Source organism: Durio zibethinus, chromosome 21 (assembly GCF_047325235.1).
Source record: "Durio zibethinus cultivar Kanyao isolate XHJ-2024 chromosome 21, ASM4732523v1, whole genome shotgun sequence".
Classification (NCBI taxonomy): domain Eukaryota; kingdom Viridiplantae; phylum Streptophyta; class Magnoliopsida; order Malvales; family Malvaceae; genus Durio; species Durio zibethinus.
Window position 1 is genome coordinate 8,032,648 of NC_143182.1, and position 68,531 is coordinate 8,101,178.

General features: G+C 33.5%; 9 protein-coding genes and 2 pseudogenes across 22 annotated transcripts in view; 7 read left to right on the top strand and 4 right to left on the bottom strand.

Moving 5' to 3' along the window:
• Positions 1-2,436: 2,436 nt before the first annotated feature.
• LOC111306143 (uncharacterized) lies at positions 2,437-3,255 on the top strand. The gene is made up of 2 exons (XM_022904048.2): positions 2,437-2,826; positions 2,931-3,255. The coding sequence occupies exons 1-2, from the start codon at positions 2,507-2,509 to the stop codon at positions 2,992-2,994; spliced, it is 384 nt and encodes a 127-aa protein (XP_022759783.2). The 5' UTR covers positions 2,437-2,506; the 3' UTR covers positions 2,995-3,255.
• Positions 3,256-10,292: 7,037 nt separating this feature from the next.
• Positions 10,293-13,438, top strand: LOC111305356 (RPM1 interacting protein 13-like; annotated as a pseudogene). Its single transcript, XR_016331486.1, has 3 exons — positions 10,293-10,758; positions 11,805-11,891; positions 12,036-13,438. The product of XR_016331486.1 is annotated as an RPM1 interacting protein 13-like (transcript).
• Positions 13,439-14,136: 698 nt separating this feature from the next.
• TPR2 (Tetratricopeptide repeat (TPR)-like superfamily protein) lies at positions 14,137-17,535 on the top strand. Of its 3 annotated transcripts, XR_016331487.1 has the most exons (9): positions 14,138-14,378; positions 14,473-14,685; positions 14,786-14,977; positions 15,070-15,269; positions 15,380-15,461; positions 15,861-15,996; positions 16,777-16,863; positions 17,023-17,153; positions 17,191-17,379. XR_016331487.1 is itself a non-coding variant. In XM_089750672.1 (8 exons), the coding sequence occupies exons 1-8, from the start codon at positions 14,274-14,276 to the stop codon at positions 17,094-17,096; spliced, it is 1,077 nt and encodes a 358-aa protein (XP_089606798.1). In that variant the 5' UTR covers positions 14,137-14,273; the 3' UTR covers positions 17,097-17,535. The 3 variants fall into 3 exon arrangements, 2 of the variants coding, with proteins under 2 accessions (XP_089606798.1, XP_089606796.1); XM_089750672.1 differs by having other exon boundaries at positions 14,137-14,378; positions 15,861-15,984; positions 17,023-17,535; XM_089750670.1 differs by having other exon boundaries at positions 17,023-17,535.
• Positions 17,536-17,693: 158 nt separating this feature from the next.
• LOC111305355 (ammonium transporter 1 member 4-like) lies at positions 17,694-20,074 on the bottom strand (annotated as a pseudogene).
• Positions 20,075-20,617: 543 nt separating this feature from the next.
• LOC111305357 (alcohol dehydrogenase class-3-like) lies at positions 20,618-23,577 on the bottom strand. 2 transcript variants are annotated; one of them, XM_022902819.2, is made up of 9 exons: positions 23,432-23,577; positions 23,197-23,333; positions 22,565-22,611; positions 22,156-22,481; positions 21,898-21,980; positions 21,646-21,721; positions 21,272-21,429; positions 21,030-21,191; positions 20,618-20,955 (listed from the first exon to the last, which is right to left on the bottom strand). In XM_022902819.2, exons 1-9 carry the CDS (start codon positions 23,463-23,465, stop codon positions 20,839-20,841), a joined length of 1,140 nt encoding a protein of 379 aa, XP_022758554.2. In that variant the 5' UTR covers positions 23,466-23,577; the 3' UTR covers positions 20,618-20,838. The 2 variants fall into 2 exon arrangements, with proteins under 2 accessions (XP_022758554.2, XP_089606795.1); XM_089750669.1 differs by having other exon boundaries at positions 21,898-22,025.
• Positions 23,578-27,393: 3,816 nt separating this feature from the next.
• Positions 27,394-28,186, top strand: LOC111306144 (uncharacterized). The gene is made up of 2 exons (XM_022904049.2): positions 27,394-27,625; positions 27,758-28,186. Exons 1-2 carry the CDS (start codon positions 27,540-27,542, stop codon positions 28,068-28,070), a joined length of 399 nt encoding a protein of 132 aa, XP_022759784.2. The 5' UTR covers positions 27,394-27,539; the 3' UTR covers positions 28,071-28,186.
• A 1,840-nt stretch (positions 28,187-30,026) lies between these two features.
• Positions 30,027-36,625, bottom strand: LOC111305359 (transducin family protein / WD-40 repeat family protein). Of its 5 annotated transcripts, none has more exons than XM_022902826.2 (6): positions 36,173-36,620; positions 35,416-35,622; positions 34,819-35,133; positions 32,508-32,609; positions 31,040-31,675; positions 30,027-30,498 (listed from the first exon to the last, which is right to left on the bottom strand). In XM_022902826.2, the coding sequence occupies exons 2-6, from the start codon at positions 35,470-35,472 to the stop codon at positions 30,310-30,312; spliced, it is 1,299 nt and encodes a 432-aa protein (XP_022758561.1). In that variant the 5' UTR covers positions 35,473-35,622; positions 36,173-36,620; the 3' UTR covers positions 30,027-30,309. The 5 variants fall into 5 exon arrangements, 4 of the variants coding, with proteins under 4 accessions (XP_022758561.1, XP_022758562.1, XP_022758560.2 ...); XM_022902827.2 differs by having other exon boundaries at positions 35,439-35,622; positions 36,173-36,619; XR_016331271.1 differs by adding an exon at positions 30,658-30,832 and having other exon boundaries at positions 30,357-30,498; positions 34,819-35,622; positions 36,173-36,625.
• A 1,339-nt stretch (positions 36,626-37,964) lies between these two features.
• On the top strand, positions 37,965-44,505 carry LOC111305360 (receptor-like serine/threonine-protein kinase ALE2). Of its 3 annotated transcripts, none has more exons than XM_022902829.2 (9): positions 37,965-38,592; positions 39,389-39,460; positions 40,362-40,472; positions 40,550-40,660; positions 40,975-41,343; positions 41,432-41,692; positions 42,176-42,565; positions 42,861-43,101; positions 43,529-44,505. In XM_022902829.2, the coding sequence occupies exons 1-9, from the start codon at positions 38,532-38,534 to the stop codon at positions 44,238-44,240; spliced, it is 2,328 nt and encodes a 775-aa protein (XP_022758564.2). In that variant the 5' UTR covers positions 37,965-38,531; the 3' UTR covers positions 44,241-44,505. The 3 variants fall into 3 exon arrangements, with proteins under 3 accessions (XP_022758564.2, XP_022758563.2, XP_022758567.2); XM_022902828.2 differs by having other exon boundaries at positions 38,056-38,592; positions 40,359-40,472; XM_022902832.2 differs by lacking the exon at positions 41,432-41,692 and having other exon boundaries at positions 38,056-38,592; positions 40,359-40,472.
• Positions 44,506-44,642: 137 nt separating this feature from the next.
• Positions 44,643-51,355, top strand: LOC111305361 (uncharacterized). Its single transcript, XM_022902833.2, has 13 exons — positions 44,643-45,267; positions 45,370-45,421; positions 45,538-45,627; positions 45,794-45,871; positions 45,979-46,053; positions 46,626-46,678; positions 47,171-47,321; positions 47,777-47,887; positions 48,455-48,581; positions 48,729-48,826; positions 49,918-50,056; positions 50,779-50,831; positions 50,960-51,355. The coding sequence occupies exons 1-13, from the start codon at positions 45,173-45,175 to the stop codon at positions 51,038-51,040; spliced, it is 1,203 nt and encodes a 400-aa protein (XP_022758568.1). The 5' UTR covers positions 44,643-45,172; the 3' UTR covers positions 51,041-51,355.
• A 212-nt stretch (positions 51,356-51,567) lies between these two features.
• On the bottom strand, positions 51,568-55,423 carry LOC111305363 (C2 calcium/lipid-binding plant phosphoribosyltransferase family protein). The gene has a single exon (XM_022902835.2). It carries the CDS (start codon positions 55,296-55,298, stop codon positions 51,882-51,884), a length of 3,417 nt encoding a protein of 1,138 aa, XP_022758570.2. The 5' UTR covers positions 55,299-55,423; the 3' UTR covers positions 51,568-51,881.
• A 5,374-nt stretch (positions 55,424-60,797) lies between these two features.
• The window catches only part of LOC111305362 (myosin-6-like), a 17,396-nt gene continuing 9,662 nt past the window's right edge, over positions 60,798-68,531 (top strand). For 2 of the 4 annotated variants that reach the window (XM_022902834.2, XM_089750910.1), the window contains exons 1-13: positions 60,798-61,192; positions 62,031-62,159; positions 62,419-62,562; positions 62,925-63,070; positions 63,156-63,312; positions 63,431-63,489; positions 63,589-63,748; positions 64,929-65,078; positions 65,181-65,317; positions 65,442-65,588; positions 65,711-65,812; positions 67,469-67,526; positions 67,616-67,717. In XM_022902834.2, coding sequence (XP_022758569.2) covers positions 61,190-61,192; positions 62,031-62,159; positions 62,419-62,562; positions 62,925-63,070; positions 63,156-63,312; positions 63,431-63,489; positions 63,589-63,748; positions 64,929-65,078; positions 65,181-65,317; positions 65,442-65,588; positions 65,711-65,812; positions 67,469-67,526; positions 67,616-67,717 — 1,494 coding nt within the window. In that variant the 5' untranslated portion in view covers positions 60,798-61,189. The remainder of the gene's footprint in view (positions 61,193-62,030; positions 62,160-62,418; positions 62,563-62,924; positions 63,071-63,155; positions 63,313-63,430; positions 63,490-63,588; positions 63,749-64,928; positions 65,079-65,180; positions 65,318-65,441; positions 65,589-65,710; positions 65,813-67,468; positions 67,527-67,615; positions 67,718-68,531) is intronic. The other 2 variants (XM_089750911.1, XM_089750912.1) reach the window with 1 other exon arrangement.

Genomic DNA, 68,531 nt, shown 5'->3' on the forward strand with positions numbered 1-68,531 from the left:
ATTTAATATAAATATATATTAATTTTTTTTCAAAATTATATTTAAAATTTTAAAATTCATAACATATATAAAATTTATATATATTGATTTGTCATTAAAAAATAAACTTTCTTAAAATAGCAAAAAAAATTATATCTTTCATTTAGATATTTTTGTTTATAATCATATTTATATATCTGTAAAATTATATCAAATAGAAATAAATTATGCCTTTCTTAAAAAAATAAAAATATATATTACTAAATGATAAATTAAATAATAAAAAAAGTATTCACATACTTTTACTTTAGTAATATTGACTAAATTATTATGCAAAATATGAAAAATATTAAAAAATATGTGAAAGAAGAAAAAATAAATTAAAAAAATATTATTTTTCATAAAAATAAAATTGTAATAACAATAAAATATATCTTGAAAAAAGTTATAAAAAAATTTGTAACAGTAATATAATATACCTTGAAAAAAAATTATTGAAAAATTCTTTTAAAAAATGATATATATAACACATTACATTTGTAGTCTAAAAATTTTTTAATGGTAATTAAGATTAAATAGATAATTTTTAAATTAATTTTTTAAAATTTAAAATTGATATAATAAGTGATAAAGGTAATATTAAATTTTTTACATTTATTTGAAATATAAATTTGATAATTAGAGTTCAAATGAATATAATTATTTTGATAATCTTATTATTTAAAAATTTAGAATGAAAATTTTTAAAATTTTTAAAATAAGGTTATTCGATAAACAATTAAAATTATTTATTAAAAAAATAAAATCCAGATTTTATATTTTTAATTTAAAAAATATATTTCTAAAATGATTTATTTTTAATTATAATTTGTATAATTTTGATATTTAAATAAATTTAAAATTATTTAATTTATAATTAAAAAAATTATTTTATTTTTTAAAAAAATTATCGTATATGTTATTTAATAAAGTTATCCATATAAATGTCTATGTAACAAATTTATTTATGTATGTTATTATATTTTATATATATATATATATATATATATATATATATATTAGATGACTGGTTGTGAATAAGATCATTCTTTGACCAATATTTCTTTTTTACTTTCTTTGAAAACATCAAGCTATCTTAGTAGCATTTTTTAAATCATTTAAAAATAACTCAAAAAATAATATAAAGAGGATTCTCTTTTTTGTTTTTTGAAATATGGTGTTTCCAGACATCTTCAGATATTAAAAATTTTAAAATTTTAAAAAAATTCTTATAAAAATCTTTAAAATATTCTTTTAAACATTATGAAAAAATTAATAAATTTATAAACAATTTTTATATTTATATTTATATATATATATATATTATAATGGACATATTGAAAAATATCCTGAATCCTTCGCTACATAATTTCATGTGGCAATGCTTGATGGGGCTTCAACCCCAGTTGACATCACTCTGCTGTCTTCATCATTAATTGATACCCAAAATGAAAAATTGAAAACCTAAAAAAATTGATCTCCCATTCCTTCAGTTATGCCCCAGATAAGGACTCCTATTAATTGGAGCATTGAGAACATTTGCTCTTCATAACTACTTCCACAGATTACGTGTTTAAATGTTTGGATCCTCATGCCGGAAAAATTGGATTTACTCATCTTGATTCGCAATCATCGATCATTGCTTTCTTTGTCTATGCAAATGCAACATATGATTTTGATTTGGGTTGCCGACCCTACTCTTTTTTTTTTTGTTACATCATATGGGTAAATTACAAATAAAGAGAAAGAAAAAATTTAACTCAAAGTCAAACTCTTGACGTTCTCTCAATCGGCTTAACCATTAGACCAAAAGTTTGGGATCCGATCCTGCATTTCTTCTTCCTATCTTCTGCTTAAACTACTAAAAAAGTAAATTGCAATGATGTTTTCAAGCTGGGATCTCAAACCCAACTCTCCAGTAGCCCAGATGGTCAACAGTGGCGCTTCACCTATTGAGCCCAGAGCTTTGATGGCCCATCCCCCGATCCAGTCGAGAACGGCAAGACTCCAAAAGTCCACTTCAATCGCGCGATAACGGTTGTAACGACCGTGCGACTCCTACTTCGGCACCCCGATTCCCGGACGATTTTTTTTTTTTACATTAATTCCCGTACGATTTTGATCAATGTGTCTACGTATATATATATATAAATAGAGAGAGAGAGAGAGAGAGATCCTTCTCATTGCTTACTGATTTCTCTGATCCTTCGCAATAGCTTCTTTATTTGATTTCTTTGATCCTTCTCATTACCTCCCGACTTCTCCGAGCCTTCACCTTTCTCTCTCTCTTGTTTTTTTATTTTATTTTCCTCCCCTTATTTCATTTGCTTGGCCGATTCTTCGCAACAGCTTCCTTCTTGAATTTTTCAATCATGACGCGGTTTGATAAAAGTTATTTAAACCGTGCATGTGCAATTTCACTAATCAATAACATATTTCAATCTTTTGTACTTGAGAACTTGAGCTACAAATTTGTAATCCGACATACATGGCGCCAAGAAGGATGAAGCAGGAGGCCCAGAACCCAGAAATGGAGAAGAATTTGAAAGTGAGGGTCGAAGCCAAACGAGTGAAAGCAGAGATGGGAAAGATAAGAGAAGATCAAGAATACATAAGAGAGGAGCAAAGGAGAATAATAGGAAGGTTTGGAGAGATTGAAAGGCAATGCGATCAACTCAAAGAGGAAACTGAAATGATTATGAAGCAAACAGTCAGGACCCGAATTAAGGTCGTTTTGATGTTCAAAATCTTGAAAGCCCGGGAGGGTGGAGATTTCATTCAAGCTGCTACGCTCACTCACTTCCTTCGGTTCGTTTCTCCAAGTCCCTACTCATGTTATAATGCATTAGTTTTCATGTAATTAATTGACATTGAGTATCTAATTATACTTAGTTTCTACCTTTCATTTGCAGTGAGTTTGTTGCCAGGGAAAGAGCAAATGCAGGCTTACCTGAAGTAAAAGATGAACTTCCATAGAAAACTCCCCAGCCACAATGGAGCAATACACACACATATATATATATGTATGTATGTATAAAAAAGCTTCAGTTGTCTGATCTGTGTTTGCCTCTAGCTGAAGCCTCCAGCATGAATGTAGTGCCATTTCAATTTACATTGATGTATGTGCGTATGTGTGTGAGAGAGTGAGAGTGAGGATGGATTCATTTACATTGATGTATTTGTTATACTTTTTTACCTTTAAATTTGGATCAAAATAAATATTTTAAATTTTAACTATTTTGATCTAGAGGTAAAAAAAGTGTTACATTTATATTAATGTAATTGGATCGATATCCTCTATCAACATGTGTTGTGTGATAGAGTGAGAGAGAGAATTGAGAAAAAAAAAAAGAAAAGGGAATTATGCTTTGATTGTAAGGTTGAAGGTGCGATGGATTTTCATAAATAAATGAACAGAACGTGTTTTGAGGAAACATACCTTAATTAGTTCCTCCAAATAGTCCTTATAATTACTTGACTAAGTCTTGTGCTAGAAAGCTTTGACCAGCTGATATTTGAATAACTTCATGTGTTGCCGAGTCATTTGGGCAAGTCAGTTAATTTTGTTGGTTTTTATTATTGGACGATGGAAAGCTACTTCAAATCTCTTTTTCTGCGGCATCTTAGAACCTTCTCTTAAGTTTGAATTTAATTGTATTTCAAATAAAGAAATCATGTAATATTAATTCCAATAAAGTCTTAATTTAACGGTAACGAAAAAATTTTAAATTTAAGTCATATTATATTAATATGTGGGTTTGGTTCAAATTTTATATTGAATTTGTTTTATTATGTTTTAATTTGTTGGATAGTTTGTTTATTTAATTATTCAGTGATTATAAAAATAAGTAATATTTGATTATGATTATAATTTATATTTATAATTTTAAAAAATCATGTAATATTAATTATTGAGTTGAATGTTTAGATGTTTCACTTAAATTAACCTAAATATTTGAATAAGGATTAATTTGAAACTTAGAAGTTTCTTTCTAAATAATTTTCGACAATCTTTCATTGATTTTACATCCATTTTTTTAACTTCAAAATTGTTTACCACTCAACATATCAAAATACTAGGAAAAAATTACTTAAAATCACACGACAGAACCAAAACCACCACGCGAGCCTCCATAATATTTGCCTTTCACCTATGCATTTATGATTAAAATGAGTTGTACCTCAAAAATATGTTTTGTATGTAAAATTATGATAAGATAAGATAATATTATAAATTAAATTAAATTAATAATATCATTTGATATTGTATTTGATTATCATTATATTTTATCAATCATTTTATACATCAAACATAACTAAAGTGTTCATGAATGAATTGAATTTAGAAATAATATCAATATCAATATACTACTCGCTTGTCTAAACCCTATCTAATTTAATTATTCAAATTTTAAATTTTATTCAAATAAAATTTTTTTAATAAATAAAAGTATACTATTTTTTTATTAAAATTTACGACACGTGTAACTTAAACATATTTTTTATTGATTAAATAAACTATATGTACAAATATAAAAATAATATATTATATAATTTTTTTATAAGATTAAATTGAGTTTAAACCTTTGAATGATTGGTGCCAAGATTAATCTATTTTTTAAATAGACCTCTAAAATTTGGAGCAACGGTTAGATTAATCTAACGATAATCATAATATGATCAAATATAAAATAGTATAACATTATTTAATTTATTGATAATTATAATATCATCTTATCTTATTTTATTATAATTTTATACATCAAATACAACATAATGTGATTATGCATCAAAGACACTATAATGTAATTGGCTTCATAATTCAAACATTATATAAGAAATTTTTAAAATTCAAATATCACACTCAATATTTTATTACAGTTTAAGGGTCATTCATAATATTAATCTTTAATAAAATAATAAAATTTACATTAATATTTTAATATTTAAAATATGTTTAATAAATAAATTAAATAAAAATATATTATTTACTAAAAATTTTAATAGTCTCGTCCAACCATGTCCAAGCTTTGAAATGGTAGCCCAATTGGACATCCCTATGCATTGCCCTTTGTATACTCGGTTACTGCTACACAAATTAAATACAAATCCTTTTGTTTTCATTTCTTGTAATTTTTAATTGCTTAAAGAATCCAAAAAATTGCTACAAACAATAGCATAGAAAATTCCAAAATAAAAAACGATATTGTATTGTATCAATCGTTGTCCTGAGACCAAAATGATGACCTCATTTACCTATTTTTGTTGTTAACAAGTTTAGAACTAGAGTTTATGTGGAAATTTTTTAATTTTATGTTTTTTATTTCCAAATTTGTTGAAAATTAGAATAAATACATGTTTGATGAATGTTTTCATTTCCAAAAAATAAACAACAAAACATAATGTTTTTAAAACTGTTGAAAGAACAAAAAGTATATTTTCAAATCTCATAGTTTAGGTTTTGAAAATTTATTCATTATACATAAAATTATAGAATCATTGTTAATATTTTTTATTTAGAAGTAATTAATTACTTACGTGAATTTATTTATTTTAAAGTTATCAAGCCTAAATCAATGATCCCTAAAAAAAAAATAAGTTTCGATCTACATTAATAAAATTAAAGTTTGAAAATCGTTTATGTATAAAAAAAGTTTTAATACCTCATTAGGCTCAAAATTAATATAAAATTAATTATATGTTATCTTATTTAAAATTTAATCAAAGATTATTTTTTATCATACAAATAAATCAATTCTAATTATTTTTATTTATTTACCAAATATTGTCATACAAATTTTTTTTTTCATAATCAAATCATGCAATCATGGAATAAATCATGTCAATAATATTATGCAATAAATATAAAATCATATAATGTAATACATCATGTAATAATGTAAAATATTATGCAAAAATTATCATACAATAATATCATATCATGTAAATAAATATATAATTATGTAAATTCATATAAATATGCAAAATAATTAATCATGCATTTAAGTTAAATTCATATACAAATACTATGCAGAAATATATATTATAATTATTCATACAAAAATATAAAATATCAAGCAATTATATGTTCTTACCAAAAATATCCAAATAAAAGCATGTACATAAAATCATAAATAAACATGTAAATAATAAATATCTTACCAAAATGTTTTATTTTTTTACTTCAATCAGCACTTGAAATAACAAAAAAGAAAATAAATAATAAATAAATAAATTGGGGATAAACATCATGACCAAAAAAAATTTTAACAAACAATCAGGTCGGTCATTGTATGTCCACGCGGGTCTGAAGATGCAAACAGTTTTGATTCTTCTATAGCCCCAAACGGCACCGTTTTCTGTAATTCCTTCCAAGCCAAAAATATTCTTCTTCTCTTCCCCTCTCTCGACACAGATAAAGATGACAGTCTAATCCGTAACTAACGAATTCGTCTACATCTGATCTGATGTTTTAAGATTGAGTTTTTAGTTGGATCGAATCCGTTAATTATAAAATAAAATTAGAATCAGATTTTAAATAAATTCATCCAATATATATAAAAATTTATTTTTTAATTATATATATTTTGATTAATATTTACATTAAAAAATAATATTTTATTATTTTTATATCGAATCGAATACGATTTTACGTAATTTTAAATCTAAGTTAAATTCAAATATTATGGAGATAGAATCCCATCGGATTTGAGACGAGCAGAATCCGCCTCCGGACCCGTTGCGATCGCGAGACACAGACCGCCTCCTTTATAGAATTGAAGAACACCAAAAAAATTTCCAGCAACCCAGATTCTGGCGCTGATCCGCCGCCGATCTCGCGGCTCCTTGTCTTCCTCTTACCCTTTTCTTCTCCCTCTTATATTCTGCTCTTTACCCGAAGAACAGCCACCCAGATTCAAGAACAAGACCGCTGGTTCTCTCAAATCCAGATACCAATGGAATCTCGCCATGACCGCCGCCTGTCACCACCGTAGGGAAATCAAGACCACTGCCTGAACCAGCAGTCGCAGTCGAAATGGCCAAGGATCTTCCCTTCTCTCTAGCTTCTCTCTAAGTTTCAAACCCAACCCAGAAAACAGTCTCCTGCCGCCGCTTCCTCCACTATCGGCCACCACGCCTGTGCCAGAAGCCTCTCCTTTTTCGAACACTTTTGATGATAATTGTGTCTCGTTTATTGCTTCTGGGTTTACTGGGTTTGGGTTCCCTACTGCGGGATTGGTTACTTGAATGTTGATCTCTATCCGAGTCTGTGGGTTCTGTCTTTTCTGGATTGGTGATGAACTGCTGGGTTCTGGGTTTTCTTCTTATTGAATTTGATTGATGAAATTGTTAGCGAATTCTTTGCTGCTTGTGTTGTGAAATTTGGCTTTGAATTGCTTGCTGGTTTGCTGGTGAATGTGTGCCTCTGCTGTGTAATTGCTGCTGTTATCCTCTACTCTGTCCGGTCTGCTTCTGTATGGCCTTTTTGCTCCCAGCTATTGTGCCAATTCTTCCCCTGCTGATTGTTTCTTGCCTTGTGCTGGGAATCGCTGCAGGTTCATGACTCTGTTTTCAATCTCAATTTCTGTGTGTAATTGTAGTGGCTGCAAATTAAGTTTGGGTATTGCTCACTGCCTTTGAAATTGTTTCTCTGGCATTTCAGTGTTTAATTGAGGCTAATTGTTGTGCCAAATTTTGCTCACCGCCTTCCAAATTTTATGTTTTTCCGTGGCCGATTGTGAATTGTCCTCCCTTGTGATCACAAATTGAGAGCCTTTTATGGGGATAAAATCAATCATATTCCACCGAATCTAGCAAGATTTCTCGAGATTGTTATTTTTTGTGATCTTTTCTTTTTTAATAGATTGGAGCTCATCAATTTCCAAACAAATGTAAGATCTTTAAGTTCCATATAGATTGGAGCTTATCAATTTCCAAACAAATATAAGATCTTTAAGTTCCATAATCCAAACTGAATAAGGACAACATGTCAATAACTTTTTTTTTTTGTTTTCTACTTTTTTTTTAACAAATTTCTTGACTTTTTGACTTTCTGTCTATGACTTTTTTACTTTTCTTTTTTTTGACTTTTTGATTATGACTAGAAATAAAATCAAAATTAAAATTAAATTAAAAATTTTGAACTTTCAACTATTAGGCTAAAAAAGTTTTATTAAGTTCTAATTCCTGGTTAAAACGTATTTGAATCTCAATTTTTTTTTTCAAAACAAAATGGATATTTACATCGAGATTTTAGAAATTACAACAGTGCCAATTTTAATGTTCTGCTATTTTTAAATTTAAAGCCCTGTTTTAAATCTATGTTGACAAAAGTATTTTATCAAAATATATTTTAAAATTCAATGAATTAGAATTTTAAAAAACTAATAAATTAAAATAAATCAAAACAAAATTTTAAGAAAAACATAAAATATGAACTTGTTAACATTGGCAATAATATTAAACTATTCTTAAAATAAATTATGATATATGTAATGCATGAATTAACTTTATCATTTTAATATCGGTATATGCATACAAATTAGTTTTTTTCTAAAATTATATTCAAATTTTCAAAAATTATAATATATATATAATCCATATATACTAACTTGAAAAAAAAAAGTTTTTTAAAAAAGTAAGGAGAAAATGATATGTCTTCCATTTAGATTATTTTTATTTACAGTAATATTTATACATTTATAAAATTATATCAAGTGAAATAAATTATATATTAAAAAAACATATATATTATTAAATGATGAATTAAATAATAAAAAAATATTAACATATTTTCACTTTTGTAATATTAATCAAATTGCTTTACAAAATATGAAAAATATTATGAGATATATGAAAAGATATTATTTGTTAGAAGAACGAAATTATGATAGTAATGAAATATATCTAGGAAAAAAGGTTGTAAACAACAAAAAAATGTTGAAATAATAATAGTATATACTCTGAAAAAAGTAACAAACCAAAAATTAAAAATTTGATATAACGCATTATATTTAGTTTTAAATTTGTAAAAGAAATTTTGAATTATTATTATGATTTGATAGATAAATTTTAAATAAAAAAATATATAATAAGCGATAAAGATGAAATCAAAATTTTTGCATGTGTTTGAAATAAAAAATTTGATAATTAGAGTTAAAATGAATATAATATTTTGATGATTTTATTATTTAAAAATTTAATATGAAAAGTTATTTGAATTGTCAATGTTTTATGTAAAATTTTTAAAAGATAAATTTTTATTGATTCAAATTTCAATAAAAATGATTGTTAAAGTATTTGAATAAATCTAAAAAATTATATTTTTATTTTAAAAACATATTTTTAAATTGATTTGCTTTTCAATTATATTTTAAATAATTTTAATGTTTAAATAAATTTAAATTTCTTAATTTGTAATTAAAGGGAGTTATTCTACAATTTAAAAAAAATTATTTTAGCGTGTCATTTAAAAAATTATTCAAATAAACATTAATGTAATAAATTTTATATGTTTATGTATGTTGTAAAAAAATATATATTTATATATGTAATTTTTATTTTTCAAAACAAGTATTTTTTTCTCTAAAATCTTAGGGGTTTATCTCTACTTCGATAAAAAAAAAAAAAAAAAGAAATCTCATCCATTAATCAAGATTCGAATCATGAATAATTGGTGAATTTTGAATTAGGTTAGTCATTTAAAAGAAAAACAAAAGTAAGCAACTGCAACTTTTAAACGGCTAAACCGAGTTTGGTCTAAGCACGAAATTAACCCCCCAAGTCCAACGAAAGACCCAAAAGTCTCAACGATAGCTTTCCGATTCTACCTTTTTTCCGTTAATTCCCATCCCATCACTATATTATCGCGAGAGGCAGTCCGCAACAGAACCTGCCCATGTCGTGCTCACTACTTTAAAATCCCAATTATACCCCTCTTTGTCCTTTTTGCTTATGGTAATATCAAAACGCCCAATTTCCAACTTATTTTCTGATTATATTTGCACCTTCAATTTCCAAATTTTCAGTTAAGCTCACTTCTCTGCTTTATTTTTCCCCAAAGTCTCACCCAAAAACCAAAAAAATTTCCAATCTAATCAGCAATCTTAAGAACCCTAACGTTTCCACATTAAACTTTCTAAAAATCGGCTGCCTAAACCTTAGAACTTTCCCTTTCTCCTTTTATCTTTCACTTGTATTATACCATCCAAAAAAAAAATTAAAGAAACCCCAAAATCCCCAAATAATTCTCAATTCTTCATGGATTCAACCCCTGATTTTCCTTTTGATTTCTCCTTTTCTGTCTTTTCCATATTACAGTATCTATCTCCACAATTCCCATAAATAAGAAGTTTCTATAATTTATTTGTTTTTAGAAAGCCTAAGTTTTTTGTTATTTATTTTTTGATGGAGTCGTATCCAGTCGTTTTCGATATAAGCTCCGACGACGATGAGGCGGCGTTGGCTTGGGAGGAGCCCAAAGGGGACGACTACGATTGGTTATCGGAAGTTTTGCAAGCCGTTGATAAGGGATTCGACGATCCTGATGAGGTGGTGGTGGTGGGGGAGGTCAACCCTATTAGGAAGTCAAAGTCATCGAACTCATCGATCAGGAAGGTTGTTGATGAGGATGATGATGATTGTGTCGTTTTGGAATGTGACCCGGATAAGGCGTTGTCGGATGTTAATGATCCCCGAGAGGATTCCGATGAGTTGCTTATTGTCGGCCAAAAGGGGCAGGTAAATTTATACTTAATAAAATTTTGTTGTAATTTTTTTTTCAATGTTTTGTTGCTGAAAATAAAACAAGCGGTTTCTATGTGGTTTCCAGTAGTTCCCAGTGAATTTTGTGATTGGTGTCTGCTAAACAGGGTAAGAGAAAAAACAAAATTATTGGTTCTTAATATATATTGTGGATATGGTGATTTCGCGATCTCTATGTCCTTGCCATGAGAAGGAAGGCTTCGTTTGGTGTTGAGTTTTAGGATTGGTTAATATTACAAAATGGTTATTGAGATTTCTGGGTTCTGAACATTGATCGTTAAAATTGATTAATAGTTTTTTTTTTTTTTTATTTCTTGAATATTTTTTGCGTCTCACTGTAGTTCTGGATTTTTCTAGTATGTGTTCTAGCTCCAGCATTTTAAATGTTTATGTCGTTTAGAGATGTGATATGCATTTATTCACTTTTTCAACTTGTTGAAGCACCTTCCATATGGGTTCATCAGTGTGTTGTGTTATAAATTTTAACTTGGACAGCAAAGTGAGGATTGGGCCTTTGAAAAGCATTATCATCTGGTGCAGTGAGAAAATGTGCCCTAGTCCTTCCCTCTTGCAAGAGCTAGATCACTAATTTTTGGAGAAAGAGGAGATGTGAAGATCAGTAGTTTTTCCTGAAGGCAAATATTACAGGGTTGAACTTGCTGCAAGAAAAAATGTGGTGTCAGAGAACTAAAAGGACCTATCTTTGTGCTTGGGCGATCTTAAGAGCGTGATATACCTTTTTGATTGATATTGAAGTAGACCAAATGGTTCAATCTTTTTGCTGAAATCTCAAAAGATTGAAAGTTAATGAGGCTTAGAGTTTTAAGTTTTCTATTATGGGATATATGGGAGCTGAGGTGATCTTAGGGGCGTTTGCATACTGGTTGCATAACTTCTTTCTTGTTTATATTTAATGTTGAACCTACTCTTTTTCCTTTTGCTTTATACACATTCAAGACTCTTATCTCCTGGGCATCATATTTCTGATAGGTATCTCATTTTTCTCTTTGATCTGGTTGCAGATTGCATGTAGAGATTTCCCCCATCCACGTCATGATTGTGCTAAATTTCCTTTCAGTTCTACCTCACACAAACAGCACTGTGAACTGGTAAATATGTTAATTTTTTGAAAAAAATTACTTGGAACTTTTTACTTTTGAGATGGTCGATTGCTCCACTGTTTCAGAGTTGGGTGCTCATAAATTTAGCATGCATTTCAAATGCAAACAATGAATGTCCTTTTGAAATTGCAGTGCCATTGCTTTGTTTGCGACACGCGAGCACCATGTCGTTTTTGGGGCTCAGATAGCTGTAATACTGATCATTGTCATGCCACTGATAAAGAGCAGATGTGGAAGGCTCTGCGGAAGAACTTCAGGCTTGTAGGAAATGTTCCAATAGAAGTTGCGAATGCTCCTGTCACTTCTCACTCTACTGCACTGCCCCAACTTAACCAAGATCCAAGTTGTGACATTATTTGGTCCACAATGCAAAATCAAGTTTCTGGGCTAACTCCAACTCGAGCTGCTCAGAACTGCATGCCTCAAAATCATGTCCCAAAGCCATCCATTATTCGGGCTTGTTCTTCCTCCTCCAGATATGGGAATCCATATAACCCAAGTCTGGGTAGCCGACCTGTTTTAAATAAAAGCATAATGCAGCCACGTTCAGTTTCACAGCAGTTGCTAGGCGTGCATAATACTGTAATTCGAAGAGATCGAGGCATTAAGATTAGTAACTTGGGTTCCCAATTTGTCTCTTCCAACACAATGTCCAAAAGACTTGAGATTCAAGTTACCTCAGCAATGAACCACGCTGCATACATGCCATCAGAAAATATTACTTTTGTTCATGCATCCCAGAATCAACAAAATCCTGCTCCAGTTGCAATATCAAATGAAAGGAATTCAAATCCCATTGGCTGGCCAAATATTTGTTCTGGCACAAATTTAGGGACATATACACATCAGAGCTCCTCACAGCCTAGCGTGGACAGCGTCATTACAAACTCAGCACCCACCCAATCCTCAGCATACAATCAGCCTGTTCCTCAGTCAAACGTACATCAAGCTGCCAATCACCTTCAGTTTCAAAATCAGCCTGCAACAGATTATGGTTTTTCAGATTATGACTTTAATTTGGTCAACATTGGTCAAAACAATCAACAATCTTTTGTCGATTATTTACAGCTTCAAACAGCAGGGTCCACAAATGAGAAAGAACAATTGAAGGAGGTAAATGATGGAGATAAATCATATTACAATGATCTTGAGAGCTTCCTTTTTGATGACCAGTCTGTTCCTGAAGGTTCATTTACTGCAGAGCTTAATCCAATGTTTGCCTGGTGATGTATCTTTTGATACTGTTATGTTTTTCTTTGATATTGACACCTCTTGGGATCGTCTAACTCGTGCATAGCTGATCAGCATTGCCTGTGCATTCTAAACAGGTAAATCCGGTCCTTGTGCCATGAACCTTGAAAGAGAAGTGAGAGATAGGTTGCTAGGTTGTAGGATTTTGGTTTTGAAATTGTATTATAGAAGCTTCGATGGTGTACAATTGTATAAAAAGAGACGGGCTGAATGATGTTGTACAGAAGCTGCTTGTTGCCCAACTTTCAATAATTATGAATCCAAAAGCACCAGATTATTGCAAATGATTCTTATTAGCAAATTTCCTTTATGAGAATGTCAGGGTTTCAAAGTTTTCCATGCTTTCCTGATGTTTTTTTTTCCTACACGAGGCACTTACAGCTCTATCGCCATTCAACTCAGGTTTGTCATTTGCGGGGTGGAGACCAGTTCAAAATCAAAGTATATTACATGCAAATTACATCTTAATATGATGTTTAAGTGGTAAATACATAATAAACAAATACATAAGTATATACATAAATAAATATATTTATACATAAAATTAATTATATATAAATAAATAGTTATAACGTTATAAATACAAAATACAAACATAGAACTAATATATAATTGTATAAATATATTTATAAAAACTTTAATATAATATTTTAACTTTTTTTTTCATCTCAATCACTATTTTATAATCCGAACATATATACTATTGATTTTAATTTTACAATTTCATTGACCAATCTTTTCAATATTAAACTAATAATTTAAAATACGAGATGATAATAAGATATAAAAAATAATATAAAAATATTAAAAAATAATATAAATTAAAATTTATATAAAATTTAATAAAATTAAATATATATTTTATATTTTTAAATTTAAAATAAATTATAATATGTAATTTTTATATACAGCGTAAATACAAAATTTACGAAATCTACGTAAAGTGTGAGATCAAGCTGGGTTTTAAAAGGAAGCGGCTTAGGACTCGATTTACATTTAAAAAAAAAAGTGGCATTTCTCAAGTTTCTTTCTTTCTTCCTTCTCGACAATTCTATTACCATACTTTCTGTTTTCCATACCTCTCCTTCCAGCGAACAGCAAAACAGTTAAGCCAATAAAATGGCGCTATGGATGGAAACAGGCTCTGAACCCAAAACTGAAAGTGAGATCGCTGACCTTCAAGCCATTTCTGCCCTCAAAGAATCAGCTGCTCTCGAACTCAAGGTTTTTTCTCTTTGTCCTCTTTAACTTCGAAAAGCTATAACTTTTTACCTTCTTGTTTGTTTAAAATCATTCTTTCGAAAATTGGGTCTTTCAGGAGAAAGGCAACGAGTTTGTGAGAAAGGGAAAAAAGCATTACCCAGAAGCGATCGACTGTTACAGTAGAGCCATCAACCAGAATGCTCTAAACGGCCCAGACACCTCCGTTTTATTCTCAAATAGAGCTCATGTAAATTTACTTCTCGGAAATTACCGCCGTGCCCTCTCTGACTCTCAAGATGCCATTAAACTCTCCCCTGAAAACGTTAAGGTACTACTACTTTCAGTTATTGTCCTTTTTCTTTAGGTTGGTGTTTCAGAAAAATGAACGTTTTTCAAGATTTGGGTCACTTTTGAACATCTTTATTTAGGCGTATTATCGAGCTGCCAAAGCGTGTCTGTCGTTGAATTTGTTGTCCGAGGCGAAGTCTTATTGTGAAAGTGGAATTGAAAAAGACCCAAGTAATGAGGAGTTAAAGAAACTGGCAAAGCAGGTTGATTTGAAGAAGTTGGAACAGGAACAGCGTGAAGCTCAAGTATCCAAGGCTCTTGTAGAGGCTAAGGTTTCAATAATTGGACTCTGCAAAAACCCCTTCTCTTAATTAAAATAAAAAAATGAAGTGCTTTGGGTCTTATATGCTTTGTGCTTGATTAGGACCTTGTTTCTGCTATAGAAGATCGAAGGTTGAAGCTTGGGAGGGCAATGTATAGAGAACTTATCGGACTAAGGAAGCCGGTGTTGGATAAAAATGGAATTCTTCATTGGCCTGTTTTGCTACTCTATGCGGAGGTTATGTCCAGTGATTTTATAGAGGATTTCTGCGAAACTGACATGTTTTCAGCTCATCTTGATATCATATCCTTTTTGTTTTCACCTTTAAAAATCAAAATGGTTGTTAGTTTCGCCAAATGATTGTAATAACTTCTGTTCTGTATGCATTATGTAAGTATCCTTAACTCTCAAACATGTTTTCAGAAAGTTGTCCACTTTTACCATGGGATAAAGAAAACCATTATGCCCGTGAAGTTATTGAACTCTACTATGAGGTAAGTCTTTGTTGACAATGAATTAATAATTATGATGCATTCAAGTCTCGAGGGATTGAATTGGACAAATTTGATTTTAGCATGCTGGCATTGATATCTTATATTAGGTTCAAAATGGTTAATGAAATTTACCGTGTCTGTCATTGGCTAGTATATAGTAGTTTAGCAAAATGCCTGATTGCCTACTTGTAGGCTGTAGCAACTTTTCTTCGAAAGAGAGATTGTACCATAGCTGTCTTAAGACAGCTACTGACTCAATGTTAAATTGGTAAGCATCTAATGAAAGTATTCTAAAGGAGCATTAAAATCACTGTGGTTTGCTGGAGTCAAAGACATGGAGGCTGTTATCATAGCCTAGCAGTCTTGGTGTTCATTTTTTTTATCCTTGATTTTTGTCAGGCTGGTTCTGGGGTTAGTCTGTCTAAGACCAAAATTCTCCATTATCTCCTAGAAGGAACTGCAGCTGCTAATGTGGAAAACATTGGAGAGGAAGAAAAAGATGCAGCTGATGGTTCTCCTTATGGTAATTCTACAGGTCGAATGTTTTCTAAACTACCTTTCACATAAAAATTTTTCTTTGCTAGTTGCTTTATTTGGTAGCTTTCTGTTGCTTGAGTAAAATTGGTGAAGCGTAGGGCCAATTTTTCCTTTTTGAAATTATTTTAAAAGTTACATTGCTGTACTGTACTTGTTGGCAGCATGGGATGATCACCACCTTTTTATGTAGCTATTGATGCAGTTTCTTTTTAATCCAAAGATGGAAAAGTTTTTATCAAATTTTATTTTTTATATTTTCTGACAATCTATTATTATACCTGGAGGATTGATGACAATATGAGGTTCATGACCTAGTTTCTACTTCCCTATTTTTAATTAATTTTTCTTATATCAATTTCTCAAAGATGATTTGTTGGGAATGGTGGTTTAATAGTTGGTATAAAATAGTGGCATCTCTTCGAGAATAATGTCAGTGCCATTTGGCTACAGGGTAGAGTGGTAAATACTTTGCTTGTCTGTACAATTTATGGTTGCATTCATTATCACAAATTCAAGAACATCAAATATGTGCGGATTCTTTTGCACTATGACCATGCAGCTACTTGGTTGTATAGCATTGCACTTATCTTCTCTGACCTAGATTGGCAATTGGACTTACCCATGCTTGTGAACTCTGAATTAGCTGTGCTTACCAAGATGAATATGCTCAATATATTAATTCCTAGAAAAAGGAATAAACCTCTTTTCTCATTAATTTTGGTTACACTACACAATACCACAATACTTTTATCTGAAGTTCCAATGATTAATGCTCCAGGTTCATTCAAATGGGTCAAAGTGAATGAAAAAAGAACACTTCATGATGTATTGAAAGAACAAAACTTCATTGTCCCAATGATACCAGGTTTGTCTTTATAAAACGTTCTACCATTCTATGCATAACGAATCAAGCAGCTTATCATGATCTTTTTGTGAATAAGTACAAATGCACATTTTCTGTAACTAGTGGAATTATTTCGTTATTTGTTTTCTTTAATTACCTTGTCTTATTTCCTTGTTGCAGTCTTTTACGTAGTTTCAAAAAGATCCAGCTTTTACAAAGACTTCAGAGCTGGAAAATGGGCACCTCCAGTATAAATAGAATGTACCTGCTAGGCAGTTAGCGTTGGTTCTTATTGTATCTTGAGAGAGTCAAAGCAAGCAGTTTTTACGTACTCTGTTATACAGTGGTAATGGCGTTCATTTGCAGAAGCTGTTGCTTGGACTCTAGACGTTAAGAAGCAGCTTTGAGTATGTTAAGCTAAGTCAAGCTGTTCATCCGCAAAGACAAGGTTGAAGTATTATTTTCTAAGGGGTTTTCATTTGTAAGTTAGTTGCTGTTTCATAGTTGTTATATAACAAACACAAAAGTTCGTTGGAATCTCCTACTCTTCAGCAATCAGGAGTCTCCGGGCTCTTGGCTCCTTTAACCTTGTAAAAAAATAGAATCCCCAACAACTACACTACCAGTACCCTGGAATCTCCTACTCTTCTGTTTGATGGAATATTCAATCAATTATCAGTTCCTTTTGTTTCCCTTTTGTTTCCCAGTTTGAAGAAACATTTTGCATCCAAGAAATAACTCGAAGATTTGATTCTTCATGAACAAGGAGAAATAGATGATTCTGAAGCCTTTGTCAATTAATTATCAGTTTCCTACAGATAACAGTGGCACATCTAATGACTATAACAGATTATCACCCATAATTCTTTTTCTTCATTCTAAAACCTTAGAATCGGACCTCTCAATAGCTTTACAACTAACACTTAGCTGGCTTATCCTATTAAATCAAGTATCAATCAACTAGAACAACCATTGATTAAACTAATTGCGTCCCTAAAATCCTAGTGGTGGCTTGTTTGCATCATTTTCATGATCATTATTATATTCATAAGCCTGACCACCGTGGCTTGTCAAATCAATTCCAGCTATCTTCTCATCTGGGGTAACCCTCAATAGATTCAACTTATGCAGAATGAAAAATAGTGTTCCCATTGTGACAGTCACCCAAGACAATCGCCAAAATCTGCACGAGATGTGCTGCAAGGAGCCTTGCTCCAAGTCCCATCAACAAGCCATAAGGCCTTCCAGGTTGTCCTGGATAAACCTCTTTCACATACTTCTCTTCTGCAAACAATGCTGTGAATATTATTCCCCATGAACCACATCTTCCCTGAAGCTGTGCTGCCTCCAAAGGGTCATCATAATGGAATTTCTCCGCAAGCTTGTTGAATCCAATTAGAAACCAAGCGGCAACAAAACCACAAAGCACTGCTGCCCAAGGGTCAACAACAGAGCAGCCACCAGTTATTGCTGCAAACCCACCAAACATCAGTGACATTCCAGTGGCCAGCAAGTAATCTATTTGCAAAGAGAGTTGTCAAAGCAGCACTACAACCGGCAAGAGATGTGGTCACAGCTGTTCTACCAACAGCACTCCATTGTCCATAAGAGGATCCACTTTTGCCGTAAGCTTTCAAGATATTGAAAAATGAACCTGGGTTGAATCCATACCATCCAAACCATAGCAGAAATGTGCCTAGGACAACCAATGTACCGCTGTGTCCGCGTAGAGATATAGCTTTTCCAGAATGATCAAAGCGGCCCATACGTGGACCAATACGTGGACTTTTAATCAATGCACCCATAGGCCTGCAATAGTATCACAAACATAAGAAAGAGTCATGAATCTCGTATGAATCTCATATCGAACATAATAAGAGATTCACTGGAGTATAAAAGAGTTTACACCACCTTTTTCTTGTAAGACGTTTTTTGTAGGACAAAATCGTGAGATCAGAGCGAACAATACCTCACAAGGGTGTGAACTGTGATGATCAGGCTGATCTGAGACGCAGGATGAATAGATGCTCAGGTCTCGGAGCTGCGCTAGTTCGAAGCTTAAGTCTCGACCCGTGACAAGTGGTATTAGAGCCAGCCCTAAACCGTTCGATCCACGCCAAGCACTTTGAAGGAGGTAGGCAGGGTAGCCAGCCTCCATGACGAGGGCATCACGAGGTTGAGTAGGAGAGAATGTTACGGTCCTTACGGACCTAAAGAAGAGTCCTGAATCCCACATCGAATATAATAAGAAGGTCATTGGATATAAAAAGATCCACACAACCTCTTTCTTGTAAGGCACCTTTTGTAAGATAAAACTGTGAGGCCGGGGAGGATCAGAGCGAATAATACCTCACAAGAGTATAAACTGTGACGGTCAGGTTGATTTGAAACGTCAGATGAATGAATATTTAGATCCTAAAATCGTTTAGATTCGAAGCTTAAGTCTCGATTCGTGACAATAGCACCTACCAAGTGAACCCGTCCAGAGCCAGCAAAATCAATAACCCCGGATCCAAATAAGAGATTATCAGATCTAGTAGGGCTCCCCCAGCCATCAGCAGACCAGAACCAGTGTGATACAATAAGGGTAAACCAAACCAGTCAAGAAAGACTAGTAAATCAAATAAGCGACAAACTGAGTTCTCTCTGCTATCGAGCCACTGGTGATCCCAGCAGCAGCAATAGCAAACGCCCATTCAAACAAGAAATAGCCATAATCAAAAGACGGGGTAGGGAATCTACTCAGGCCAAAGAAATGCTGTCCAATGAAGCCATTTGATGGTGCCCCAAATGCCAATGCAAAACCAAAGAGATAATAAAATAGACCACCACCAGCAGCATCAAGAACATTGGTAAGCATGATATTCATGGTGTTCTTGGCACGTACAGAGCGAGCACATAGCATGGCGAAACCAAGCTGCATGGCAAAGACAAGGTACGTGGAGAACAGAATGTAGCTGTTGTCCACGGCATAGCCAGTGTCGATGAACTCGTTAGAAACCGCATCAAAACGGCTACATATGTACTCTGCCACGGCAGTGGCATTGGCAACACTACCTAGTAGAGGGCGTAGGTCACTGGCAGAGCAACCGAGCGAGTCCATTGGGAGTTATAGACAGAGAAAGATGCCAACGTGTTGTGCTACAGGTTTTGGTATTAGCTTGGAAAGAGATGCATATGGAGAGGAAGATCTGGGATTCCGGGCTGGAATTTGGTTTTGCAGTGAGAAGATTCCTGGTGATCCTACGTTCAAAATCTTTCTCAAGTTAGATTCTGTACTGTAAACAGTTAAGAATTGCAGGAAATTGGGATTCCTTAGTGCTATTTTTTAGTTCGGAGGAATCGAACCAAGCAAACCAACAATACGAATTTCAACTGTGATAATGTTTTTCCATAAAAACGTACCGGGTTCTAACGGCCGCTTTGCATTTAACTCTATGCAACGCAAATTCTGTTCTGTTCATTGAGGAATATTCCAAAAAGAGAATCTTTGACTAAATTTTTGCTGATCAATTTTCTACCCCATTGTTTAGGAAAGTAATCGACATTTATGCGTGCATGTCGCTGTGAAGGTCCAGTCAGATATTCACCCAAAAGTGAAAAGACAATTAGTCAATACTTTCAAGTTTCAACACAAAAAAAAGGAAGGGTTTGAATGAAATGGGAATTATTCAACATTTTCAAAGCAAAACATGGAACAGAGATCAAGAGTCCTTGCACAGGTGAAAAACCAAAAATTGGAAACATTGACGTTTGATACTCATGGACACCATAATGCAGATGATTTAGTGCTCAATTATTTTATTCATGCATCAGGTTCTCTTTTAATATGGTAAAGCAAACATTCACTCAAGGTTGAAAAACTAGGCTTTAAAAGCAGTTTGTTCCAACACATTCCAGTCTCTATTTATAAGATGGTAATAAAGTACATGCCCGGTTCCAGAGGATGGGCATGGAGCTCTTCACAGATCACCCCTTTGGTTCACGCATGTAGTGTCATTCATGCATCTTAAGCACACATCGGAGGCAACCCCCTTCATGCATCAGGTCAAATGCCTTGTTAATCTCTCCGACAGTCAAATTGTGGGTAATATACTCATCAATTTTGATTTCCTGCAATGGAAGTTATAAGAAAATAATGCGGACACAACAGGGTTAAATATAGAATGCACACAAACTGCATTTACCTTCTTCATGTACTTGTCCACAAGCCAAGGCACCTGTGAACGGCTCTTGAAACCACCAAAAGCAGTCCCTTTCCAAACGCGACCAGTCACCAATTGGAAAGGTCGAGTAGATATCTCCTGACCTGATGCTGCAACACCTACAATAACTGATGTTCCCCAGCCCTGAAAGGTTTTCAGGTGCATTAAAAGTGATCTCCCATTTACGCAATCATTAATGCTCTATAAATTCAGGCACCACTCACCTTGTGACAGCATTCCAAAGCGGCCCTCATGACAGAAACATTTCCAATGCATTCAAAACTGTAATCAACGCCACCATCCGTGAGATCAACAAGGACCTGTTGAATTGGTTTATCATAGTCCTTTGGATTCACAAACTCTGTAACTCCAAAATTCTTTGCTGCAAGTTGCAATTCACCAAAAGGAAAAAAGAATAATCAAATAGAAGTTATAAGTGATATAGATTTATTACAAAGAAAGATAAGCAAAACAATATCCACTCATTTTCTTGCAATTTATCCCCATTGCTCACTTTACACAGAATATTAACTGAATATTTCATATTAATATTTACCAAATGGTTTGCTTTCTAAGCATTATTTGGTAAATTACTAACCTACATCAAACTTTTTACTGTCAATATCTATGCCAATTATTCTTGAAGCACCAGCTGATTTTGCACCCTCTGCAACCTGCAACATTGCATTCAAAGATAACATAAACAATTTAACATCTAGCAGACTGGCACCACAAAGAGAACTGTGGCAATAAAAAACACTTTGAAAAGAGAGTTTAAAACAGACATAGAAGTTCCTAATAAACAGTAAAAAAAATTTTCTAGCATGTAAGATGCATATTTGATACTTACTGCAAGACCAACAGTCCCAAGGCCAAAAATAGCAACAATAGACCCTGGTTCAACTTTGGCTGTGTTCCATACTGCTCCAAGTCCTATCCAACACAAACTATATATAAATATGAAGGTTTGTGCAAAAGCTGCAGTATACACAATCATAAACCAAATATATATACACTGTCAAATAAAAAATGCAATTGCTATCATTTAGATGATAATGTACGGAATTACAGATTCCTGAAGTAAAGAGAAACTTAAAAAATCCCTTACCAGTTGGAACACCACAACCAAGAAGGCATACTTTGTCCAAAGGAGCTTGTGGATCAATCTTTGCAACACTAACATCATGTACAACGGTGTACTGGCTAAACGTTGAAGTGCCCATGAAGTGGTAGATTAGTTTTCCATTTATTGAGAAACGGCTCTTGCGATCATTCATCATCACTCCAGCTCCGGTGGCTGTCCTAACTTTGCCACATAGGTTTGTCTTTCCTGATTTGCAGAACTTGCATTCTCTACACTCTGCCTGGTAACAAGGAATCACATGATCACCTGGTTGAACTTCAGTTACACCTTCACCAACACTTTCTACAATCCTGCACTCAAAAATTCAAACAAACCTCCCTCTTTAGCAATCAAGTGGCTCATAAACTATAAGAACTAATAGGAAAGAACATACCCAGCAGCCTCATGTCCAAGAATGCATGGGAATAGACCCTCAGGATCCTGAAAAGGAAAATCAAGCATGTTAGACGTCATAATTAAACAGCTGGTTAGAAAATATCCAAACAGGAAGGAAAAAAAAAAAAAACTTGAACCAGACTAGACTATGCGTTATCATAATCACTACAAGAGCATACCCAAAAGAATAAAAAGAAAAAAAATTATGTTCTTATCAATAGTATTGCACTATAATTTATCATTACCAAAAAGCAGTGAAATCAACGTAGAACAACATTATACACATATCTTTCATGCTTTGAAGCAAAAATATAGAGTAAGATAAATGCTCCCATTTAGCATTGAATTTCCAATTTTTCTTTCTTCCTTTAATAATCCTGTTTGCATAGCATTTTGAAGCAGAAACCCATTCCCTAGGGAAAGAGCGGCGTTTGTTGGGATAGAAAGAGCTAAATAATCCATTTCTTTTGTTTCATTTTCAAAAGTTCCTTTTTAAGATAAAACAACTGATGCTGCTAATATTCCAAAACAAATATATATATATATATAGAGAGAGAGAAAATGAAATGCCCTCTCGATTTTATTATACTAAGAAAGCAACTGAGATATAGAAAATGGAAAAGGAAACACCTTTCCGCTCCAAGTGTAGGCATCAGTGTGGCAGAGAGCAGTGAAAAGAACCTTGATCCGAACCTCACCGGCTTGCGGTGGAGCCACCTGAACATCCTCAATGACCAGCGGCTTGTTCGGTTCATAAGCCACCGCCGCTTCACAAACGCAACCGCACACATTATAATTATTAGGGTTTCAAGACAACTAGCGAACGCATCATCATAAAACGAAAACGAGGAGATAAAGAGAGTACCTTTACAAGTAATGACTTGCCCTTGAGTAGCCATTGATGAAACAAAGCTTTTCAGAAGAACATGAAATTCCAGAAAACAAAAATGAAATGATTTTTTTTTTTTTTCAGTTTAGAGAAATTGACAAAAGCTCTAAATAAAGCCTTACGTATTTTCCACTCAAATCGATGATATTTATTTCTTGGTGGACTATCACTGACCCGGATTTTGTAAGCCGGGCCCATAACCTTTTTGACTTTAAGCATTAGTTTTTTTTTTTAAATTTGTGAGATAATTCATTATTTTATTACATTGGCAACAATTGATAGAAAAAAAGACTCATTATCAATATTAAGGTTTGAGGGAAAACGTAAAGAAAATAAATGAGAAAAAAATAGTACTTTGCTTTTATATATTTGAAAATGTTTCTTTTATATTAATCTACATTATTCCATAATTTATTAGGTAATTGATTTTTCTAAATAACATAAATTTACAAGTATTATCCATAATTTAATACTTTTTTGTCTTTTTTTTTTCGGTAATGTTCTAAAATTTTATTTTTTAAAAAAATTTATATTTATTTTTTAAATTTTAAAATTATATTTTTAATTTTTTTAACTTTTAAAATTAAAAAAAATAAATTTTAATTTTATAAAAAATTTAATTTTAATATAAATACATTAAAGACAATACTTTTTTCTTAATTTTTTTCAAAATCAATTCGATTCAAATATTTTGAGATGGAAAAAATATTTAAAAATAAAATAATTAAGTGTTCACACATATAATTTCATTTTTTCTATCATTTTCCATGTGTCTTTTTTTAGTTTCTTAAATAAAAAAAAAAAAAAGAAAAAGGACGGGCTGCAACAAGACTTACATGGGCAAAAAGTCCAAGTTCTATTCATAATCTTTGGGAATTACTATGGGTTGGCTTTATCGTGGCCCGGCACCTTCAAAAATCTGACCCCTATTAACATTTATATTGTTTTTTAAATGTTTGTTTGAATTTAGTGTTACCAATCAAATAATATTAATTTAATAAAAAAATCAAATAAATAAAATATAAAAAAGAATATTTATGTATTTTTTTTATTTTAATTTGAAAACATTAAACCAGAGTAACAATTAAAGTTATTTGATTGTATGTTTTTAACTTTTTCTTCCAAATATATGATTCATTACATAATTAAAATGAAAAAATAAAATAAAAGAAGGAAGGGAATGCTTGCAAGTTCCTTCAATTTCACTTTTGATTTGGTTTTTTTGATGAAGTTGTACATAAATACTAAATTTGTTTAAATTTTATTTTATTTTAAAAATTTAACTAAAAATCAAACTCGATCAAATTTTACATGTTTTTATTTTTTCTATCGTCATCAATGAATAAATTATGTATATTTAAAATTTAAAAAAAAAAATAGGACATAAGCATTGACCATTTAATATTGGTAGTATGTTGATAAAATTGTATTTGAATCAAACATTTCCTTAAAAAATATTAATTAATGTAACAGCTAATCATAGAACGGTGCATGTTCATGCCATTAATCAAAGAGACAACAAAGAAAAAGTTGAAATTGTCAAAAGTTCTTTACAATAATATTTTAAATTAATTTTATAAACGTCAGCAAACATGTAATTCTATAAAAGTATTTAAGCATGATTGTGCACATCCATATTTATAATAAAAAAAATGAAATCCTCGATAAAAACATTTTTTATAATAATTATTTTTTAATTAAATTAATTTTGAATTCCAAATCTTCAATATAAAAGTGACATAATTATTGTTTACTCCGCGATTAAAGGTGGAATTAGAAAGTTTGAATAGAATTATTATGTAATTTGATGACAAACATATCCAATACCCTCGAATCAAAATTATGGCCGCAACTTGAAAGTGATATGTCTCATTTGATTTCTTGGCTAATCATAGACTAAACCATGATGTTGATATAAAAACTACATTAAATTACGAGTTTATACGAACCCAACGCATGCCTCACATGCCATTGTTGTGGACTAGTAGGAAAGTAACAGATGCATAATCAAAAAGTGCTTTTTATTTTTAATTATTTATAAAAGAAAAGTGAGATAAAAATATAAAAAAAAAATTCATTTTTTACGAAACATTTTTACCTTTGTATTGGAGATTAGGAAAAAAAAAAAGGTTAAAGACAAAGAACATATGTATAAAAGGAAAATTAATAATTTAATTAAAGATGTTATTAATTGGTCGAATATAAATTAATATTTTTTTATAAAATAAAACAATCAAATTTGTTTATAAATTCTAAATCTTAAATCATAAACTTTAAATGACAGATTAAAAGTTAATCATAATTTTTAACTTGAATGAGAATTTATTAAATAAGTGCAACGCTCAAATGAAAATATTTAATTGAATTAATTTGATATTTTTTTGCCAAAGAAAAAGAATTAATTTGATATTTGAATACCAAAATTTTAATATAAAAAACAAATAAATAAAGTGCAACAAAAATTAATATAAATCATAAAGAGTAATTTCTAAAAAAATACAGAAAAAAATAAATAATTATAAAAAATTTCCCAAAATTTGAGATTTAGCCAAAAAATTTTGCTATTTATATTAGATATTTATTTATTTCATCAAAAGAAGAAGCATATAAAATATTTTATAGAATAATCTTTGCACGTGCGACATCGGTAGTGTCCAGGAAAGAGGATAAACACGTCCGGAGATGAAGCGAAAGATTGAAAAAAAGAAAGAAAAAAAAAAACCCAAAAAAGGTTGAGCCTCGGCATGTCGGTATCTTCAAGACCGTGGTACCCATTAGTCAAACAGTGATTTTTCTGCAACCCAATTATCTGATGCCAAGTGTCACCCTGTCATCTATTTAGTCAACCCTTTGACCAGGATACTAATCACCTGCCATTGCTTTTTTAAAAACTTGTATCTTTTGATTACCCATATCCAATCACCTTCTACCATGTCATCAACGTGAAAGCTATTCATGAAAATGAAAAATTTGTCATTACCGTTTTTGGAAGCGATTTAAACATGCATGAAAGTTCAGAATGTAGCTCAAATCGTGATTCGTGACCTCATATTTTTTTATCTAATTTAATTTTTTCCATAAAGGAATAATTAAAAAGGAAGAAAAATATATAAGAAAACTAATTTAATTAGACGATATATTAAAATTAGCTCAATTATTATTTTTTTATAAAAAATATAATAATAATTAAACATTACATCTATCTTTCTATCTATACGTATGTTTTATTTTTTATGTATAATTTAAATCCCTTTTGAGATATATGGATGATATTTATCTAATATTATAAAATAATTATTTTATCTTTTAATAAAAATAAAAATTAATATAAGTATTAATAATAAATTATTACTGTTATGATTTTTTAAAATTTTTATAAATATTTTAAAAAAACTATCCATGAGCAAATGGGGTAATATTCTAATTCATGTGGGAAATAAAGTAAATAAGTAAATTAATAAATTAATAAATTTAATATAAAATTGGATTAAATTTACACATAAAAAATTGAATTTGAAACATCAAAATTTTTAGATTTTTTTTACCATTAAAATAAAAATTTTTGACCAAATATTGAAGTTTCAAAATTTGGGATTCAAGAATTAAAAATCCAAAATTAAGTTAAAATTGGCAAATCAAAGAATAAGTTGGACTGCAATTATTTTTTATTTCTTTTTTTTGGCGGTGTGAAATGATCACCTTTTCTTTCAATAGAAGTGGCAGCGGAGTGAGGAAAGGCAAAGATGGTCTGTTTAACTTATTTTTTGTTATGAAAATGAAATAGGCAAGGATGGCAATAAAGTCAAATATTAATACTGAAGGGTGAACAAGGCATGCTGCCCTCTGCCTATCCAAAACCAAAATCCTCCCTCCTCACTCCTCCCCTTTCATTGCCTGCTGTTTCCCTATATAAACCAAGTCATCGATCTTATCCTTTCACAGCCCTGTCACAACGAAATATAAAAACATACTTATTCCTCACTTTCTTCCAAATCCCCTTCCCCTGTACAGCAAATCTTGATTACAGTAACAAAAAAAAAAAAAACAAAAAGAAGAAAAAAACTATTGCTTCATATATTCATATATGGCTGATAATAACCTTGGAATTGTTGTCGAAAGGAACCCTTCAGAGTCAAAACTCTTAGAGCTTAACATCAAGTGTTGGCCCAAGTAAGCTTTTCTATGTTCATGTTTCTCTCTCTCTCTCTCTTTTTGTATAATATTCATGCATATATAGTAGTTTATTATTTTTAGACTGCGAGTCTGTGATTTAAATGGTATTTTTTGGGGTATATATAATAGATGGGGTTGCTCTCCTGGGAAGTACCAGCTGAAGTTTGATGCCGAGGAAACATGTTATTTGCTGAAAGGGAAAGTGAGGGCATACCCAAAAGGTTCATCATCATCAGAGTTTGTAGAGTTTGGTGCAGGAGATCTTGTCATCATCCCAAAGGGTATCAGTTGCACTTGGGATGTTTCTGTTGCTGTCGATAAACACTACAAATTCGAGTCTTCTTCACCTTCTCCACCACCACCACCACCACCACCACCACCACCACCACCATCATCATCTTCTTCTGCTTCTTCTTCTTCTTCTTCTTCTTCTTGTCAGTAGTATCAATCATTGTTATTCCATATCTTCACTAATTTCTTATTTCCACTAATTCTTTTAAAATTATTATTCATTTATATCAATTACTACTAGTAGAAATTAATTCCTCTCTTCTTTTTCTTTCTTGGGTTGTTTTGAATTTATTTATTTATTTATTTTTAAGCTATGGTTGCTTTTGTTGCCCCTTTTAGTACTATTTTTTGGGTTTTTTGGGTTATGCAATGGATGATTTGGTCAAAGGAAAGGGAAACAATTAGTCAATGCTTTCCCCATTCAAACTAACCCTATCTTTTTTAGTCTTTAAATCAGCTTTAAATGTAATGTCTGGTTTGACCAGTCAACCATTGATTTTTTTCTTTATATCATGATGAAATTATAAAGAAAACAAATTACAATACCTTATTTTTTTAGGAAAATGATTTAGACACTCCTCTTTTGACTGGAAAGTGAAAAAATATATATTTTCTACTTGGAACTTCTTGCAAGTTTTAAAAAAGGTGCCCTTAGCAAAAATATGCGCTCCGATAAATTTCGTACCAACCTCTCTAGGGTTGGTAGCCAATAAGAAAAGCCCAAGCAAAAGCATATAAAATCGTCATGTAAATGTAAATAACTATAAGGTTATCAGAAATAGACAGTGATACTGAAAACCTCACTGGCAATGGGTTTCGTCTAAAAGTTAAAAGTGTGGGAGGGAAAGCGGTGAATTAAGAAATTATTTAAGAAACTTTTAAGAAGAGAAAGTGATTTTATAAGTTAAAACAATACTGATCATTCTCCTTCCAACTCGACGAAGGGAGAAAAAAAGGCAATGGGACATAGTTGTTGTTACACCTACCTTTTTCTTTTTTTAATAATTAATTTCTTAAATGTTTTTATTAACTTTGACCCGATTATACCTATAACTCAACTTATTAAATTATATAGGGTTAAATAGAACGATAAAGGTATTAAAAATGATAATAACGAGTTTGAAACTTAATTTAATTAATTTTTATATTTATGTTTAAAAATAATATTTGATAAATATAAATCTTAAATGTTAATTTTTTAAAATTACATTTTTAATAAAAAAATACAGTAAACTATCTTTTTAATCAAAATTATATTTTCTTAAATTTTATATAATTTAAATTATTGATATAATTTTTAAAAATATAATAAAATATGTAATTTCAATTTTATAAATTTAAAATAATAATTTTATTTTAAGAATATTAAATTATCCTACTCTAAATCAAAAAGATGATTAATTTTTTTATAATTTTATTTTATTTTTTAAATACAAATAAAATATCATTTTATTTTATCAATTATCTTATACACCAAATTTGTTTTGGTAACCCCAAAAGCCTAAGGGTATTGCATCAATAACAAAAATTTTATTATTATTGCACCAATAATAGCGTTCTTATTTTGATTTTTTTTCCTATTTGTTAATCCAAGTGGTCTAGGATGAGGACCGTATCACAACGAATCCCCTTGTGTTTGTCCTTACAGATAATTTCAGTGAAGTTAAACAGAAATAATAAATAAAATAAAATTCCTTTTATTGCAAAATTTATTATTTTTATTCCACCCTTACCTATTGCTCAAGTTGTATCACATTTTCTTCAATCAAATTTCTTCAATGAATAAAAGTAAATCCATGAAATATATACTTATAAAATCAATAAATAATTAAGTACATGGAACAACACATGCACAATCTATAAATATATTAATTTTTTCCTTTAGACACAAAAAAAAAAGGGAAAACTATTCTCTTCATTTCCCTTAATTATGATTTTAATCTGTTCCTTCCATACATATGACTATGAATTCTAAAACTATTCTTTGTTTCCTTCATTTGATCATAAATTATAATAACTTTTTATATATCAAGAAAACCTACCAAAACCCAAAATTAGAATACCAAATTTATGAATAAAAGAACAAAATGTCTGCACTGATTGACTATCATAGGTAAGTCCATTAAATACTGAAATATTAGTAGTGAACAGCACCAATCTATGTGACTATGTTAGATCATGTCAAAAAAATTGACAGATGCAAAAAAGAGTTGAAAAACAAAACAAAATGGTATAAATATTTACAAAAAAAAAAAAAAAAAACATCAAAACTGGAGATGTGGCAAACAAAATGGGCTAACAAATTTTTATGCTAATTTATACTGATGAATAACAAATGGAAGAGAAGGGCTGTTGCTATAGACAAGGCCTGAATTATATTACTGTTCTGTTCAAGTGAGAGTACTCTCTAGTTGGATCTTATTGGTTTGGCTTGGTCCCCATATACGGATTGTATGATCATCACTTGCCGATGCTAACATTAGAGGCCTTTTGGGGTTCCAGCTGACACTGTTCACAGTCATTGAATGGCCCGATAACACTTCAAGTGGTGTAGAGCTTCGTCGATTCCAGATGTATACCTGCCAAGAGCCCAAGATTGCATGATAGATTTAATGCGCTTCTCCAAAAATTCTGTAAGCAATGAATGAACAAGTTTGTCTAGGTTCACATCTGCATCTGCATGAGACAAACAACAAAATGACACTTTTTCCACACAACCCAAAAAAAAGGCTCCTTACGATTGGCAAAATCAATTTATACAAGGAGGATTCTTCTCCTGCCCTTGACCTCATCAACCGAAGAATGAGATCTGGACCACCTGAGTACAGAAAGCAGGACTGATCTATGCAAAGGGCAAATGGGTGGTGGAGGACCCCACAAGTAGCATACCAATCCTCTCACAAATTACAGATGCTGGACGCATATAAGTTTCAGCATGTTAGCTTAAGATGAAGAGGTGGAAGGAAGATGTTATTGGACCTAATTGGTTACCATCTGGCTGCCCAGAATGCCAAAAATGATTACTAAATCTTAGTGATTAGAAAAAAGGCACAACAACAACAAATATGTGACTGGGCAAACATAAACTACAATGTTTAATATATAGCCATATAAGGATACCTGTGTATTCTCACTGCCACTGGCAATAAACATACTATTGACCCCACCAAAGCAGGACCGTATGACATACTTGTTTTGCTTGTGGCCTGTGTACTTCAAAGGTTTTTCCCATTTTCCAGCAACATCCCGCAAATGAATCTCTTGACTATTTAGGTTGACTATAAAGGTCTTACTGTCTATGGAAACTGAAAGAGATGTGATTGAATGCTCCTCTAAGATTACTTGCTCAGCATTCGTCCTCAAATTTAATATCCGAATTTCTTTGTCAGAGAATGCACTGATTAGGTTTTCCCCATCTGATGTAACAGCAAGATCCAAAACCTTGGGCATCCTCATGCCCCTCCATGCTTTTATCTCATTCCCATCACAGTCCCACATGCAAATGCCCTTTTCAGGGTCAGAACTGCCACAAACAATTCGCTTTGAGTCGGGAAACCAAGCACATGAGCTGACGGTGAAGCCATGACCCCCGAATGTATGTTTGCAAGTACCTGTTTCTACATCCCAAAGCTTGAGAACTTCTGAGTTTCCACATGTGAGCAACATTGTATCATCAGGGCTCCAAGCCACAAAGGATACAGGTTTCTGATGACTTCTGAGCGTGTGTTTCATCATCAGCTTACCATTATCCATAACCTAAGAAATTTAGGGAGAGAAAAACAAATCATGTCAAATGCTTCAAAAAAGTAACTCACAGAACAAGACCACAAATTCAGGTACCCATAGAATATAATATAAAATTTAAATAGGTATTCAAGATCATTATGATGACAATTAAGTATTCAACAAGAAAACAAGGTCCTTTTCGCCCATTTAAAAGAACCAAAAAGCATGCTATACTTATGGCCTGCCTGCTCTGCTTGAACTTAAGTTAGGACTAATATCTGGTGTAGAACATCAAATCCAGGCATCCATGGTTAGCAGTAATAGCCGCTTCAAGTAATAGAATCACATGTCTTAGAAGAGGGAAGTTTGCTTTTGAGGGAAAAATGAAACAAAACAAATTGACTCAATTTTAAAGAACTGAAAACAAAGCCGAGCATGGTATGAGAAAGAGAACATCAACAATATGAAACTGATATGTCCCTTTCATTTAATTCAAATTTGGAACAAAGACATTCAGTAATGAACTCCTTGCAAACATACACAAAAAATGGTAATTTCTTGTTTGTTTCAGTTTTTAGAATAACAACAAACTAGACCTTATTTGCAACCCCCTCCCAACCCAAAAAAAACTGGGACAAGGAGACATTAAAAGAGTTAGATGCACCCCTAGTTGAGCCACTATATGTAGCTCCTATCATGCTATTCTATTGTATCATATCATTGCAAAATGTTACAACAAAAACAAGATTCCAAATCTTCTAGATAAAGCAGTGGAGACCCAAATGCATGCACACAAACATATTAATAAAAAACTGTTTAAGAACTCTCCATATGCATATATGCAAAAAGAAAGAAGTTGTACCTCCCATATGATAGCTGTGCAGTCACTTGACGAAGAGGCTAAGTAATCTCCATTATTAGAAAATTGTACGAACCAAACTTCATTGCTATGTTCAGTCAAAATCTGCAGTCATAGGAAACAAAAGGGGCTACAATACACCTTAAACATTCACAATAACAAGACATAATCAGGCAGTTGAAAGAGGAAACTCAAAAAATTGCGTGTTTCTCATGTATAGATCAGCAAAAATGGAAAAGAACACTTGTTAAATATTCTTATCTTAAAGTGGGAGAAATCATCTAGAATAAAGATCATAAACAACTTTGCACTCCCATTAAAAAAAAAAAATTGGTGTATAGCCTGTATATCAGGTTTTAAAATGAGAATTTTGAAGATAGTTTAGTGAAAGGCACCACACTGAAGTCATTATTGTCAAAAAACTACCGAACAACATATATTTTCTTTAAGCTTTTTATCAAAGGTTGATTTGAATTTCTAATTTCATGGTGTTGCATAGCTCATTGGTTTTCTTGCTCTGCCACCAGCAACCATAATTTGAAACTCTAGAACCATAGAGAGACATTGCTTTGACTCCCTTCATGAGTGCAAAGTTATTCCCGTAGCTCTGGTATGCAACAAGAACAATGATGACAAGAAGTCAACAACACCACAACTAAGCATTTCCACTATGCAAGTCACCTATATGGTTCATATTGCAAAATTATGCTCTGTTTGGTTTCCCTCTGTTGCTCCAGCATACCATAAAATAAATTTTAAATTTCTTATGTGGTTCAAAATGATAAAGGACAATCTTAACAAACTTTTTGCACCACACTAAGCCTTTGGCTTTCATTGAATACAAGTAAATATGGCCTTGATATGCGGATTCAGATTGAAAAGATCATTTTTTAGAAAAATAAACAAGTTATGAATAAGAAATTTAAATTTCATTCACTACCTCATGTTTTATCATAAGATGAATCAAGGTTGTTTTGTAACTATAAGATATTTAATGAAGAATACATCATACTCTAAAGCTAATCTCTAAATCATCTACTCATAGAATAGGTTCAAAGGAAAAAGTAGCATTCAATGGATGCAACAAACTGAAATTACGTCAGTTGAAGTCCCCTCATTTTAATATTTAGGATTTTGACCCCTAGCATTTGTTCCACCAAAACAGAGATTTGTGTCGCACCATTATACAACAACAACAACAACACACTAAGCCTTATATCCCATATTCTGGGGTCGGCTGTAAGAAAAACCAAATAAGAGAATCAAGTTAGGTTATAGTTTAAATCTTCTTATGCCACCCATTTCTATTAACAACCACCTTTTTATCTAATTCCTTAACCATCATTTTGTTCATTTTGTTCTTTATTATTTGCATCCATATCTTTCATGGTTTACCTCTAGATGTTTTGATCTCTCTTAGATCTAGAGACTCAAATATCCTAACTGGTGCATAGCTAGGCCTATGTTTCACATGTCCAAACCATTGCAAATGGCCCTCTCTCATTTTCTCTTCAATTCAGACTAACCCTAATTTTTCTCAAATCTCTTCATTTCTGATTTTGTCTCTTCTCGTCTTACCACACATCCATCTAAGCATCATCATCTCCGCTATGTTCATTTTCTTCTCATGTTGTTTCTTAATAGCCCAACACTCAGCTCCATATAATAATGCAAGCCCTACAGTTGTTTTATATAACTTTGCTTTTAACTTTAAAGGCATGTTGCGATCACAAAATACACCCAGCGCACTTCACCACCTCACCCATCCTACTTGAATCCTATGTTTGACATCTGCTTCTATCTTAGTATCACTCTGAATAATTGATCCCAAATATCAAGACTGGCTACTCTTTGATACTCCCTCACCATCCAACTTAATCACACTAGTACCCACTTCCTTGTGACTACTAAACTTGCATTCCATATATTCAGTTTTAGATTTACTCAATTTAAAACCTTGAGACTCCAATGTACTCCTCCATAATTCTAATTTCGGATTAAGGGCATCACAAGTTTTAGCAACTAAGACTATATCGTCAGCAAATAACATACACCATGGCACCTTATCTAATACATAAATACACGGCTGATAAAAAATTAAACACGCTAAATGTGATGAGCAAGCCAATGCTTGGCATTCAACAATGCAAGATAAAAAAATAGAAAATACCATATTAAATATCCAAATGGAAATGTTGTGTTCATCACTTTGTATCCTCTCTTTTTTCTTTTCTTTTTTTCATTCCTTGAAACAGTAAATAACACTTATGATTTATTGTAGAAATAACAGTATTAACTGCAACAAGAAGCACACCTGAACTGTTTCTGTAGGTATCTGATCTCTGCCACAACAGTGATCCCCATAAAGCGAGACTACATCCTGTGAATTGTGGTACTGGTACTTACATGAATCAATTTGGGCTGTTACAATAGTTTCAACCAGATGTTCTAACCGTCCCTCAGGCAGTAGAATATGCGGAGGGAGCTGTTTCCCTAGCTCTATCACTAACTTTTTTCGCAGTTCACAAATAATGTCTTCATCTAGCTTACCCAACTCCATCTCTTTCAATGAGAGTATACTATAAGCCAATTTGTGAACCTTTTCCTTGCTCATGTGTAAGGTGGGAACCTGTTTTTGCAAAACCGACAAAGCCAAGGAATCATCCCCACGATTCAAATACTCCAAAAAACACTGCTTGAACACAAGAAATAAAACTGAAGATCGTGTATCATCTTTCAAATCCTTCATTTTGTTCACGGTATCAACACAATTATCCCAATCTCCACTGAGGATTTGGGATTCCAACAAATCAAAATCTAGAGATTTGTACCTCATACCGGACTCTAATTCCAAACAAGAAGCAGAATTTTTGTACCCAAACGAGTATAAGCATTGAATTATAACTCTTACAAATTCATTCTTATTTATTAAACCTTTGGAGCCTAACGAGGTAGGCAAATTCTCCATTGATGAGTTGTTTGGTGAAATCTTAAACCGTTTCTATGAACCCTCTTGCCTTCTACCATCAAAGAAGCCCATTACTTCCAATTGCCATCAGGTTCCTATATCATATGCAATCCAATTAAACGGCAAATCATCCAAAAAAGTCTCAAATCCCTGTAAAAAAAGAACTTGACAAGATCATTGAACAGGCACAAAGAGTTAAAAACCAAACAGAGGAAGCTATATAACAGTAACCCACATGCCAAATCAATGCTTAGTATAGAGGAATAAACCTCATTAATAAACATACTCAAAATTTGCCTAACAAAATTTTTTTAAAAAAAGAGGAAAACTAAAATTAATAAGCAATGAAGCAAATACTTTAGCAAGCTTATAAATGGAACTTTTAGAAAAGGAAGTGCTTCCATAAACAAAAGACAAAGAACCCAACAAATTTTAGAATTTACCAGTGAAGTCAATGATTCACAGGAATAAAAACAACCAATTTAGGAAAGAAGCCTAACAAATTCATTCAGTTAAACAAACAACCTTAAAAACTCCTAATGAATCTCACAATCCAAAACCCAAAAACTCACAACAATACAATATTAAAAAAAATCATTAAAGCACGCATAAAATGGTAATAATAAAAGAATTTAAAAGGAAAAGGCTAAAGTTATAATTCAAATAGTAAAAAGAAGGGAAGAGAGAAAGTTGTACGCACAGAGAAGTGAGAGAAAGGAAAGGAGCGGCTGTGACGAGAGCAATAAACGGCGTAGAGGAAGACAAAAACAGAAGGCAAGAGTTGAAGAGATTTTTTTCTTCTAGCAGCGGTTTGTCGGACGCGAATGGTGCCGTACTGATCAGAGCTTTTGTTGAAAAAAATAATAATACATTAATTTGTGAGATCAGATTATTCCAGAGAAGAGACGAGAAAGGAGCACGGGGTTTTCCGATCGGTTAAAGCGTTGTCGTTTTATGATTGTGATTTAACGACGTCGTTGGCACTTGGCACGGGGTTTTCTTGCGTAACTGAAATTTGGTCAACGTCTCTGTTTTTCGATCTTTCCCTCCCCATATCCACTTCGCAGTTTTCACGCCCCCTTCTTTTTCTTTTTTTTTCGAACAAAAAAAAGAGAGATTAAAAAGTATTGTATTAGTATTACACAAAGAGGAGGGATAAAATATTAATATAATTTTATATGCTATTATTTATAACTTATTATATGTTTATAATATAAGAATTTTTTATCTTGAATAGTAAGTATATTATATGGATATTTATCTATCTATTTGTAAAAAATATTTAGCAAATATAATAAGTATTTATTTTTTATTTTTTATTTTTTAATTATGATCACTTTTATATAAAAATATATAATAATTATTTAAAAAATTGGTCCAACCCTTTTTATTTTTTTTAAATGTAATCATTATTAATTATTTTTTAGATCAATTAACATATAATTAAAGTTTGTGTTTAAAATTAAGGATTCAAAAAAATTTATGTGTATAATTTTTTTAATAAAATAAATAATATGATAAAAATTTTAAAAATAAATTAAGAATTAAAAAAAAATATGACCATTAGGGTAAGACTTTGAAAGTACGAGTTTATTTTTTGCATCATCATAAATTCCATAAAGATGCAAATTAATATAATAGGTAAAATCCTTTATTGCTTGTATGGAATCATTTACTCATTAGGTTACAATAATGGAACTCTCACCAATCCTAAATAAGAATTAAAAAAAAGTCATCAATACACCAAAAGATTAACACGTAGCAGTTAGTTTCCTTTGATCTTTGAGTTGTTAACATATTACCCATTTCAAGAATTGCATTAAAAATATCCAAATTTGCAAGTGATACATATATAGATTTTCACAAGATTCAAATAAATTTTTTAATTAGAAGATATACATTGATAATATGATTAGAAGTATTTTTAGGTTTTGTTTGGACCTAACTTTTTCCTAAATTAATATTAAGGATGTATTTATCCATTTTTATGAATATGACTAGGTAAAATATATATTTAATTAAATATTTTGATGTATTTATAAAAATTATAAGTAATAAATATAATTTATTTTTAAATATCATTTTGATAGAAAATAAATGTATAAGTACAAATTGAACACTTAGCATATAGTATTTATTATTTTTATCATATATATTATCACATCCATCTGATTTTTAAGATAAAAAATCGATTAGTTTGTGTATATAGGAGTTAAGGATTATTTATTATGTTTTAAAAAAATTAAATTTACTGTATTATTTTTAATTAAAATTTAAAAATAATATATTAATTACAATTTATTTTTAAAAATATAGCTTAATAAACATCACTAGTCACTAGATTAAATAAAAAAAAAACAAACTTTGGGAGTTTTCTAAAACAGAAAAACGGTTTTCAAGTAACGGCAACAAACGGCTCCCGCTTTTGTCGTTTTCGTCGGTGCGTTATAGCGACGCTCTCGAAGAAAAGCGCGTACCAGACAACCATCATCGATTTCCCGAAGCGGTATTTGCTTTTGCTGTAGCTACACACACTCCTGCAATAAAGCATCCCCACCTTCCCCCACCCCCACTCTCTCTCTCATGCGGTTCTTTCTTCAACTCTCTCAATTTCTACTCTCATTGCAGGATCGCTCTCTCCTTTTCTCTGCTTTTCACTCTCCCTAGTAGATCTTCTTTTCCCTTTTTCATCTAAAAAAAATAGAAGGAAAAGAAAAAGAAAAAGCTATTTTCGCTGCATTGTTGCCGTAGATCTTTGCCGCATTTCATGGATCTACAATCTCGCCGAGCCACATTGTCTTAATATTCTCTCTCTTAGGGTTTTTGTTCCCTTTCTTTTACTTTTTTTGGCGCTTGGCGGCGGAGGAGTGTGCATTTATTTTTGTTTGGTTATGAGGTGTGTTGTTTGGCTCGGAGAATGCGACGGAGAGTTTGGACGGCGGCGAATAGTCCACCGGAATCTTAGGACCCTCCAGTGGCTCTCCGAAGAGGCTTACGTGGTCCGAGTTGGTATCTGTTTCTGACGATGGTTGTTGTGGACTCTGGTTCGACGAGAGAAGATGCCTGCTCTGAATCTGCTCCCTTTGCTTCTTGTTTACTTTCTCTCTTGTTCTTGTCTAGGTATCACTCTTTCTGGATAATTACTTTTTCTTTAATATATTTATTTTTATCTGTTTGGATACTAAGAAAATAGTAGAAACGGAAGGAAAGTGGAGTAAAATCCTGTTCGAGTTAGCTTTTAATTTTACTTGGAAATGAAGTCAACATCCTTTGTCAAGCTAAGTAGACTTTGGCTTTTGTGCTTGTTAGTATTCCGTTTGTGCTGAATGACTCTCTTATGTCTACTTAATTTCCCACTATAATGTTCTCCCTTTAGCTTACTCTCCGGCCTTCGCCAAAACCAAAAAAAGAAAAGAGAAAAACGTAAAAAAGAAAAGAAGGCTTCGCTTTTTGAGTCATTGGTTAGTCTCCTGTTTTCTGATTCCATATACTACTTTGAACAGAATTGGGCAATTTGGGAAAAGATGTCAAGATAATTGATTTTTATTTTAGCCCCTTGAGGAAATTGCGTTTCCCTGTTAGTTTTATGCTGGTTTACTGAAAAATTTGTGTTTGAGTGAGCTGATAATATGTTTTATATACATATTGCTTTTATTTCGTCATGGGTGATCATTAAAAGGAAGTATGAACCTTGAATATTGAATTAAAGTATGTTTGTAGAACTTCTTTTTGGTATATCCTATTTGAGTAAACGATCAAAATTAATTACTCTAGAACTTTTGAAATCTTTTCCATAATAAACTAATTTGTTGTAATATGATGCATTCAAATAAAGGCATTGACATTTATCACTATGATAATTCCAATATCATTAAGGAAATTAACATCACTCATTTTGTTTTATTTTTATTTTCAGGGATGCAAATATTCTTGTCTCCTTTACAATCTGTGCACCAGTTGTCTGCGATGGAAACAACAGTTGACCACGGTAATGATTTATATATTTTAAAGTGTTAATGCTGCTGAATAAGATTCTTCTTTTGATTTTGCCTTCTGTCTAGACTTGAAAGAACTTATTATTTATACACAAATACGTAGAGCTTGATCTAGTATTCATGATGCTATCATGTTAACTGAAGGTTTCCAAGGAGAAAGAACTTTAGAGTAAATTTTGTTTTTCAGTTGCCTTAGCTATTAACATTCAAACTCCGAAGAGCCCAAGTGACTATGTTTTTAATCCACTGAACTTGTTCTGAGCCATATGTCTTCATAAACATTACTTACATTGTCAGTACAACGAATGACTGAAAACTATTCGAAGAGGCATCTGGTGTCTACTTCTAGTTGATGGATTGGCTGGCATGTCCTGGCTTAGAAACTGTTATCCTTTTTCTCAAGTTTGTGATTTCTGTTATACAGTTGTATAGTTTCCTTTGCCCACTAATTGTTTTAGCTTAAAAATTCTTGTACAAGGATGTTTGCGTATTTTGTTTAGAAGAGAAATTCTTACCTTTCTATTCTTGAAGGTGTTAGTTGTCAGATAAGTTCATCTTATGCATTTTTGCCACCTGTTTCTCTCCTCTCATTGCATCTTTAGAAAGCTTTAACTGGAAATAATTATTTTTTTGCCTAATTCCCATTATTCCTAAGTCAATTTTATTAAAAGGTTTCTCAATCCTCCTGTTACATTTTCTAATGTACAATCCATTATGCTAAATTCATGATGTAACAGAAGACAAAAAGTACAAGGTCAAGTTGTTCACCAATTTGCTATAGATGTTTGTGATCATTTATAAGATGACTTTTAAAGGCATTCGAACTTCCTTTCACTACTGTGCATTATTGCTCTTGCACTTGGCTTACTGATAAGGTTGCTCCACTCCTAGCAGCTAGGCTGATTTCAATGCGCATGTTATTTTCTCGACCAAGATCATCCCAGGAACATGTTAACCCTTCTTTTGGGGCAACCATCACACCTGCACCTTCTCCTATTCCCCAAGGTACTTATTGCAATCTATTGCCAACACCTTGCCACTATATTAATGCTGACATATGGCTGATGTCTCTGGCATTGCAGCTCCTCTTGCTAGCCCCAGTAACCATGTGGTACCCCGACATCATCATTTTGGTCATCATCATCATCATCATGTCAAACCTCGAGCAGCAGCTGCATCACCTTCAGAGCAAGGTAACTTCCTATGGGCCTTAAGCAATGTCTAGAGGATATGGCCTGCATAGGCTTGGTTTTCTTTTTGGCTACAAAAAACTTAGTTTAAATGTAGTTGAGGTGTCTACAAAACTTACTGTTAATTTTGGGGATTATGGTGGGGTTGAATATGTTCTTGCCCATACTGGAGCATGTTTGAATAATCAATGAGTCTGAACATGTGTCTACGAAATCACATGGTATTACGTCATTGAATTTTTAACTTTGTTTAAAATACTTTATGCACATCTTTCTCTGATAATTCTTTGTGGTTTTGGTTATAAAAACTTTGCTAGGTTGCGATCAAATTTGTGTGGAGCCACTTACTGCAACTCCTTTTGGTTCACCTTGTGGTTGTGTGTTCCCTATGAAAGTCAAACTTCTTCTAACTGTAGCTCCATATGCTGTTTTCCCTGTGATGAATGAGCTAGAGATTGAGGTTGCTGCAGGCATATATTTGCAACAAAGTCAAGTGAAAATAATGGGTGCTACTGCTGATACTCGAAATCAGGGTAGAACATTGGTGGAGATTAACTTGGTTCCACTTGGAGAGAAGTTTGATAATACAACAGCAATACTTACATATGACCGACTTTGGCATAAAAGAGTGTCTCTAAACTCAACTCTTTTTGGAACATATGAGGCGGTATCCATAAGTTATCCAGGTAGTTGTCTCTGCCTTTTTTTAAATAACTGAATGTTGTACTATGTTGTTGTTATGTCTTGGTTGTGATTTGAAAAACATTTTATTAGGAATTCCTGCTTCACCGCCATATGAGAATTTTTTGGGGAGTGGTCCAACTGGAAGTGCTGGAGATCTCCCTATTACAGCTGATTTTGTTAACAAGAACCAAAAGATGAACATCAGGATCATTGCCATTATTATTTTATCTGCTTTTGTGCTCCTATTGGTTTTAGCTGGAGCAATCCCTGTCCTTATAAAATGGAGGAAGGTTGGAAGACCATCCAATGCTGTTGGTCCAGCGTATCCTTCCTCGATAAACAAAAGATCTGGTACGTTTGCAAGTGAGCTTTATATTTGATATTTAGAGTCTGTTGCAATGCTGGTAACCAGTTTTCCACTATTTCTGTGTAGGCACATACACAATCCTCAGCTGATATGTCTCTATGTATTTTCTGTTACTGCAATAATTGAACCATAATTTTTAATCTCTCTTTAACCTGAGGAATAGCTCAGAAGTTTGGATATCTGCAGATGCCATTATTTTGGTTTCTTATATCGGCAAATGTTAACGTAAAAGTTGTGTGCCTAGAACTTTCTTTTTGTCTTCCATCTTTTATATTACTTGCACTGTATAAATGATCTTGATGAGGTGCAGTTTACAAAACCTCAGATTTTTACTGTATGTTATTATATATGTTGGTTGACTTTAATGCCAGGGTTTAATCTAGTTAAATTTCATTTTTGTCTGTATGAACTACTTTGATGTGACAGAAATTGGAATATGTGATTATCTGATCTTCATGTTAATGCAGGCATTGGTTCTATCCTGTCAAGCAGTATGGCAAGCTCTACATCAATGTCACTCATGTCTGCTATGGCTACTTGTGCTCTCTCAGTTAAAACATTTGCACTTATTGAGCTTGAGAAAGTGACAAACAAGTTCAGTTCAAAGAGGATTCTCGGTGAAGGAGGATTTGGACGTGTTTACCGTGGTGTTATGGATGATGGAAGTGAGGTAGCTGTTAAGTTACTTACAAGAGATAATGAGAATAGAGACCGTGAATTTATTGCAGAAGTGGAGATGCTAAGCCGATTGCACCACCGCAATCTTGTGAAACTTGTTGGTATTTGTATTGAAGGACGCATACGCTGCTTGGTCTATGACCTTGTTCCAAATGGAAGTGTGGAATCACACTTGCATGGTATTATTTCTTATCAATTTTGTCCATTTCTTTTTTCTGTTTTGTCCATTACCGTTAGACTGATTGCTTGTTCAATTCAATATTTCTCATTATGCTAAGAAAGCTACTGATTAACTATTATCCAGAAAAAAGTAAAGGAAAAGGAAAAGAAAAAGCTGTTGTTAATTCTTATATATTGATAAGATCGCCTAATGTTGCTATGCTAATAAATTATTTATATGATTCTAATTTTCATTAAAATGGATTGACCTTTAATCCAAGTTTCCTTTATATAGTCTTTCTGTTGGTGGTTTAGGTGTTGACAAAATGAAAGGACCTCTTGATTGGGATGGACGCCTGAAGATTGCCCTTGGAGCAGCTAGAGGGTTGGCTTATCTTCATGAAGATTCTAACCCTCGAGTGATTCACCGAGATTTTAAGGCTAGTAATGTTCTATTAGAAGATGACTTCACCCCAAAGGTCTCAGATTTTGGTTTAGCTAGGGAAGCAACTGAAGGAAGCCAGCACATTTCTACCCGGGTCATGGGAACTTTTGGGTAACCAGTCTTTTATGCAAATAACTAGATGATTATCATATGATAGCATTTATATTTCCTTAAGAAGTATTTCATACTGCAAATTTAATGGATAGTGAGACTAGCCCGAGTAGCTGTATATAAATTAAAAGTTATTCATGAAAATTTTATGGACTGATCCTTAAAAACTCTTGATGACATAATGTTAACAGTTTCTTATATCTGAAATGTCATTTTTTTAATCATCAATTTCTGAAATCTCTCAGATTTTAAATTTTCTTTTTTTTTTTTCAACCAAATAAATCTCCTGTCTCAATATATCCCTTAAATTAAATATCCTCCGAAACCCCAATATTGCTATTTTAACTGATAATCTTGTAACGTCCACGTCTTTCTGGCTGATTTGCTCTTCAAAATATTATTAAAGGTGAAGTTTGTGAATTTGCAGGTACGTTGCTCCTGAATATGCTATGACAGGGCACCTACTTGTTAAGAGTGATGTTTACAGTTTTGGAGTTGTGCTTCTTGAGCTTTTGACTGGAAGAAAACCTGTGGATATGTCTCAACCTCAGGGACAGGAAAATCTAGTAACGTGGGCGCGGCCTCTACTTACCAGTAGAGAAGGTGTAGAACAGTTGGTGGATCCTTCCTTGGCTGGAACATATGATTTTGACGACATGGCTAAGGTGGCAGCCATTGCTTGCATGTGTGTTCACCCAGAGGTGACTCACAGACCTTTTATGGGTGAAGTTGTGCAGGCTCTGAAGTTGATATACAATGACACAGATGAAACAGGTGGGGATTGCTGTAGTCAAAAGGAGTCTTCTGCCCCAGAATCCGACTTTAAAGGGGATTTTGCCCCTTCCGATAGCAGTTGGTGGAATGCTGGTGGGGTCACCCCACGCTTAACTTATGGGCAGGCCTCTTCTTTTATCACAATGGAGTATAGTTCTGGCCCACTTGAAGAGATGGAAAACAGACCGTTTTCAACTTCAAGTTTGGTTGGAGATAGAACATCATTACCAATTAGACATGGTAACAGATCAGGCCCCTTGAGAACAGTCCGAAGCAAGCCGAGCTTTTATAGATTAAGAGGAAGCATGAGTGAGCATGGGGGACTCCTTCCAAGGCGAATTTGGAGTGATGCCTATCGGGTTTGAGGTTTCTTTTCCCAACTATTTTTATTTTTTGAATTGTACAGTTCACAAAGGGCCCGGGCTTTTCAGTAAGCGGTCAATTGTAGCCTAGCATTTGGGGATTCTGGAGTTTCCATGTTCGTTGAGAGGCAGAGAGCCGACCTTGGCTTCTTATTTTTAAAGTCTTGATTCATTACCATACAAAAATGGAGATGTAAGTTGAAATACTTACTGTATTAGAACATAATTTGCTGAATCCAAGGGCGACAGGTATATTTTTGGCTACAAACTTTCGGGCTCAAACCAGATTGCCCTGTAAACAAATTTACAGATGAGCAAGGCTCTTTTGTAACCCTAAGAGTTTAGGATTAGGATGTCACGGTTCTTTTAATTTCTTTCTGGGTATAGTTTGTGTGAAGAAATTGCAAGAAATGACAGACAGTTCTTAGGTAACCTGTTTGATTTTAATGAACAGGAAGCAAAGTGGGTAAGAAATTATCCTAAGCAGCAATGGCTCCAAATCCTATTCCACATTGAGGCACACGGTGAAAAAAAAAAAAAAAAAAACTATGAATGCCGTTTTGGTTTGGCTGCGGCGAACTTCTCATATCCTAGACGATGCCAAATCAAGAGGCTCGACCCTCGAGCAATTATTTCTTCATTATTTTCTTTTTGTCCTTTTATTGACATAAATAATCCAAATCCGAGCACACACCCCCCCCCCCCAAGGGTAAAATTTCGAACCCATATTCTAGCCCGGACCGGGATTGAGTCCAACCCACCTTAACCACCAGCAGGACAGGACTCACCGGACAGTAAATCTCTATCGACTATTCAACTGTTTTTGCTTACATCTATTCCCACGAACGCAACTCCACCCGAAGTCTCCAACTGCACAGTGCACCACTGTACGCCATTAAAAAAACAAAAAAGCCTTTTTAGAGATATAAGAAACGATGCTCTCATCACTCTCACTCTTTTCCAATGCCATATCTCTCAACCTTGTCTCTTCCTTGTCTTCCGGTCGCTCCACTCAGCCTTTCTTTACCAGGTTTCCTCCTCTCTCTTTTTCATTTTCTTTCAATATAGATTCTTTCCTCAATCACTTGGATGCTTTATTTATTAAGAATCTCGTTTGAGAAAAAAAATTCAGGGCCCAAATGTCATCCGAATCGCTTCCACCTCTCCCCCAGCACCGCATTGTTGTACGTTTTTATTTTTTAATTTTTTTAATATTTTGCATCTACTTCTATCTGTCGCTTTTGTTTAGCATTAGCATATAATTGATAAAGTTTTAACTTTGTTAACACAACCTCAACAGCTAGGCTGTGGAGCGGTGTCAGTTGATTTCTTGGCCACTGTGGCTTCTTATCCTAACCCCGATGACAAAATCAGAAGCACTAGCTTAAAGGTTCTTTTTCTAAAATCTAGGTTTCCTCCTGTCATTTACTTAATCTACTGATAATTGACTTTTGTCTCTTTCTTTCTTTCTTTCTTTTTTTATTTTCATTTTGTATTTCCGTTTTGATGGATTTTTTACTATCATTATTTGATTATTTTGGCATTTGTTTTCTTAGGTTCAAGGAGGCGGGAATGCTGGAAATGCCTTAACTTGTGCTGCTCGTTTGGGATTAAATCCACGATTAATTTCTAAGGTCTTACATATCTTTATACTTTCTTTCTTTGTTTATTTACTTCTACTCCTCTGTAAAACTGGACTATTGACTGAGATAACATTTTTGTTGCGTTATATAATCGTTAGGTTGCAAATGATGCTCAAGGAAAAAGTATATTGGAGGAGCTTGAAGCTGATGGAGTCAACACTTCCTTCTTTATTGTAAGCCTTTTTCAGATAATTTATGGTTCATAGTTTGGGAAAGATCTTAGCCTACTATTATCGTTGTTTTTATCTTGATTGGTATATAATGGTTATTTCCCTTGAAGATTTATTTCATTGGTGTTGTTTAATATGTTTGACTATTTGATTCTAGAAATTATGCTCCACTCAGATTTTGTTTTAATACATATAGATCATTTGAATATGTAGATCTTTACTTTACTGAACCCCTAAGTTAGAAGGCAAGAAAATAACCTAGGAACTCAGACTACCAACATTTAGCGGAGACCAATCTGCGAAAGAATGTGTTTATCATTTTTCGTTTGGGAAGTACATGTACATCGCATCATCTATGGAACAATTTCTTGGTGAACCAAGAAAATGTGTTATTTTCTTGGTTCACAAGCACATTTTTTTCAGCCCCTTTAATATTAAAATGAGACATCTTTTAGCAGATGATGCCATACAGGAGCCTTGCCACCTTTTATTAAATCATACATCTTTTAATGCCATTAAATGTTGCATCACGACCTGAACTTTCTTTCTCACTGACTTAATTTTGTTGCTTTCAGGTTTCTGAGGAGGGTAATTCACCATTTACTTATGTAATCGTTGACAACCAAACGTGAGCACTTAATTTAGATGGCTATGACATTCTGTACATTCTGATGTCCTCCCCTTGTTGGTTTATTCTCAGCATTGGATGATATGTTATCCTTTCAATAAGCAGTCTCTTTCCTTGAAAACCGCTCTTTGCTTTTTATCTCTGTACATGGACATTTGGTATCCACCCATATTAGGTTTAAAGCACTGAAAATTGTGTTCAGCAGAGTGGCTTGGATGGCTAAATTCACTTTTGACCGGATCCTGCAGCCCTTTCTTTACAATAATGTTTAAATTAAAATTCTATTTCAATTTATTTACATTTCCTTTGGGTGCGGAGGGAAGCTATGATCTTACACTCATAACAAGAAAACACCAAAAGAGGTGTTGCTGATGTTCAAAAAATGAAAATAGAAATCATTGCTGACTGGTGTAATTCAGCCAAAATACAAATTATGCTAAAATTTTCTCCATGGGTTGAAGTGAATACTTATCTATCCAGAAATAATTTCAGGAAAACTCGAACCTGTATTCACACCCCGGGTTATCCACCCTTGATACCAGGCGAGCTTTCTAAGTCAAGTTTATTATCTGCATTGGATGGAGCAAATATGGTCTACTTTGATGGAAGACAGCATGAGACTGCTTTAGTTGTTGCAAAAGAGGTAAATTTTTTTTTCTTGTTCTGCTTATTGACTATAGTATCAAGGTAGATGAAACTAATAGCTATTGTTTGGTTGGCTGTATGATTTGATTTAATAATGTATCTTCAATAAATATCCTAAACTTTTAACTTATCATTTGTAGAAATTATCTTGGTTCCTTTGCTGAAAGACTACTCAAAGTGAAGAGTTTGTTTTTGTTAACTGTTAGGCTGCTCACAGTCACAGGCTTGTGAGCAATTGGTATTCTGATTGAAAGCCTCTAATTGGACCAAGTCCATTGGATTTTCCTTATTTTATGTTCTGTGATTAGCTTAAGCTTCAACCTATGGCATATTTGATGTTGGTGGTTTGCCATATTAAGTGCTAAAATATTAAGTCCTTCCTCTAAATTCCCCATCAAGATTAATATCAACCAATAGCAAGTCAATAGCATTTTGGGGATATTTCCTGTACAGGCAACTCGCAAGAATATACCAATATTAGTCGAAGCAGAAAGGAAAAGGGAAGGTTTAGATGATCTTCTGGATTTTGCTACTTATGCTATATGCTCAGCAAAGTTTCCACAGGTAATTTGATCTTGTTTGAGGATTACTATATGTTTCTTTTACATAGAACATTCTATCTCTTGACCATCTTCTCTCTCACCACCTTTTTTTGTCTTCAAGCACTTTCTGAGAAGGAAATTATGTGACGCATTGAAACTGCCCTTGTAACTTTTAGCCATTTACCATGCTGTTTCTGCTTAAAATGTCCATGTCTGTTTTTTTTTTTTTGTGTGTGTGTTCACTTTGTTCAAAGTTGTCTTGGGTTTAATGTCTATTCAAATAGTCGGCTGTATAATTTCCATTAATGTTGAAGTGAAACAAAGCTTAGTTTTGCAAGGGTTTGTCAAATAAATGTCATACATCTCTTATTCAACCCCCACAGGATCTTTCTTCCATGTCTTTGCAAATATATTTTGTCATTGCACTTAAATTTGTTTTAGTTTAGAATTTAGATGGTGTTTTTGATATTTGGTTTTGGCCTGGTTCTTTAATGTTTAGTTGCAAAGATGATACACCTTTGCATTGCTGCTGAAATTTGTTAACTCATTTCATAATTGTGGCACATGTTATGAACTTCCAATAAGACAGGCATGGACAGAGGCTCCATCTGTTCCCAGTGCGCTTATTTCCATGCTTCTGAGACTGCCAAACTTAAAATTTGTGATTGTAACATTGGGTGAAGATGGATGCATAATGCTACAAAGAAGTGTAAATGGTGAGTATCGTTGCATGAATAGTGTTGTTGCAGAATATCATATGAAATGGAACCAGAAATCATGGTTGGTACCAAAAAAAAAAGAGATACTATGCTTGATTCATTTGAATCGACATTTTATACAGGTTTTCTACACTATGTTTGCAGATGATTTTGATGCTGAAGAAATGGATGTTCACAGTTTATTGGAATCATTAAAGCAGAGAAAAGATGACAGCAAGACCATCCCAACATGTATCTCATCGGTAATATATAAAGCAGAGGACTTTAAAAATCGACTTATGTTTAGTCTGTATAGGTCAACTGTAATATGCTGTAGTTGGGGATAGAATTGTAGCGCAACATCAACTTCACTGTCTAAACTCCTTTTTAGATTTGAGTTCATAATTTAGGAAGTGAAGGAGAAGCCTATACTTATGGTTAAGCTGCGCCCAATAGCATGTTTCTATTTAGCATGGATTGGCTTCTATGGCATTTAATACTCTGTCAGTCGCCATTTAGTGCAAAGGAATTATCAGCCCTTCTTTACTTCGCCAAAAAGTTGCCTTTTCCAAGTAAGCTTGCCTGCTGTTTCAAGTGTTAAGAGACTAGAGCGTTGGGGTTGCTATGAATGCTTACAATCTGGAGATTCAAAAAGAGAAAATACAAATAATCAATGTTTGAAATTTATAGAACAAATTTAGCTTTTTTTGTGGTGATAGGGAGGCCTTGTAACCTGAGCTACAGATGAGAGAGAGAGAGAGAGAGAGAGAGAGAGAGAGCATATCTAATCAATTTTGGACAGTCGTTTCAGATAAAAATAACCATGTCTTAAAGCATTCTTTTATGTTTCTCACTAGGCTAATTGATGTAGGGGATGTTGAGGGCAGGGCCACTGGTACAAAAGACAAAACATTAGAGGTCATTCTATAGGAGCACTTCTTTTTCCCATTAAATGTGCATATCTGGTACAGGCTTTCATGTTATTTGATTGTTGTTAAGGATAGTGCACATTTCTGATTTTGTTAGGATTTTAATTTTTCTGTGGAAACTCCTTCTCTGACCTGACCTAATTATGCTTGACTCTTGAGTTGAAAGTCATCTCATTGGGCAGCTAATTTACGATAGTTCCCAGCTACTTCTGCCTTTTAAAATTCTATTCTCTATAATCTACAAAATTTGCAAAATTTTCTTTCATCTTCCAGATTTTTTTTTTTTTTGTAACATGGCTTCAACATATTAAGAGTGCTGTGAGGTTATTCATCTTTGAGATGAAATTCCCTAAGGAAAGATTTTAAAGGATTGCTAGGCATTTTTTTTTTTTAATTTGACAAATTTGCTTTCCCATTCTTTGCAGGTGGTTACCAAATTGAGTGTGAATGGGATAGGGACAGTGACTGGCCGGTTATTTGTGGGAACAGCAGAGAAAATTCCACCATCAGAACTTGTTGACACAACTGGTGCAGGAGATGCATTTATTGGAGCAGTACTTTATGGTACATTTAACTATTCAACCTAATTGTCTGTTGTCTTCTAAAGATTCGTTGTTCATTGGGAAACATATCTATGTTTAATGCTCCTGAAGGTTCTTACAAATAGGTAGGAAAGATTTTCATATAAATCTCGAGGTGCTCATATTTGTCTTGATATCAACAATCCATTGTTCCAAAAGTGCCTAAGTAGCAGTAAACGTGGAAGAGGTCAGAGGTGTCAAATTGTTTCATTTTCTTATAGTGTGGAAAACAAGAGTGAAGTGTGACTAGACAATTATGTCAACAGTGGCATCACAACCACCGAGCATTTTTTTCTTCTGGACTGCACTCAATTAGTGTTGAAGGTGATCGTATTTATGCATAAGACAAGCCCATGTTTAACGGTTTCACCAGTTAGTGAGGTTTCTTCTCTTAATGGATGCAAAATTGAGATACAATGTTAAAGCCTTATTGGAAACTTTGTGATTCTTTCACAGCTGAACCCGTTTTATTGGGATCTTTACCACTCGGTTTCATTAACATTACTTTTTCTTTGACTAAATGTGATCTGTTAATTATGCAATTCATAACCTAGATGGTTTGTTCTTTATAGAATTTGAGAGCCCGAAAATATGATGGCATTATTTTTCGTACAATTTCAGTACTGTTTCTGTTTTCTACTTGCTGATTGATTTGGCCATTGTGAGGTTGATGACTTCATTTTCCTTTTTTTTTTTTTTTTTTAGCTCTCTGTGCAGGCATGTCACCGGAGAAGATGTTGCCATTTGCTGCTCAAGTGGTACACTGAATTACTCTTTGTTAATGATAAGTAAATTTGCTGCAAGTTAACGATTTTAGCTTTTAAGGGGGGTGGCCATGTGATTGCTATGAGAAGTTTTTCTGACCTAATTTGATGCTTTATTGCAGGCTGCATCTGGCTGTAGGGCTTTAGGAGCCCGAACTGGTCTTCCTCTCCGTACAGATTCACGCTTGGCGACCTTTTTATAACAAGTTCCTACAAGCCACCTTTGTTATAGCCCGAGTAAATGGAAACTGTTCCCCACAGCCAGAGTATTTTACATTGCCGGAAGCGATTTCTGTGAGCTTTACTTTCATCACACAGTACGTCCTTCTAGATCAAAGGGTAATGAAAAACCACAACCTTATTTGACAACGTTATACTTTTGGTCCTAAATTCTTAATTCACTTTGTACATCCATGCATCTATACATCCTCTAGTGATGTGAATCTCAAAAACTTTGTATTCTGCTGCTTTTGAGCTCCAAAAATTATACTAGTAATTGGTCACTTTTTTAATTGCAATATGAAGTTCGAATCCATAAAACTTTCATGTCGTACAAATCAGAGCAAAGAGACAGGTCCCAAGCTATATACCATGTGAAACTTAATGAGATTTATTACCAAATGAAAATAGAAAGAAAACAAACAATAAATGTTGGCTTTAATTAATATTTGCAGGGAAGAGAATGGCATAGGATGGAATGTCGCTGTCAGATGCGCTTAGGTTATAAAAGGAACCTGTGGAATCCAAATTTATTGATTCCAAAACTTCACAAGAAAATTAATGGAATCTGGTTTCCTTTTTTGCAGTTGCATTTATGAATGTTTAGTACTTCCATATAATATAAAACAATGAAAGGTGGATAAAAGCATCAGCTTAAACATCAGGGATGAAACTTGAGGCACAATAACTTTGAAACAAAACACATACTTAAAAAAAAGTAGAAGACATCCCAAAACCCAAGACCTTAAACTATGTTTAAAATACTCATCCCCACTAAGCCTATGGCTTTAACAACCATATCCACATGCACTTCTTCCCAACAATCTACAGCAAACTATCAGCTTTTGTAGGCAGCCTCCTGAAGAAACTCAACGCCCGAGAAGGCAAATTGCTTCGGAACCTTGGGGGCCTCAAGGAATACAATCCCCACACAGCAATTACCACCCTGAATGGCACAGCATAAAATCCAACAGCAGCAAACAAGCAAAATATCACGAACAAGAATGTGGCCCTTGGATCTCTCCAACTCAGCAATGCTTGAAATCTTTCACCTTGTGTTGCCATATCTCCAACCACAGTTTGAATCCTTCCCGCCACACTCCTTAGCCGATCATACCTCATCCTAACAACATCTGCACTTCGACTTGTTGGGAAGGAATCAAATTCCTCGTCCAATTCATCTGGATAAATACTCTCAGCATGGGATAGTCGGGTGTCCATGTGGGGTGGATGACGTGGTCGAAACCTGTATCGCCACAGTCCTATAGTCGCCATGTAGAGCAGCATCGCAGGGATTATGAGCTCAGGTAATGCAACTAATAAGAGAAAGGTTGCAACAAACAAGGATGAGTAAATTGGCTTGGTCCAATTTCGCATAGATTCCACCCAACGGCTCATGGCAACAACACCAGATATCACATTCATTAGTCTGAAAAAGTTAGCTTTGCTTCTTCTCATGCTCCACATATGGGAGTCGTGATCAAGCATATACTCAACAACCTCTCGCCCCAATGGTGGCTCTGTTCTGCTAAGCCGAGATGCTACCACATTCATAGCTTGGTACCTCAGGCTCTCCAACTGGTTCACACTCAAAGGTTGTACATAATGCATCTTTGGTAGCAAAGGTAACGTGTACATATGCAACATGTTTCCCATATTTGCACATGAAAATCGCACAGCTAAGTGAAGCTCACCCATTTTCTTGACACCAGAAGGTTGCAGCATAAGGAGTGGGTATGAATGAGTATACACTCGATCAGATTCAAGTGTTGATAGCCTGATTCTAACCTTCCCAATCCGAGAGTCACGAGCAGCAGCAGCAGCATTAGTAATGATGTTTTTATCAGTGCGGCAGTTGTCAAACACGCCAATAGTGATAACTGTGCAAGGATCAAAAACTTCCCAAGTATATTGCTCATTCCATTTCGGGGACAAGCTATCAACCACAGTTCGCGTTCTCACCCATTTCTGTCCATACTTGGCCACACAATAAGCATCAGTGGTGCCTCCTTTGCCTTCCTTGATTTTCACTGACATGAGCCCTGTTGCACCCAAGATTCCCATTTCAAGCACACCAATGTGAGGCTTCCACAGCTGTTTTGCTGTTGGCCTGACATCACTGCTATACATTGTGGCCTCATCGAGAACATGGTATCCCCCATCAAGTGAAATACGAAGATGTATTCTAGAACCAAATCTTGTCACAAGCTTAGTGTCAGCAGAGTTGCCAAAATGGTTATCAAGATTAAACCACCTAGAGACCACTTGTTTGTCATCAGTTCTTCTTTCAATTGCAGTCACAGGAAGCAATACTCTGCCCACAACCTCGTCTCTTCCAGGGCCAACCCGATCCTCAATAGAAACTAACAAATAATCCTCAAATGGCTCTGCCACAACAAACAGAAAATCTTCTTTCCAAAAAGGATTTGATAAGCTTCTATTGGGACTGGCCGCTGAAATTCTGGTCCTTGAGACTTGATTCCCAACCTGGACTTTTGCTGAAAGCTCAGGGTACCTTACCAATGTTGATCCCTTTTCACCCAAAACAACATCTTGTGCTTCAATAACTGATACTCTCAAATACCAAAGTTTTGGTGATAAATAAACCTTCGATTTAATAGAACAAAGCCCATCAAAATGCACATTTGCTGCCTTCGAATGCCAAGCCTCAGCAAAAGCCTCATCTGCCTGAGTCCCAAACCATATGGAAAGCATTAGTTCCCCTTTGGACTTGTCTCCTTTCTTATCTTCCATTCTGTACCATTGTGGTGCTAATTGACTATCTGGAGGAACTCTCCTGGGAACTTCATTTAAATCAAACCAAACTCGGCCTAAGAAATCTTCTCTGTTACCCTCCTTAACAAAAATCTCCACCATTGATGACTGTATACAATCTTTAGAAAAAGCAAAAACTTGGTCCCAATCTACATGGTTTGAACTAACCCTCTTGGTAACACCTCTGTAGTTCCCTAGCTTGACTTCAGCCACAATCTCACCAACACCAAACAACGAAATATCTCTAGCTTTCACTACTCTAACGTAAAGATACTGCATTTGCTCAACAAGATCATATGTTGAACTAGTTTTGTCCTTGTTCAAAGGACCACCACCAAGATGGGGACTTGTCTCCTTAAGTAAAAACTCATTAGAACCATTTGAGAAAAGACTCACCCCACCGCCACGCCCAACACCAGCAACACCACCGGCGGCAACAGGGACTGAGGGACCAGGACCAGTCGTTATTATAACAGGCTTTAACTCACCAGGGTTTGGCTCCACAGGTTTTGCGTGGTTTTGACTCTGCAGTGTTGGCTTGTTCTCTTGAACCAGCTGTTGTTGCACCACCAAGGCAGGGTTTTGCTGTTGCATTTTCTTCTTCTTTGAAAACCTCGAGGAGGAAACCGAACCAGAACCAGAATCAGAAACCATCATCCCTTTATCAACCCTCATTTCTTTGACTTCCTCTCTGGAGGACACGTAAAGCTTTAAGGTTATTTCTCCCCTTATATGAGAAAACAAGCTTCTTTTATCAAGAGTGTACATTTGGGGAGCTTCTTCACCTTCTTTAGCAATACTTGAACCAGACACCCTCACTTTCCCAAGAAAGTTCCTGCTGTTAGTCGACCTTTTTTCATTAAAAACATTAACTTCAATAGTCCTGTAAGGAAGATCAGCAACATCTTTTATATGAAACACCAGCTTCTCGTTCCAAATGGGGTTCAAGTCTTTCCTTTTAACTTGAGTCCTATGCCTTTGGTTCTCAAACTCCACTTCCACAAACGGTGAAGATGACCCTTCCCCATCTTTGGGCATCAAGTTATGAGCTGCTACCACCTCCACCACCAGCTTCTCTTTGCCGGTAGTTACTCCTAGACCATTCATGGCTAGCTTAGCTGTTTCCTTGAACAGGAACCAGAAAGAAAAAGGAAGAGAAAGGAAAGAGGAAAACCCAAAAATGCGAAGATAATGAAGGGACAAAGGAAATGACAATGGAGGCAAACAGGGGGGGTTAAAGAGGACGCTCAAAAGCGAGAGAAAGAAGCGGAGCAGATAGTAGCAGTACACGAGAGCAGAAGAGCGTGCAACAGAAAGCAGAATTATATTCTTTGCAGAGACAAGAGAGAGAATCGGTGAGAGAAGTAAAGTAAATACAACTGAGTTGCTAGTGTCTTTACTGAGACTGTTGTTCATTCCAAAGTCACGCTGAGTCACAGCGCGTGAGAATCCGACTGAACCAATCATATGGCAAGAATGGCTCTGCCAGAGTTGATATGGTGGATCCACCCAAACATTTTATAACATTCAAATGTAATTAACGCTAACATTGTGCTTTAAATTAATCCCTTTCCTTTCCTACTTAGGATGAGTCAAATCTTAATGTACTGGCCAATGCTCAAATGTGCTGTGCCCAAGTTTGCAGTGGGTCCACCGACTGTAGCAAATACCTTCCTTCAAATGGGAAAACCTATTATAAAAAAAAAAGATAGGTTAATACCAAGAGTAGTCTTAGGATTTAGATTTTTTTTTTTTTGGTTAGTTAAGATTTAGAATTTTTTTAATTATAAAACAGTGTTAAACAAAAAAATTTATTGAATATTTTTAAATTATTTTAAAATTTAAAATATTATAATAAAATTATACCGATTAAAAAATAATAATATATTTAAACCATTCATGTAAATATAACGATAAATTTATTTTTCACTATATTTATATACGTAAACATTTGTTATTGTTAAAGGTAATTTAAATAATTAAAATAATTGAATATTTTTTAAAATTAAATGATTAAAATCGGATTTGTCACTGTAATGGAATGACAAGAGGCATGAGCCAAGGGGCACTGTACCAATGTCATTAAAAAGCTTGTTGGAACTGGCGCGTGCTGAGAAAAAGGAGTCGTAAACTTTGTTGGACCGACGTGGTGGTAAGAAGTCAGCCTTGAAGTAATAGGTCAAGAGAGCGTGCCAGAATCCAGCAGAGAATCCTTTGGTTTTCCTCTTAATTTTTTTCTTTATTGGGACAATATATACCTCCATTTATTCTCGAAGTCCGAGGCTGTCTTCGGGAGCACAAAATATTGTCTTTTTTTTATCTCGAAACCCAAAATAAAATAATAATATTAATCAAAATTTCCATTTTTTGAGAATGTTTTTTTTGTCTTCGCAGTTTCGAGGCGCGTGTGGTTCTGTAGGGCAGTACAACTACAAGCCAGATATAGGGATAGCCTTGTCAGCACTAAGGATCTAAAAAGGGCCCCATCTCATTTCTTTATTAGAAATTGTAAAGATCCAAGCTGTCACTGGCCATTGAGTCCCACCCAATGGCTTGATGCCACGTGACCTTTCACCTAAGTTCAACCCACCAATCCAATTACAAACATTTAGTAAAGTTGACTAAAGCTTTAATAAATTAATACTGAATATGGTACTATAAAAAGCATTCAGTTGCAAGTGCAAGTAGTTAAAATTGACTTCAAATTTAAATATTTGTAATTAGTTTTAAAGTATTATAAATAATACCAAATTGATTTAATCAGACGTTTGATTGGTTTTTAACGGTTCAACTTAGATTTTAAAATATAGGGTGTGTCAGACAAACCAGGCGAACAGGCCACGAATTCTCCGTTGAACTAGTCCAATCCGATTTCAACAATTTGTAACTTCCATTTGTAAATTTTAACAAGCTTTAACATATATTGTTTTAATATTGATATTGATTTAGAGTTTTGTTTTCACATATGAGATTTAAGATGAAAATTAGCTTAGATTCAATTTATTTCTTTATAATTGATTTTCATAAAATAAATTTTATATTTATTAATGTTTATTTGATTAAAAATTATCTAATCGATAAAAATAAATTATTAATCAACAAAACATAAAATCAAAAACTTGAAAATTATCTTTCACTTTTCAAAATAAAATTTAAAAAATATATGTTCTTGAGTTAAGTTATTTGTCAAGACTTATGATCTTAGTTTAACTCGTTTCGAATTTTTTAATATTTTAATAATATAATTTTTATTTATTATTTTAATAATAAATATAAATGAATAATACACTTCAATGAGTTGATAAAACTATTTTCAATATAAAACATTACAATTTTAATAATAAATTTGCTGCTTTTAACATTGCATATTAATGAAAAAATATTTCAATAAAAAAATATTAATTGAAGTTACGATTGCATAGTTTTATTCACCAAGGAACTCCACATGTATAGTTGCAATGCCATTTGCCTCGAAGCATCGGGTCGTTGAGTCAAATCAAACCCAGTATTCGGTACGTACGTTGCAGTGAGAGAATGTAGCATGAGACTTAAAAGAGGCTTTTGCTTTGCAGGTGTACACAGTGTGAAGTCCCTAAAATAGGCTGCAATTCGTGTTGTGTTGGTATAAAGTAAAATACATAATTGTCTTAAAAAAGAGAGATATAAAAGGCTATCTGTCTGCTCATCCAACTCAAAGTATGTCTCGGCTCTTGGATTTTTATCAAGTGTACTTGTACTCTTCGTGAGTACCATTGCAATGAGATCCTGCTGTTATGAGCCGTTAGATTTGAAAAGAAATTATTATGATTATAAATTTAAGTTAGATAATTCATATACTTATTTTTTTTATAAAATATTAAAATTTATATATTTATATTATATTTTATACAAATTTTATATATTATAATTCCTATAATTTTAATTTATAAAACATATATATTTTTATTAAATTTATATATAATTATTATTATAATTTTAAACTATATCAATTTTATTTTATTTTATATCATATTAATATATATTTTGTTATATTTTAAATTACCAGATTGAATTATAAAGCTAAACACAATCGGAAACAACAAAAAATAAAAGAAGAATTTCAAAATGAGGCATGGTTCCAAATTATTGGGATCTTACCAATCATGGTGATAACTAATTAAAAGATAGTCAATGAAATAAATTTTGTAAAAATTTTCATTCCTCTCCTTGTTGGGCTTTAGTCTAGTCCATAACTAGTTTCGGCCTTAACATAGTGAAATAGGTCCCCAATAAAATGTGAGTCTTCCTAGTGATGGCTTGGTAGAGGGGAAGAAAGGCCCAAAAAGACTAAATTTGTTTAGGTTTGGGCCAGGTTAAGTACCTGCCAGCAAAGAATAGGATTCAGCACTAAAATCATACGGCATGGCTTAAAAAGAATCCAGTCTTTGTGGGCACAGGGAAGAAACTAATACACACAATGTGAACGTGCTCAAAGGTGCAGTTCACTCCGTCAGTTCAGGCGGTGACACTGAAGCCATCTTAATACGCAATGCCGTTCACCTGTATGACAAATTCTACGGCTAGTATTGCACTGAATATCAATTGTATGAATCCCAGCCGTCCCCATTAAACTAAACAAAAACCAATGCTCGTTTCTTCGACAAAGCCGGTGACTTAAAACGCGTTTTAAGTATATAGTGATCGAAGTCCTATCCCACGCGCCTTACCTGTTGGATTCCTTCTAATTCATTGTCATTCAGCAATCAATGGCATAATCCTCGGGGGCGTGGCCATACCCCGAGTTGCTTTGAGGCTTTTGACAATTGATGAAATGAATATGGCCATAATGAGTTCGAGAAGACAAGCCAATTAGAAATGGCCATGTAAGCGTTGCTAGCCCTACGTGGCCAACTATTATTGGTCTGTCCAATACTCATTTCCATTTCCATCTGTTTTTTAATAAATTTTACATTTTTCTTTAAATTTTTTCCCTCAATCCCCTTTCCCATGAGTTTGTCCCTGGTTCCTCGGACTTCAAATTAATTAATTTAATTACTTAATTAATGTCAAGAATAAAGGAAAAGGTCATAAATGCCCAGGAAATGGCAACAAAATGACAAAATGTCGCCAACTATTTTCACAGGCGGAACCGCTTCCACAAAGCCTTGTGAAATTTTATTCTTTCTAGTTTTTCTGGGAAATTTTTTTTCATTATTTTATAGAAAAATGTAAGTTTTCATTCTTTTATTTAAACGTTAAATAATATATTTGTAATTAAATCTAAAATTACTGTTTATTCAAATTATTTTTAATTAGCATATTTTCACTAAAAAAAAGGTAAAAAGTAAGAAAGATTTTTTTTTTCTACTCCCAAAAAGTAATTATACAAAGAGCAATTATTCCGTGGTCCATGACTCACGAAATCAGCCAATCTACGTACACGATCTATGCACCTATCATTATACTTTACATCATGTGGAATACACAATCAATGATTTAGTACCATAAACAAAAATAAAGATAATAGATGTATTGAAAAAAAATATTTATTATATATTATACTACATGTTCTATCACATTCTTTCCGATTTTTAATATTTAAATATGAGAATTTAAGATGAAATTTTAAAATTTAATAGTTTGAAAATGTCTAAAAAAAAATTCACAATTCTTTCATATTGCATATATATAATCCCCACATGAATCATCAAAGCAAAATTTACTTAGTCCAAAAATTTTGAAACGGGGTAATGGTACTATTGCACCATAGTTGACAAAACTAATCGTCCAAAAAAATTTGGTCTGATTGGTAATTTGCAACGTAAATCTCAATCGATTCGGTGCAATGTCCAAATGTAAGTTCGGTATGCAAACTACACATAATAATTCCTCATTAGTGTTAAAATGTCAAAGTAACTTCAAAACGGACAAATTAATCTACCGTTTGCAGTGACACGCGCTCGCCAACCGTTATCATAAGCTAAAGAATTAGTAAACAAGATTCTAATAGAAGGTACCAAGTTGATAAGAAAATAATTGACAGTGAAATGGAGAAAAACATAGGTTGGTAGGTCCCCCACATACAGGAAAAAATGTAAATAATTAATGTATGGACATTTTCCTCCCATTAACTTTAACATTAATCCATGCAAAACTTGGAAATAATTATGTTAAAGTTTCAAGTTTCAACCACTTAGGCATTACACAGTTCTTGTGAATGCCTTTGCAAGTTTTATTTTTAGATTAATGGAGGTTTAGTACATGTTTGAAAGAAAAATGAAAACATGTGTGAAATCAATAATAAAATAAATTTTAAGCAGTTTATTTTACAAAATTATTTTTACGCAATTGGTGATGAGATTTCCATGAAGGATTATAAAATTACTAATTAAAAACATGGTAATTTTGTAAAACTTGTTTGGAAAATTAAACAAGAATATTGACTGAACCCTTTCACTTTGGTGCCTTACCTAATTTGAAATTCGCTTGTGAATGTTACATTGCATTGGTCCCCCTGGAATTGCATAACATCTGTTGTCAGCCACACCTGGCCGTGGGCCTAGCCCATCACATCACTTTAAAGTTCCCCCTTTTTTTTTTTTTTTTAATATCCCGGGACAATAAAAAGCGTCTGATATTTCTTCCCATCAATTTCTGGTGTCCACTTTGTTCCACAAACATCGCCCAAAAGAACTTGAAAAACTGCACAGCTCGCAACCGCACGTAACTCCAAATCAACCGACCATTATTCACCGCCTTTCCAATTCGATTTTGCAATAACCGGACAGGACACCCCTTTTTTAATTTGTTGGACTCTAGTTTGACCCAGTCTTACTGGTTATTGAAGTTAGTAATTACATCCTCAAATCTAGGGCTTTTTCGGAATTTCGTTCCTAATTAATATAAAAAAACTTTTTTTTTCCTTAATCACCCTTTTAATTACAAAAACAAATTAATAAAATAAACTTAAAAGAGTCACGCAAGACCAGCCCTAAGAAGGAGGGAAAAGGAAGAAAAGGAAAAGAAAAGAAATAGAAAAGCGTAGAAAATAAAACAAACAGAGGGTTGCTTTCGTAAGCAAAGCAAACGAGAGGCTTAATCTCTTCAAGAAAATATATTTTAAAATCTTTGTTGAAGAGGCTTAAGCTTCTCATTTTTGATTCTTTCTTTCTTTCGTTCTTTTCTTTTGTTTGGAATTCTTTTGCAGTGTAAATCGATTGTAATAATTATTATTGTTGTTATTTTTATTTAGAATAGACCAGTTCAAACAGTTTTCTTTGTTAAGTGTTGGATTGAAATTGAATGATCGTTGTTCAACGCCTTGGGAGTAGATCGAGAAGCAACCAAAGTTTCTGATCCGATAAATCTCGGTCAAGAAAATGGTAATTTGTCGATAATATTTTTGGCCTTTTTCTTATATTTAATTATTGTGTTATTATTTTTTATTTCTAGCTTCGGACGGTCTTGGTTTAAAGAAAATGTTTTGTAATTTTGAGGAGTTGTTGTTGTTGACCGATCTGAACTTGAGTTGAAGCTAGTTGTTATTCTGTTTTGATCTGTTAATCTTCGTGTTTCTTAAGATCCACTTTTTAGGATTTTAACTGTTTTGGTTTGCTTGGTTAGTTGAAAATTGGTGGCGATAAGGTTTCAGTAAAAAACCATATTGCCATTGACTAAAACTTGAAGTAGTACATTTTGTTCTAATATGAATGACGATTTGATTTCAAGTATGGTTTTATGAGTTTGTGCTGATGGTTAGAATGGCTGCGTCAATTCAAAGTTGGGGGTGTGATTTGTCTTGTGAGTTGTGATTTATCCGTTGTATAACCAACTTTGGAGCGTGAAAAGTATGATATCTTTTTTGTTTATATGACATTGGGTTTTAGATGGGTTACCTAACCGTCCTAAATCCCTTCATTTCCATTAAAATGTTTTCCAACAAGAAATATAGTTCCTGTCTCCTAGATCTAAACTGAGTTTTTACCTTTATTATTGTTATCTCTAATGAAGTTGGAATGATGATTGCCTAACATCCTTCTTTTACTAGTGAACTCTTTGCATGTCTTTTTGCTCTATCCTTATAAATGTCATTTGGAGATTGAAAAGCAAGGAGAACTTATCTACATGGTTTTGCCTTAATGCTTGAATCTTGATTGAAAAGTGTCTATAAGGGATAATTCTACTGAATTGGTGAATCATGGTCACTCTTGGCTTTTGTAGGCTGCCACAACCAGTCTTGTAGTTGGATCTCTTGTCTGGGTAGAGGATTCTGACATTGCTTGGATAGATGGTGAAGTCGTGGAGGCTAATGGTGAAGATATTAAAGTTCTGTGCACTTCAGGGAAGACGGTGAGTTGCTTCTATAAAATTTAAATCGATTCTTCTGTGTGCATATGAATCTCAGTCACTTCTATTTTGGTGAATGCTGATTGATGAATTGCTATTTTCTTGCCACAATCATGTTTATGTAGCATAAAATTTTTTCCCTTCCCGCTTTTGCAAGTCATGCAAGTCCAGTATGATATTATGGGAATTCATCGAGAACATAGACTGCTTGGATGAGCTAGTTGCTTAATTTGACTTACCTATTTTACAACTTTTGCAACAGGTTGTTGTCAAGGCTTCAAATGTCTATCCTAAAGATGCTGAGGCCCCACCATGTGGAGTTGATGATATGACAAAGCTGGCTTACTTGCATGAACCGGGAGTCCTGCAAAATTTAAGATCAAGATATGATATGAATGAAATATATGTAAGATTATGAGCAAATGTTCACCTTTTTCTTTCAATGTATGGGTGTTATTTTTGTCTTTCCTGTACATGTCTTTGGTGGACTGGATGTATGTTTTGCTTTCTTTGTGGTATATTGCATTGACGAACGTTGTGACATCTTTGTGTTTCATCATGTTTTCAAAATTCACTGATAAAAGGAGTTAATTGCCCCTAATGGTGCTTCTAGATTTATAATGGAAATATATTGATTGCTGTGGAATGGTTGCATGTTTTGCTTTCTTTGTGGTATATTGCATTGATGAATGTTGGTGATCTTTATGTTTCATGTTTTTCAAGATTTACTGATAGAATGAGGCAATTGCCCCAACTGGTGTTTTCCAGACATATACAGGAAATATATTGATTGCTGTAAACCCATTCAGAAAACTACCTCATCTTTATGATAGCCATATGATGGCACAATATAAAGGGGCAGCTTTTGGTGAGTTGAGTCCACATCCCTTTGCTGTAGCAGATGCTGCATACAGGTACCCTGTTGTACTGACCAGAAGAAGTTCATTTTATATGATTGCTCCTTTTTTACAATGAAAATTGCTGTTTCCATAAATGCAGACTAATGATTAATGAGGGAATAAGCCAGTCGATTTTGGTTAGTGGTGAAAGTGGGGCTGGTAAAACAGAAAGCACAAAATTGCTTATGCGATATCTTGCTTACATGGGGGGGAGAGCTGCTGCTGAGGGAAGAACAGTTGAGCAGCAAGTCCTGGAGGTAAAACATGGCTATAAATTTAGATTTGTGTGACAATAAATTTAATTTCATGGTTTGAATATATCATCCTAGTAAATTTGTTTAACAACATTTCTTGTTGTTTTTGCCTAATCTGCAGTCCAACCCTGTTTTAGAAGCATTTGGCAATGCAAAGACTGTTAGGAACAATAACTCAAGGTAAGAATATCTATTATTAACACGTTTCGTACGCTGCATGTACAGTAGATTCTATGTCAGAATCATTGGTTTATTTAATCTTGCTTGTCTTGAATGTAGTCGTTTTGGTAAGTTTGTGGAGATTCAATTTGATCGGAGGGGAAGGATTTCAGGAGCTGCAATCAGAACTTATTTGCTAGAAAGATCACGTGTTTGTCAAGTGTCTGACCCAGAGAGAAATTATCACTGTTTCTATATGCTTTGTGCGGCACCACCAGAGGTAAGTGGCTTTTGATTGTTTATCAAGTTGCCTATAGAGTATTTGATACAATGTGTTTGTGTATGTTCTTTCTCTCAGTAAGCATTTTCCATGTTTAGTTTTAAAAAATTCTGAATTGTCTTAGTACCAAAATGTACTCCAGAACAGGATTTATGTTGGGAACTTAGATTGTGAGAATGATCTCTCTATTTTTAGCTTCAGATATCAATCTATATGTATATGGTTTTTTATTTTTAATGCAAATGCTTGAAGGTTGTAAATTGGTTCCAACTATGATCTTCTTTATTATGTCTCTTATTCAGTCTGTCCCTCTTTTCTGTTTGATTCTCCATCTCTTTCTTATCTTTGATTTTATTTTTTTTTTTTTATTGACGTCGTTCTCTAAGCCAATATAAGGACAACTTATAAAATGAAGAGTTTAACTTTAACATATATCTTTACCAAATTGATTTGGTTGGACTAGGACGTTTTATGTGATCTATTGAGGTTGGGCATAATTTCAGTTGTGGACTTGTATCTTTCATATTGATCACTGAATGAGGAGATTGGTTAGTTTGAGAATCTACTGCAGACATTATGTACTGTTGGGTGAATGGAGGTACTAAGAGGCTGCTGAGATAGCAATATTATGAGATTGTGTGGTGGTATCCTTTTGATGTGATTGCTGACATGAATTCTTATAAATAAGTATATAATCTTTACTTTTTGGGCACACAGTGTGGTTCCTATTTCGCTTTTTTTTTTTTTTTTTGGGTTCTAAAGAAATAATTTAGATTTCAAAGCTGTGTTTGTGTATCATATCTATTATTTTCCAAGTTTGATGTCAAATGCTTTTGTATTGGATTTCCTAGCACATTAGTGGTGTCAAGAGACGTTCATATCTTGTTATACTTGTGGTTTAGAATATAAAAAAAATGAGGGAGTTCCTTGTTTCTCAAGAACCCTTTTTAGCATTTTGTTCACTTTCTCTTTTAGTGAAAGAGTAGGAAAATTTTGTTGAACCTATATCTCTGTTCAGTTATGGATAGGTATGCAGCTTGTGATTCACATTTCTATGTCCTCAGAAAAAAGTGAACAGTTTTTTCATACATGAGATTGTAGTGCTTGAGATCATCAATTCTCATACTTTTGGATGTTTGTCTCCCCCGTCCTTCTTTTCTTTCTCTTATTTACTTTTCAGGATATTCAGTGTTACAAATTGGGAAACCCAAGAACGTTTCACTATCTGAACCAATCTAACTGCTATGAGTTGGACGGAGTTGATGATTCTAAGGAATACATTGCAACGAGGAGGGCAATGGATGTTGTTGGAATAGGTTCCGATGAGCAGGTATAATATATTAATGAAACTATCTCGTGGGATGATCCTTAAGCACAATGTTTTCTAAAATTTCTTTGTCATCCTTTGATTATTGCATCTGCCCCTTGCAAGGATGCAATATTTCGAGTTGTGGCTGCAATTCTCCATCTTGGGAACATTGATTTTGCTAAGGGGAAGGAAATGGACTCATCAATGCCCAAAGATGAAAAATCTTGGTTCCATCTAAGAACTGCTGCTGAGCTTTTCATGTAAGTGGACAATTTCACAGACATGCACCAACATTGAATGAAAGACATTTCTTTGATAGTTGTTCACTTCATACGGTCTTGTAAGAGAAAAAAAGGAGCATGTTTAATCCCCAGTTTTGTTTAGGTGTGATGAGAAGTTACTAGAAGATTCTCTGTGCAAGCGTGTTATTGTAACTCGTGATGAAACTATTACAAAATGGCTGGATCCAGAATCTGCTGCTCTTAGCAGAGATGCTTTGGCTAAAACTGTGTACTCGAGGTTGTTTGATTGGTATGGTGCACTCTTGTTGTCTGAGTATATACATTTCAGAGTTGGCTGTGCTTGTTATTCCGTTTTTGTTCAGTTTTGGGCATTTATTTGTGACTGCGGGTTTCCTTTTTTAACTCTCACAGGATCGTGGACAAGATCAATAGTTCAATTGGTCAGGATCCTGACTCAAAGTTCTTAATTGGGGTGCTGGATATTTATGGATTTGAGAGTTTCAAGACAAACAGGTGCTTAACCGGTATGCCTGTTGTTTTTATAATTGATGGTAGTTGGTTTTCTGAAACCAATGAATAGAAATGGAAGTTGTGTCTCAAAGAGGCATGTTTAATACTTGTGGCAGTCATGTATTAGTTGATAATAAAAGAGGTAGTGATTTGAGAACCTATTCTTCACTAAATTACCTGTTAAGGCATTTTGAAGGTGGTGCACTGGGACTTTTTGCACTTTAGGATTCTTCTCTTCTGGTTTTAGTTAACAGTGGAGCTCACCTGATTTTGTTCACTCTTGGTATAACTCTCAATGAAAAAAACTAATAATGAAATGTGAAAGAAATATTTTCTTGTTTGAGGAAAGTGGAGAGGCAAGAAATGAAAGTGTTTCTGTTGATTGATCTGATAGATTTTGGAAATGGAGTCTAATATTTTTGAGTCTTTTCTAATTTTTTTTGTTATACAAGTGGTCGAAATAATTGTCTGGAGCTTTAGGATTGGGGCATTTGTTGTCTTTACAAGTGGGAGTGCAGTTTACTTTTTCTGTTTGCAATTAAGTAATTAATTATGCTTCTGTTACCCTTTGATTTAAAATTTCAATTTCCCAACTGTCATGCAAATAATTATCCTTTCACCAAATCTTTTTTCTTTCTTAAGTATCTAATTAGTTTGGAAAAAGTAATTGGATATACCATATCTTTTGTCCTATTGTTCCTAGGTTCTGGGAACATTTGTTGCATTGAACATTGTTAATGGGCTTGGCACTTGGAAGGGCATTATTGGGTGGGAGCATCTAAATCTAAATCACATTGCCATTTTGTGGTCTGTGTGTTTGTTGCTTGTCTTTTTTGAGGCATATGTAGGACTGTTAAATATGCATTTTAATTTTGGTGCCATGATCTTTGCAAGTGCGTGTGTTTTGTTTTTTTGTGGAATTTGATGTTTCCCTGTGGTTGTTTTTAACCAATTAAACATGTGGGTAGGTTGACTGGAGCCTTAAAAATCAGTTTCCAAGATAAATATCTTTTTCTTTTAAATTAAGGCCCATATGTTACTTGTTGTACTTGTTGGCTCTTTGATGTCAAAACTTCTGCTAAATGTAGAATGAGAGTTTCTGAGCCCTATGCTGTCCAATTTTGTAGGTTTGGCTGAGCAACTTGAAATGAAATATATTGTTGAGCTTGTTATTTGAAATTCTCAGTTCTATTGTGCATTTTACCTTTAGCTTGCTATATTTTTTTCCTCATGAAAATGCCCTAGTTGTGTGACATAATGTCTTTCAAGAGTCTTTCTGTGGATTCCTAATTTAATGTGGTGGAATGCATAGATACATTAGAATCGTTTAAGTGACAACATTTATAGTTACATCAAGGAGGTTGCTATCTTGATTAGACCAGTCAACTAATATCTGGTTGGTAAATGAGATTGGCATTGTTGCTGCTGTAGTCATCAAGAGTGAAGAGACTGGTATATTACCCTGTAATCTGTATAATTTGACAGTGATGGTGCAGAGTTCCATGGAGAGTTCACAGAACGATAGATCCAATTGTTCTTCTTATTTGTGGAATCTATGATATATAAAGTTAATCATGATTAAAAATTTGTAACACTATGACCTTTTGGATGCTTGCTATTGGCTTCTGTTTGTCTGATGTTTGATGTACCGCTTTGCAGTTTTGAGCAATTCTGCATTAACTTGACAAATGAGAAACTGCAGCAGCATTTCAACCAGGTTTGTTTCTGAAAGACGTACCACATCATGCTTAACATTTCTCAGTTTTCGTTTCGTAGTTTGTGATATATAAGTTTCTGGCTCCTCAGCATGTCTTCAAAATGGAGCAAGAAGAGTATACAAAAGAAGAAATTAATTGGAGCTACATTGAGTTTGTTGATAATCAGGATGTTCTGGACCTCATTGAAAAGGTCAGTTGAACCTACCCCTCCAATTAATTGGGCTGGTCTTTTACAGACTGTTTTAGTATTGTATCATCTGTACCTTGAATATTGACTCACCACTAAAGTGAATCTGTGTATAGTTGTGGAGTTGGTTCTGTGTTGTTGACCATACATCTCTATTAAAAGCAATTTGTGATAAAGCGTGCCCACTAACTATTTGGTATTGTTTCCTTACATTTTGTATGGTGATTTCAGTTCTAGTTGCATTCGTGTTTAATTTTCTCTGTTTTCATAGAGCACATGTAGGATGGATGTGGTAGATGAACAGTCTATGTAATGTTGCGGTCACATCTCCTTATTTTCAAGATCTTTTGGTCATCTTCTTGACAAATGAAATTGCCTCAACTTTTGATAACCCAAAGTGCCTAACACTTTTCTGTACTTGATGTTACATGTTGCATTAACTATGTACCGTTGTTTTCATGCTATATAGAAGAAAAAGTGGTATGGCCATCTATGATGCTTTATTCTCATGGAAAAATTTAAAACATGGGAGAAAACCTGATTGATGAGGATTGTGACATAAAATGCTCAGCTTGAAAACAGGAGAAATTTGGTGGAAAAATGATGGGAAAGGTGAAATCTAAAGAGATAAGAGAAGATGGATTAATTGTCAGGTGTTGAAATAGTTCTAAATAGGCCACCAGTTATGGTCTAGCATATTCAAAATCTATTCAGTTATAACTAGACCAAATGATATTATTTGCATTTCATTCTAACAAGTCCAAATGAGTTTCTTGTGGAAGCAATGCAAAAAAGTACTGACTGCTTCAATCAAACT

Bases quoted from the DNA above. Each gene is read 5' to 3' on its own strand.
- LOC111306143 (XM_022904048.2), top strand. From the start codon at position 2,507: ATGGCGCCAAGAAGGATGAAGCAGGAGGCCCAGAACCCAGAAATGGAG. The intron at 2,827-2,930 runs GTTCGTTTCTCC...TTTCATTTGCAG, and splicing joins ACGCTCACTCACTTCCTTCG to TGAGTTTGTTGCCAGGGAAA.
- TPR2 (XM_089750670.1), top strand. From the start codon at position 14,274: ATGGCGCTATGGATGGAAACAGGCTCTGAACCCAAAACTGAAAGTGAG. The intron at 14,379-14,472 runs GTTTTTTCTCTT...TGGGTCTTTCAG, and splicing joins CAGCTGCTCTCGAACTCAAG to GAGAAAGGCAACGAGTTTGT. The intron at 14,978-15,069 runs GTTTCAATAATT...GTGCTTGATTAG, and splicing joins AGGCTCTTGTAGAGGCTAAG to GACCTTGTTTCTGCTATAGA.
- LOC111305357 (XM_089750669.1), bottom strand. From the start codon at position 23,465: ATGGCTACTCAAGGGCAAGTCATTACTTGTAAAG. The intron at 22,482-22,564 runs GTATGTTCTTTC...TTTTGAGTGCAG, and splicing joins CTTGGACATGAGGCTGCTGG to GATTGTAGAAAGTGTTGGTG. The intron at 21,192-21,271 runs GTGAGTGGTGCC...AAAACCTTTCAG, and splicing joins CTTTGGAATGCTGTCACAAG to GGCTGGGGAACATCAGTTAT.
- LOC111306144 (XM_022904049.2), top strand. From the start codon at position 27,540: ATGGCTGATAATAACCTTGGAATTGTTGTCGAAAGGAACCCTTCAGAG. The intron at 27,626-27,757 runs GTAAGCTTTTCT...TATATATAATAG, and splicing joins AACATCAAGTGTTGGCCCAA to ATGGGGTTGCTCTCCTGGGA.
- LOC111305359 (XM_022902823.2), bottom strand. From the start codon at position 35,472: ATGGAGAATTTGCCTACCTCGTTAGGCTCCAAAGGTTTAATAAATAAG. The intron at 32,610-34,818 runs GTGTGCTTCTTG...CTATGACTGCAG, and splicing joins TACCTACAGAAACAGTTCAG to ATTTTGACTGAACATAGCAA. The intron at 31,676-32,507 runs GTACAACTTCTT...TAAATTTCTTAG, and splicing joins GCACAGCTATCATATGGGAG to GTTATGGATAATGGTAAGCT.
- LOC111305360 (XM_022902828.2), top strand. From the start codon at position 38,532: ATGCCTGCTCTGAATCTGCTCCCTTTGCTTCTTGTTTACTTTCTCTCT. The intron at 39,461-40,358 runs GTAATGATTTAT...CTCCACTCCTAG, and splicing joins GGAAACAACAGTTGACCACG to CAGCTAGGCTGATTTCAATG. The intron at 41,344-41,431 runs GTAGTTGTCTCT...ACATTTTATTAG, and splicing joins GGTATCCATAAGTTATCCAG to GAATTCCTGCTTCACCGCCA.
- LOC111305361 (XM_022902833.2), top strand. From the start codon at position 45,173: ATGCTCTCATCACTCTCACTCTTTTCCAATGCCATATCTCTCAACCTT. The intron at 45,268-45,369 runs GTTTCCTCCTCT...AAAAAAATTCAG, and splicing joins ACTCAGCCTTTCTTTACCAG to GGCCCAAATGTCATCCGAAT. The intron at 45,628-45,793 runs GTTCTTTTTCTA...TTGTTTTCTTAG, and splicing joins TCAGAAGCACTAGCTTAAAG to GTTCAAGGAGGCGGGAATGC.
- LOC111305363 (XM_022902835.2), bottom strand. From the start codon at position 55,298: ATGATTGGTTCAGTCGGATTCTCACGCGCTGTGACTCAGCGTGACTTT.